Source organism: Medicago truncatula, chromosome 4 (genome assembly GCF_003473485.1).
Source record: "Medicago truncatula cultivar Jemalong A17 chromosome 4, MtrunA17r5.0-ANR, whole genome shotgun sequence".
Classification (NCBI taxonomy): domain Eukaryota; kingdom Viridiplantae; phylum Streptophyta; class Magnoliopsida; order Fabales; family Fabaceae; genus Medicago; species Medicago truncatula.
The window spans coordinates 29326170-29398258 of NC_053045.1; the positions used below are offsets into that span (position 1 = coordinate 29326170).

Below are 72089 nucleotides of genomic sequence, written 5' to 3' on the forward strand. Positions count from 1 at the left end.
TTGATAGGCCTTGACCATGACGAGCCTCCAAAATTCAATTTACCTAAACTTTTTTATCAAAAAAAATGAATAATTTATATAGAAAGTTACGCTGACCTTTGTAGAGATACTGTTAGTACTCTGGTGATTGCCGCTAGCTCTTGAAGTTATAGGATCTTTTTTGTTTGATGAATCTGTAGCGGTGTGGAAGTTTGTACTGGAGAAACTCAAAATCATTCCCCATATGATGTGATAATGAAAGAGCTAAGAACATAATTTGATAATTTAGATGGTTATGAGAAAAACACATTCCTTGATGTAGCTACTTTATTTATTAGGATGGACAAAGATGATGTAATTCAGATATTAAATTACTTTAGGCATTTCCCGGAAAATGGAATAACAGTCCTCGAAGAGAAAAGCCTTGTAACTATAGATAGCAAGAGCAAGATTGGAATGCATTCTTTGATATGAGAAATGAGAAGAGAGATCATAAGGAAACAGTCGATGATGGGTATGGCTGAGGCTGAGGCTGAGGCTGAGGCCGAGGCCGAGGTTAGTGAGGTATGTACACTATGATATGCGTATTAGAGATAGAAAAGAAAGATGCTAAGGAAACTACATCAATAAACTTTATGAGTATAATATTTTTACGAATAGGTGTTCCTGATCCATTTTGGTTTTCTTGTAGTCTAATTATAAAGCAAGATTAAATTATCATAAATAAAGCAATATTTTGAAATTGTATCGTAAAATTATATTTGTAAACAACTCCATTATTTGAAGATAAATATGAGTATACCCTAATAATAATAAGATAAATATGAGTATACCCTAATAATAATAAGATAACCTAATAATAATAAGATTGTTACAAAAATAATATAATCTAATAATAATAAAAGTTGTTAAAAGGTTAATATTGAGATTTGAAATTAATTTAAGCATAATTATAACAATGCAATAAAATTTTAAAGAGATTTGCTCCCCTCCGCTTCTAAAAATTGAACCAAACACTTCAAATTAAAAATCTCCCCTCTCCTCCCGTCCCAAACTCTCGAACCAAACGGACCCTTAGAGACTTTGGAAGGTATTGAAAATTATTTAATGAAAGAGAATTTGAAGTTTGACACTGACTCGAAGAGTGCACTTTACTTTATCGTATCAAACGACTGCACCGAAAAATATATAGCACGGGTAGCGCGGCGGAATGACGTGAATATGACATTAGATTATAATATGTAATTAAGAGTAAATGAACACTTTCTTAGCATACTGAAATAAATGTGCAGTTCAATAATACATAGTTGATACAATTAAAATATTAGAAATATAATAAAAGAATAAATAGAATTTAAAATTAAGATATATATTCCAAAAATTTAGAAAGAAAGTTTGTGAAAATAAAATCACTTAACTATTTATCAGATTTGATTGTTTCTTCAGAGATTGTCATATCCAAGAAGAATGTAGATGTGAGATTAGTGGATCTGCCATGGAATGAATCAATTATGTTAAGGGGGTCTATAAGTTTGAATCATTTCAGTTTCAACAGACATCGACCTTGAAAGGATAAGATGACTTCAACATTGTCAGGGAACTTATAGAAATCCTTGATTTGTTCCCATCCTTTTGTTATAAGTAGATTGACGTAATCTTTGTTGAATTTGATGAAATGAACTTTTCCAGTTTCGTTCCAGATAACCCATCTTTCATTCAAGTCATAATAGTAACTTGCTATAAAATCAGGATCAATTCCTGCATAATTCTATATAATTTAAGAAAGTGGAAGAAGTTAATATTTAAACAAAATAGAAGTAAAAATATGTATAATAGTTTTAGTGTTTGGAGTAACCCATCTTATTATTTGTTTTCTTAAAAATCGAGGATATCACACTCGCAAACAAAGTTTAAGTCAACTCGGTTATTGAGTAATGAGTATGTAGAATGTAGATGAAGAATGAAGAAACCGAAAAGGAAAATGAATCACCCTTTTTGTTTACAACAACACGAGTCATGTGAAGGTTTAGATGACACACTATATTTTTATGTGTATGTCCAAAAGTTTGTGTTCATCAAGGGTGTGTTTGGTAAAAATGGGTTATAAGCTAGCTCATAGCTGACAAGTTTGCAGATAGCTGATAATTGAAAAACTAGCTTATTAAAATTAAAATGTTTGGTAAAATTAACTGTTGAAATGACTGATAAATATAAAATGACATAAAAGTATATATTTGTTTATTTTTATTTCTTTATAAATCACATATATGATTTTTTTTTCCTAATATATTTCTTTTTAATATTTCAAATTATTTTCATCTCCAAAATGATAAATGTGCTTTACGAACTCAATTGATATTTTTCACTCAATAAATTTTATTTTTTTTACTAACTTTATTTAACTAAACTAGCTTCACAACAAAATAGAAAAAAGTATATCGTGTGGGTAGGGTATGTTGGTTGCAGTAAACTATAAAAACATGGGAACATGGGTAGTTTATTTTTCTTTTATAAAATATTAAAATTAATGTAATAAGGTTAAAATTGGAAAAAATTATAAAAAATTATCAGCTATAAGCTAAAAAGCTATTTGAAATAGCTTTTCAAAAAACGCTATAAGCTCATGATAAAAGCTTGTTACCAAACACATCACGTTCTCATCATTTCCTCTTTTTTTATCTTTATGTTTTTAGCAATATTGATATGTTATTGTCTTTGATGTATTCATATTATCAATGAATGAATATTATTTTGTTTTTGTAATAAAAAAAAAAACAATAGAGAGAAAAAGGAAAAGAGATGATAAATATATCATGTGAGTATGAGAGATATAATTGTCTAAAAATTGTAATAAAATGATTATAGGACGAATCGTTCAGAAGATCAAGTTCGATTCTAGGGTAAAACAATCACTTGAATTTATGAATTTACCATTGAAACTCCTATTTTTAAGTTAAAAATAAATTAAATCTCTATTAGAAACTACAATGTCTGATCTCCATCCAACAATCATAGCTTATATGTGGGATAATAATTTATTGGGTTAAATATGTTTTTGGTCCCTACATTTTGCACGATTTTGATAATAGTCCTTACATTTCAATAAATGTTTTTAAAATCCCTACATTTTTCCTCCGTTAGCGTAAGTAGTCTCTGCTGTCAAATTACTAACTTGATGTCGATGTTGGCGGTTCAATCTCGGCGGAGAACTTCTCTATGAGCTTCACCACGATCTTTCTCCGCAGTATCGTAGACACAGATCGTCGGTGTTCGTCACGCTTCCAGTGAAATATGTTGGTTTAGAGGGGAAGATTTGAGGGCCGAAAGTGATGATGTTGTCGTTGAAAGCACTTGCTATTGCGGGTGTGGAAGGTGTTGTGGTGGAGATTTGGTGGGGTGGGGTTGAACTTGTTATGATGGCTTGTGTTTCATCAACATGACACTGATGGTAGGGACCAATTGCACTAACGGAGGAAAAATGTAGAGATTTTAAAAACATTTATTGAAATGTAGGGACTATTATCAAAATCGTGCAAAATGTAGGGAGAAAAACATATTTAACCCTAATTTATTTAAATTCAAACTCATATTTTAAGGTTGGTGGATCGGTTTATTAAATATTAATCCTTTTAACATCTATGTCACTTTTTAAAGTAAAAGATTTTTTTTATTTAGATGTCATTGTGGAGTAAATGGAAAAAAAAGATTTACTATAAACAAGGATTATATTTCTTTTGACAAGTGATTAATATAAGATAAGACACTTTATCTTTGTAAAATAGAAATAAAAACATTGTCAGAACTCAGAAGACGCTCTTTGAAATTCCCAACTTGTGTTGAACCCAAAGGTCTCTGTCACAATATTTGAACCAACCCTTCTCTTCTCTACCTGGAACAACTCGATTCGATCGGTTGCTTAATGTTCCAACACAACACTTCACATGGTAATTTCTAAAACTCAAATATCTGTAATATATTTTGCATTAAACATTCGCGAATCGTTTTCTGATTTTGATTGCTTCAAACTCACCTTTAAAATGAGCTTAATTGTTTAGTTCTTTCACCGAGAACATGGTTTAACAATTTTGACATTTACTAGTTGAGGACTCTTCCAAACTCAGAAGTTGGGGACTCTTCTGAGTATGGGTCACGACATCTGGCCTAACAATTTTGACATTTACTAGTTGAGCTTTATACTTATTTAGCATTTTTGCTTTCTTTAGTTACAATTTTTTTAATAAAAAATACATATGACAGGTATACTTTACTCTGTATCTCATACTTTCAATTGATTTATTTGCTTTCTTTAGTTGCTTTAAAAAACTAAATAAATTCACATGAGTGCATGACATCCCAAGGGAATAGGACCCTGATAATCCGAAGTTCGATGGTGAGGTAAGTATAGTCTGACCAAGAATTATTCCATCCAGAAATCGAACTCGGGTTCTCCTGTACGGTTCGTCATTTGGTGGAGCTCAGTAACTACTTGAGCCCAATTGTTTGGTTGAGTGCATGACATTTTAATTAGTATAGTAATCAATATATGTGTACTTTACTTTGTATTTTAGACATTCAGTTGATTTATTTGGAGCTAGGACTAGCAAGTAATCAACAGCTATAAGAGAGAATTTTGCAATTGTCTCTTGTTGATTGAATTGGAGTGCAATGCAGTTCTGCACAATTTTCATTTGTCCAATAACCAAATTCAAGAACACTCAGTGCACTTTCTTGTTCTTTATCATTTCTATTTGATTGTTTTCTATTATAAAAATACAAACACACAAAAATAAAACCTACACTTACAATTTTCTCTTAGGATGCAAACTGGTTCAATGCCATCACACCATTTTAGTAAACCATCCTTCTAATCACACCATTTTTTTTAATTTGAATTCAGAAGAGTAAATAACTTTGCACTTTTTTCATTTAATGAAGTTTTATTAGTTTGTGTTTCAAGGTTTTCTGTAGATCAAATGGAGGAGAGTCAAGTTAAAAGAGGTAGAGGAAGACCTAGGAAAACTATTAGAGAAACCATTAGAAAGGATTTAGAGGTCAATGAGTTGGATCCAAATTTGGTGTATGATAGAACACTATGGCGTCATTTGATACATGTAGCCAACCCCACTTAGTGGGATAAGGATTGGTTGTTGTTGTTGTTGTTGTTGTACATATATATGATTGTACGTTATTAACATAGTTTGTTTACTGAATCATCTATCATTTGTTTGAATATGAATATATGTATATAAAGGGAAGAAAACGTTCAAAGTCTACCTGCTTGACAATCAAAGATGCAGAGCTGGATAGGATTAGTTCCTTACCAGGTAATGTAACAGACCAGATTCTCTTACACTTGCCAATTAAGGAAGCATTGAGAACAAGTGTATTATCCAGCAAATGGAGAAACAAATGGTACACTATGCCAAATCTTGTGTTCGATAAACATTGTGTCTCTGATGCAACTTTTCAAGACCCTTCAGGTATCAGTAACAAGTTTTTGAGAATTGTTGATCATGTACTTCTACTTCATTCTGGGTCAATTGACAAGTTTAAGATCTGCGACAAGTATCAAAATCTCATTGGTATGAGTCCTGCAACTGATACTGCTCGATGGATTCTTCATTTAATAAGAAGGTCTATTAAAGAACTTGTGTTGGATATCAGGACAGGGCAAAGTTATAAGATACCTTGGTGCTTATTCTCTTGTCAAAGTTTACATCATTTAGAATTAACAAGTTGTTGGCTTAAACCTCCAACAACGTTTGAAGGCTTCAGGAACTTGGAAAGTCTTTCTTTGATCGAAGTTACAATGACTCAAGATGCTTTCGAAAACTTGATATTCAAGTGCCCTTTGCTTGAAACATTGGAATTAGTTAATCTTCATGGTTTCACCCAAATTAATATCCACACACCCAATCTGAAGAGTCTTCTCATCGTGGGTAAATTTGACGATATTAGCTTTGACAAAACTTTCCAATTTGTTACGGTACTCGTTGATTTAAGTTTGTATTTGAACTCTGAAACTAATCAACGTAGATTGCATGGATGCTCTAGTAGTTTGCTCAATTTTTTCAATCATCGACCTCGCATTGTAGGCTTAGTGATGAAGAATTACTTTTTAAAGGTATAATTCTTGAACATAAGGTTGACTCACTTAATATGAATCACAATAATGTATAGTCCACTATTGATCTGTAAGTATTTAAAACATTATATGATGTGTTAGGGTAATTCTTCTGTTCTGCTTCAGTATTTGGCTGCAGGTGTCGTTCCAGTAAAGCTTCCTACACCTTGTATTCATCTAAGCCATCTTTTGTTAAACATAAACTTCAATGACTTGAAGGAAATCTCGGCTGCTCTCTGCTTGCTCAGAAGCTCACCTAATCTGCGAAAATTAAAAATATCTGTGAGTACTCGTTTAATTTGGTTTTGCTTTGCTTTGCTTGCTGATATGTAGTTGCACTTGCAGATCTCGTGTTTGTTTTTATTTAGTTATTAAACTTTAGAATTTTCAAACTGTTTCTGTGAGAGGAATTTGTCCATTGTTTAGTTTCTAAGACTTGTAGATGTGAGTTGCGATATTGCTGCAAAAGTTATGAATCAGTTGCAGTTTAGATAGAGTTAGTTACACTGTCAGCTCATTAGATTCATATAAAACAAGAGACTAGCGTACCTCATATTCCATCTTTTATCTGTCAATTCAGTGTCACCTTCAGAGAGAATTTTAATATTCTCTATATCTCTCTCTTATGTATACAACCTTAATTTTTATATGCTCTATATCTCTCTTATGCACACAACCTTTCCTCCCTCTAATCCATGAATTCGTAACAATTGCTTGTAGGCACGGATAGAGGAGCAGACTGACCTCTTAACACCGGCCTCCTATTGTTGGGAAGATATCTTTTCCCGGCCAGACATGCCCCTCAAAGTGCAACATGTAACAATAGACATAATCTCTGGTTTTCAATCTGAGTTAGATTTTATCAGATTTCTACTTCTCAATTCTCCTATGTTAGAAAAGATGACTGTGAAGCCTCTTGGAAATGTTAGACCAGAATTGGTCACAGAACTTATTAGGTTCAAGAGTGCATCGGGAGAAGCTGAAGTTATTTACCATGTGGAAGACTCTTCATAATGAATTTTATTATCCTCGAATCGTATTATGGCCTTTAAGGGCATTATGACTAAAGTTAAACTTTTTGTAACATTGCAACAAGTTACTGACACTTTTTCTTAATTTTTTAAACTTTTTATTTATTGATAGTGTGCTTAAGACTTAATGGCATTTTAAGCCTTAGAAAATGCCACTTTTTTCCCCTCTTTGTCCTCCTTGTTTTTGGATTTTTCTGCTTGCCTACTTTGATATATTTAAAACTCACATAACTTTGGGCATACAACGTTAAAATTCTTAGGAAGAGTTTGTCGTTTATTTGGGTCCCATAAGATTCGTGGAATTTGTCACTATAGGTGCGCGCGGAAGATACCTGATTTACAAAAAAATAAAATAAATCCCACAATCAACATTTTACACTAAAAATTAGTCAAACGTTGAAATTAACATTTGTTTAGCTCATACCATCAACGCATGCATATTCACCTAAAAGTCATATCCTCTTTTTTTTTTTCTTTTCTTTTTTTTCTTCCAATGGCCGGCACTACATGTTAGTCTTTTCCACCAACAAATAACATTAAAAATAAAACACAAGTGTCACTCTATTGTGAGCACTCTTGTCATTGATTAGAAATTGAGCAAAACTTTTTGCTCAATTTCTAGTGAGTGTGCATTCCAATTTGTGTTACGAATTTAATTTAAATGAAATGCAATAAAGTATGATCATACTAGTATTACTAATGCTTTGAATCTCATTAGAATGTGTTTAAACGAGTATGGTATTAGATCGATGAGTGACCTCATGTGAAATCCATACATGCAACAAGTCAAAATAGAGAGTTCAATGTTGTCCGTGTCAAAGTTAGCTAACCCAACCTTTTCATTTATACCGTGAAAAGGAAAGAGATCCATTATCATAATCTTCATTTGTTATTAGAAAGAACTTTTATGTTTAGCTCTCTTTTAGCTTTGAATGGTTCTTTATTTTAATGCTAACAAATGCCTTTATAATAGTATATGATACGAAGTTAAAAGTAGAAATATTATTTTGGGATTTGTATATTCAACACATTGAAATATTAAAAAACAACTTTTTCTACGTGAAAGTTATCAATTGTTTCCATTTTTAAATCCTTAACAAGTGTCATCTTAAGGACACTTGTTAGCAAGACCCTAAAAATAAATATAAAAAAAAAATACCCCATCATCTTTTAAGAATCATAAGTACTCCCTCCGTCCCTCAATACTTGACCTATTTGAAAAAAATATTTGTCCCATAATACTTGACCTTCTCAGACTTCTAAGTAGAATTTGACAGATTTACCCCATATAAATACTTTTTGTGGTCCCCATGTTAAAGTTTGTAGTGGAACAAAGAAAGTAATCATTACTTAAAAATGAAAAAGTTTCAAAATAGTGACAATGTCAATTCAGTAAAAATATCATTCTCTTTCTTTCATCTCTACACTTTTCTTAATCTGTGTGAAATGGTCAAGTAGGTCAAGTATCGAGGGACGGAGGGAGTATTAAGAAAACGAGTCTTGTTAACGAATGCTCCCGGGGCATTCTTTAAACATGCTAAATTAAGAAATTATTATTTAAAAATTATTATTAAGGAAATGATTAACTGTGTTGATTTTGATGGTAAAATTAGTATCATTTACTAACACATCCTTATTAATTGTAGTTAGTTGAGTAGTTAAGTTGGATGAAATTCAATAAATAAGGGTATAATAATGGAAAATATAAATGTTGCATTGATATTCTAAAGTGACATTTATTTTGAGAAAAATAAAAATTGGTAAAGAGATAATTATTGTGAGACGGAGGGAGTATATTTCACTTTGCATTTATGATAATGGTGAATTGACCAATACTTGACAAGAGCACTTAAAACTATTTTTTCTCTCTCCTTCACCTATACATTTTTCTTAATATGTTTCAAATGAACAAATGACTCACTTAATTTAGGACGGATGAAGTATATTTAAAAAAGTGTCTTGTTAACGAGCGCCCCAGGGCACTCTTTAAACATGTTAAATTAAGAAATGATTTTTTAAAAATATCAAAATTTTCAATTTCCAATGCACTCACAGAAAGGTTATCATTTTTTAATCTAGTTAAGTGTCGCAGGGGTACTAGTTAACATTTCTCTTTAAAAAAAAAAAAAAATACATCTAATTTTTTAAAAATGATATTCAGGACCGAGGAGCATCAAAATCCACGAGAAAGATTAAGTTGGTCACAAACACAAATAAAAATGACTTAAGCGCACACACATAAATAAGAAAAATTTAAAAATAAAAGTAAGAATTATTTCATTTTATAATAAAAATAAAAGTAAAAATTTAAAAGTGACTAATTTATTTTTCTTTTAATTCTCTCTATTTATTATATATATGTGTCTAAATATTTTTGATTTAGGTTTGTGACTAAGTAAGAATTACTCCAAAATCCAATTGTCGAACTTCTTGATTGATTATTTCCAAGTACACGTACCAAGTCATCAATTAATGCCCACTTGCATGCAAATCCAAACAAATAGAGCAATCCTGGTTGTACTTATCGACCTTTCATCCTCAAGTCTTTAACTCTACTCCAAAAAAGAAAGAAACTCATCCTCTATCCAAATGTCTCCATCTAGAATTTGGTATCAACAACACGTCATTCATAGTTTTAATGTCAAAGATTATTTTGATTAATGAAGTGCACAATCGAAAACTATTTTAAAATTTTGATACATCAAAGGACTACTGTGGTTATTTGTTACACGTTCAGGGATCAAAATGATTATCACCCTAAGTCATTCTACAATGTTCTTGATGTAATAATTCGTTTATTGATACTACAAAATCAAACTTGATGTAATAACCATTCAGAGTCATAAAACCATCACTCATTAATTCACCTTGTGAAATCATAATCCAAAATCAAAACCAATCAACTATAAATTTCATCACCATATCCATTATTTCATTTTATTCTAGTTTTAAATACTCCTCATATTCAAAATCATATCTATATACTATTTTATCATCTCTTTCAATGCAGAGATCAGGTTATGGTCCAGATGGAATTTACAGGTCCCTAAGACCTTCTCTAGCCCTCCCAAACAATCCAAACCTTTCCTTAGTCTCATTCCTCTTCACAAGTGTCTCCTCTTCCCCTAACAAAACCGCCCTCATCGACGCAGACTCTTCCCAAACACTCTCCTTCTCTCAACTCAAAACACAAGTTGCAAAACTTGCACACAGTTTACTAAACTTTGGCATAAACAAAAACGACGTCGTCCTCATCCTCTCCCCCAATAACATCGAATTCCCTGTATGTTTCCTAGCTGCTGCCTCCATCGGCGCAATAGTCACCACTGCAAATCCTCTTTACACCGTTGCGGAACTCTCCAAACAAATCAAGGATTCCAATCCTAAACTAGTCATCACTGTCCCTGAATTATGGAGCAAAGTGAAGAGTTTCAATTTCAACTTTCCAGCAATTATCATTAATTCGGGTAATATTATATACAAAGTTAGTTAGATTGGTTAGTTATAGTTTGACTAGTTAGCTGTTCTCATCATTCTCTACATAACAAACTTTATATCTAATAGGTAATGCAACGGGTTCATATTCAAACTTCAAGAGTTTTGAGGCGTTGATTGAATCAGCAGGGGAAGTAACAGAATTACCAGAAAACGATGTGAAACAGACCGATACAGCGGCACTTTTGTACTCATCAGGAACTACAGGAGTGAGCAAAGGTGTGATTCTCACACACAAGAACTTCATCGCAGCGTCGTTGATGATAAACATGGATGATGATTTAGCTGGGGAATTAAACAATGTGTTCATCTGCGTTTTACCGATGTTTCATGTGTTTGGATTGGCGGTTATAACATACGCACAGCTAAGGAGAGGAAGTACCGTGGTTTCGATGGGGAGGTTTGAGTTAGAGGGTTTTTTGAAGGTGATTGAGAAGTATAAAGTGACGAACTTGTGGGTTGTGCCACCGATGATTCTTGCTTTAGCGAAACAGAGTGTGGTTGGGAAATATGATGTTTCTTCTTTGAAGAGTATTGGGTCTGGTGCTGCTCCTCTTGGGAAGGAATTGATGGAAGAGTGTGCTCGACATCTACCTCATGTTGCTATTTATCAGGTAAGACCGGACAGTCAGGCAGCACACATTCACGAATTCAAACATCGGTAGCCGTTCTATCAAGAATAGACGGTCCAGATTAAAGATCGCTAGTTTAAATTATAAAACAAAAATTAAAATCTGTAATTTTTGGACTGTTGCATTGAACCTATTTGAGGCACCAGCTGTGTTAAAAATGATTTATGTATTATTAATTGATTATCTTGTGCTATTAGGGGTATGGTATGACAGAAACTTGTGCCGTTGTTTCTATCGAGAATCCAAGAGTAGGTATTCGTCATTCTGGCTCAGCTGGAATGTTGGTTTCAGGAGTTGAAGCTCAAATAGTGAGTGTGGACACACAGAAGCCACTACCTCCAAAACAATTGGGGGAACTATGTGTAAGAGGTCCCAACATGATGGAAGGTAAATTGTCATGTCATGTCGTGCAACATGTATTCTTGGTCCTTTCCAACATAATGCCATCATATTATTTGTATTATGTACATTTTTCCCATATGAAACTTTTCCTATACAAATATTTCAGGTTATTACAACAATCGAGAGGCCACAAAACAAACTTTAGATAATGAGGGGTGGGTGCATACCGGAGATCTTGGATATTTTGATGAGATTGGCCGACTTTATGTTGTTGATCGTATCAAAGAACTGATCAAATACAAAGGTTATCAGGTATGTAATCTAAAATGATATCAGTAACTAAAGTAACATTTTCGTCTATACATTATCTGAAATCTTAGACAAATCTTTGTCACTATTATGTTAACTTGAGCATTGGAAAGATGATATGGTATTGGTTGCATTAAACAAATGCTCCATGACCCAAATTATTATTCTTAATGTGTCAATTGTAGTAATTTTACTCATTAATCTTTCTTAAGCTCCTCTTTTTGAGTGATTATTTGTTTATAACCCTTTTACTATGTGTTAAAATGATTAATTATGCAGGGAATTTCACATCATGTAATATTTGTGTTTTTGAAATTAACCAGGTTGCACCAGCAGAACTTGAAGATCTTCTCGTTTCTCACCCTGAAATACAAGATGCTGTCGTTGTCCCGTAAGTAAAAAAACTTGCATGATAGTTTTAGTTTGAGGTATAAAACTATCATCACTTATAACTATTGATTTGACACAGAGAGAGCGGAACAACTAATAAAAAATGAAATCGCACACCATATAAATACACCGTGATGGACAACAAAATTATTTTTCAATTGATACTTCTCTATTAATATTTCATATTTGAGTTACTTATTTCAATAGATTTCCTGATGATGAGGCTGGTGAGGTACCAATTGCCTATGTTGTTCGTTTACCCAACAGTTCGCTGTCCGAGGAAGAAATTAAGAAGTTTATTGCTAACCAGGTGAGAAAAAGCTAAGTAACAAGCTTTATCTCCATGCACTTGCAAGTTACAACAAAAGAAACACATTTTGCAAGTTTTTGACTATGACACTTGAATGAAACTGTTTTTAATGGTGGTCAGTTTATCTCATTTGGATGATTGGTTTGTGTCATTCGTCAATTTAAACTCATTTTTACACACGTTTATAGGTTGCACCATTCAAAAGATTGCGAAGGGTGACATTCATCAACAGTGTTCCTAAGACAGCTTCGGGAAAAATTCTCAGAAGAGAGCTTATTGCAAAAGCACGATCCAACATATAAGATAGAATACAATTTCAAAGTGTATAGTAGAAAATAGCTGTTTCCTCACAATGTTACTCCCTTTATACATTGTATCAGGTTGTCCCTGAATATTTGACAGAAAACAAATTTGTTTTTGGCACTTTTTCCAAGTTTCATAGAAGGAAAATGAATTCAAAATGGTACTTATCAAACTTAATAGCATCTTTCTTCAAGAAAACGCATGAATCACCGAGACACCCTTCTTCTTTGCATCTTTCTTCAAGGCAAGGACATTCCCTATCGCAGGTCCCTTTACCAATCGAAAAACATTTGTCGCCATCTGAGAATGAGAATGAAGATAAAAGGGACGTAATATAGTATACTTCACATTTTGAGCATGAAAGGGTCGCAATATTGATGTTAACAAGAACATAATTTGGCCATTAAGGACCAACAACCAAATAAAAAAATTTAGGAGGACGAAAACTATCCGTTCTATTTATGGACTAAAATCAAAATTCGGCATAATTTTTTGGACGTAAAAGTTATCTAACCTTACTATTAATCCATCAAGTTAGTCCGTCGATTTCTTTTCAAATGAGAGTAATAACTCATTTACTATCTTGGTGGATTAAAAGTAACTTAGAGACTACTTCTTTTACTTTTATAGGCCAATAACTAAATTAGAGTAAAACTGATGGTTTTAAAAAAAATTATTATTCACAAATAAAAATATCGATGCATAAAGCACCGTGGAGATCGGTGGTGGCCAGTTTTTTTTTTTTTTTGAATAATAAATATTAGATAACCATCCAATACAACAATGGATGAGCGAAAGGGGTGAATCATTCCTAAATTCCTTTCACTTGAAGGGATGACAATGGGTAGGGTACTACAGTGTCCATCCCCATACCTGCATTTATAAAAAAATTCTCGTACCCGTGCACGTATTCTCGTGGGCAACAACTGTAGTCCCCTTCTCCATACCCTATGGGTATCTAAGTGCCCATATCCGCATCCATTATCCACACTTTAACTATGAAAGGACAAAAAAACATCACAAATGAAATAAAACTACGATCCCAATTTTTTAAAATTAACTCATAAAATAATACGAATCGTAGTATTTAGTCAAATAGAAAACATTCAAAATATCTCTAAAAAATTATACACCGGCATGATGAAGTTGTTATTGTATCAAGCAGTTGTTTGGTTTAAGTTTAGGTTTAGGCTTAAATAGCTAAATAAATTAATTAATTATACACCAAAAATAGATAAATAATTTATGATATTATATAAATTTGTATATGCGGGGTTGCGGGTCTGGACAATATAGTACCCTTACCCGTGCCAATATCCATTTAATTCTGTGGGTATTATCCGTACCCGTGTCCATACCCATAAAAGCGGGATTTTACCCTACCCATTGTGGGTATTTTTTCGGGTACCCATTGGACCTGGGTCCAATTGCCAAGTCTCATTTTCATTTTTCTATTAGCATATCCTTACAAACATAATTCTTCTTGTCCTTGAAATTGAAAATTAACTATTAGAGTCCATCGATTTTTATGAAGCCTTTAGATATCTAAATTAGGGTTAATAGGTCTTTACACCCCTGTAATATAGGTCATTTTCGGTTTTCCCCCATGTAAAATTATTTTTTTGATTTACCCCCCTGTAATTTTTTTTGTTTTGATTTACCCCCCTAATAAGCCATACAAAAACCAATTTTATTTTATTTTTCAAGAAATTTTCGTTTTTGTTTGGCCTATTAGTGGTAAATCAAAACAAAAAAGAATTACAGGGGGGTAAATCAAAAAAATAATTTTACAGGGGGAGAACCGAAAATGACATATATTACAGGGGGGGTAAAGACCTATTAACCCTCTAAATTATAAAATTTTCAATTTATTAACACCAAAATTCTAGAAGCGCAGTGACAGTAGAATTATGTATGAGATCATTTCTTCATCTATATTACAAGTAAGCATTTTAAATCGCCGATTACTTTTTCTTTTCATTGGTATATTAACTTTATCTTGTTGTCGAGTTCTAGCATGTGAAAGTTACAAAATACTTCAAGAGGACGAAAATTAATCTTTAGTGTCCGAAATCTCGTTGAATCATACAATTATACAATTTTCAATTTCTTAACAATGATACCCTAGGAGTGCCGCGATGGAAAGAAATTAGGTATGAGATAATTTCTTCATCTATATTTCAATTCGGTGTTTTAAATGCTGATTGCATTATTTTTATATCGGTTTATGAACTTGAGCTTGTTGTTGTGTGCTAGGGCGTCAAAGCAAAGAATTATTCCAAGAGAAGGAAAATCAACCTTTGGGGGTCTAGGATCTCACGTCATCATACACGTTGTAATTTATTAACACTAAAACCCTAGGAGCATTGCAATGGTACGAAATTAGGTATGAGATAAGTCTATCTATATTTCTAGTCAGTGTTTTAAATCTTCAATTTCATTTTTTTTCTATTGTTTTATGAACTTGAGATTATTGTTAAGTGCTAGAGCATGAAAAAAAAATTACAAGAGAAGGAAATTAAACTTTTGGGGTCTAAGATATCGCTGGATAATACAATTACACAATTTGCAATTTATGAACACCACAACCCTAGGAGCGCGAGATTGTAAGAAATTGGGCATGAGATCATTTCTTTATCTATAAATCTTTGATTTCATGTTTTTTTTTCTCTATTGGTTTATGAACTTGAGCTTATTGTTGAGTGTTAGAGTGTGAAAACAAATAAATGTTCCAAGAGGAGGATAATCAACATTTAGTATCCGAGATATTGTTGCATCACGCAATTGGTGTAAAAGATGTTAGTATAGACCTTAATTTTTCTTTGGCATGTATATTGTTATGTTGCTCAATGATCAGGAATTGAGAATTGTTGTTGAAACGGTCGCAAAAAGTTGTGATGGTTGCGGGGAATCAAAGAGAGAGAGCTCCTGGGGGGGGGGGGGGGGGGATTGCAAATGAGAGAAGGACAAGATTGTTTAAGGTACTTTATATAAGCAATTTTTTAAGGGTTCTAAATTTTGTTTCAAAGGGATATAACATCGAAATTTGAATTTCAAATTCCCGCTCAAAGTATATCATTAAATGCATTAGTGTAGCTTTAAGTTTTATATAAAAATCTATAAAAAAAAAAATAAAGCGTAAAAGAAAATTATATAAAGAGTCATGCTAACTTGTTCCCTAAGGGCACAAGTTAAGAAGCTAAAGAATGAATTAATCAATAAATGCATAAGTTAAAAAGATACTATTTAAACCTTTTAAAATTAAGGATGCACAATTTTTAAGATTTTTTTTTTTTACTTTTGATGTCTTATATTGTACCTTAAGGGGGCAAGTTAGCATTTTCCTTATATACATTATTCATTTTCTATGATAAAAAGATTTAGCTAAATTGAATTTTGGAGGCTCGTCAAGGTCAAGGCCCATCAAGGACCAAACAAGTACTTACAGATCTTTCATCAAATAAATACTTGTGTCGATAGCAACTTACATTAACATAAATAACATTTTTCAAGCATATAATTTAGCCCAAAAAATTATTAACTTTTCAAAGGATTTAGTATTAGTGAGAGAAACTTCATCTTCTCTCTAAGTTCTTTTCTCTTTCACTAATCGGAAGAAAATTGATATATGTTGAAATCACTTATTTAGGTCTTTTTTTGATTCTAAATAAGTGATTACAACATATATCAATTTTTTTCCGATTAGTGAAAGAGAAAAGAACTTAGAGAGAAGATGAAGTTTCTCTCACTAATACTAAATCCTTTGAAAATTTAATAATTTGTTGGGCTAATATTATATGCTTGAAAAATATTAATTTATGTTAATGTAAGTTGCTATCGACACGAGTATTTATTTGATGAGTCATCTGTAAGTACTTGTTTAGGTTTTGATGGGCCTTGACCCTGACGAGCCTCCAAAATTTAATTTACCTAAACTTTTTTATCATAGAAAACGAATAATTTATATAAAAAAATGCTAACTTTCGCCCTTAAGGTACAAGATAAGACAACAAAAGTAAAAATAAAATCTTAAAAATTGTGTATCCTTAATATTAAAAGTTAATTTGTATTTGTGAGTTTTGAATATTCAGGATATTCCTCATGATATTGCTGCTCAGAGTATGTATGTGAATCAAGTTCAAATTCAACATAGCACCCCTCAGACACATCTCAGACATTTCTACGAGGTTTAAAGACGTGCCGAAGTAGTTATGATCAATGAAGAGGTTGAAGACTTTAATTTTGATAACGTCATTTTTAACTTTTCAATATAGTAGATGGAAGAATCATGTGAAAATATGCCATATTTTGTTTTAGAACTTTTTTGTAGTGTACCAAATTGCCCAGATTAGATGTGCATATCTATTTTAGTTCGCAACTTGGATCTTTTATTGATAATGTTCGTATTTTATTTAATAATATATATATATATATATATATATATATATATATATATATATATGGGATTTGCTAGAACATACCCACTAGTTTTTATGTGGGAGTGTTTTAGCAAGTTATAACTAAAAAGTTAATAAATACACCTTAAGGTGTATGTTGCTATAACACACCTTCTAAAAAAACAAATGAGTGTGTTCTAGCAAATCCTATAGGCATTTGCTAGAATACACCCACTTATTTTTTAGAAGGAGTATTTTAGCAATTGAATAACTAAAAAGTGGTTAAATACACCTTAAGGTGTAGCTTTGCTAAAACACTCCCACATAAAAACTAGTGAGTGTGTTCTAGCAAACCCCTATATATATATATATGTATGTATGTATCTGTGTGTGTGTACGTATATATCTGTGTGTGTGTGTCAACATGTCCGTGTGAGAGTCCGTGCTTATAAGTTAGTTCCAATCATTCACTGGATAACTTGACTGTTGTCAGTTAGTTACAGTTAGACTAATTAGTTGTTTTCATCATTAGCAATATAACTATTGCATCAGTTAGTTATAGTTAGACTAGTTATCTGTTCTTATCAGACTTTATATATAACAAACTTTAAATCTAACAGGTAATGTAACGGGTTCAAATTCAAACTTCACCAGTTTTGAGTCGTTGATTGAATCAGCATGAGAAGTAACAGAATTACCAGAAAACGATGTGAAACAAAGCGATACAGCGGCTTTGCTGTACTCATCAGGAACAACAGGAGTGAGCAAGGGCGTGATACTTACCCACAAGAACGTCATTGCGGTGGCGTTAATGATTAACATGGACGATGATTTAGCAGGGGAATTAAACAACGTGTTCTTCTGCGTTTTACCGATGTTTATTCATGTGTTTAGATTGGTGGTTATAACATACGCGCAGCTAAGGAGAGGAAGTACGGTGGTTTCAACGGGGAGGTTTGAGTTAGAGGGTTTTTGAAGGTGATTGAGAAGCATAGAGTGACGAATTTGTGGGAAAATATGTGTACGAGGTCCCAACATGATGCAAGGTAAATTGTCAGCACATTCAACATTTATACTCATGCAAGTGATTTTCCAACAGAATACAATTATATTATACATGTAGTGTTCTTGTTATGCTTCAAGGAATTCAGTTAAAAAAATGACTTGCATTGTTGTATATGCTACTTTCTGATAATTAGAAACTACTTAGTGTATTAAAAATTCAATTCTTAGTGTATTTGTAAATTCTCTACCAATGAAACTTCTCTTGATAAGCTAATAATTAGAAACATGCACTTAAAGTTCCTTTTCATGCTTTTAAATAACATTGTAATCATAATGTATTTTATGATCATACTTACTTGTACAAAGCCTCTATAGAGTATAATGGCTAGCAATGTTTCCCCAAGTCTTGCAGTTTTTATATCTCCAACTTTATGATTGGAATGAAAATTTTTCCAATATGAAACTTTTCCTATACAATATTTCAGGTTATTATAACAATCGAGAGGCCACAAAACAAACTTTAGATAGTGAGGGGTGTGTAGGTACATACTTGTAATACCCGAAAATTTAATTAAACACATTTGTTTACTAAAACATTTTTTTTTTTTGCCAATTTTAATGTTTTTCATAAGATTATTGCATAATTATTAGTATTTGAAAATATTATTAAATCTTAATCCTATTTAAGTACTTATAGTAATATTTAATTATTTTAATTTATCTTGAAAAGGGAAAAAATAAAATAAAATACGGTAGTAAAAGTCTCTCTTATAAATTTTAATAGACTGTGGACTGCTTGAACTTCTAATGGATAATATGAGTCTTACAAAATAAATCTTCTTGTCCTTGAAATTGAAAATTAACTATTAGAGTCCATCGATTTTTATGAAGCCTTTAGATATCTAAATTATAAAATTTTCAATTTATTAACACCAAAATTCTAAAAGCGCGGTGACAGTAGAATTATGTATGAGATTATTTCTTCATCTATATTACAAGTAAGCATTTTAAATTGCCGATTACTTGTTCCTTTCATTGGTATATTAATTTTATCTTGTTGTCGAGTTCTAGCGCGTGAAAGTTACAAAATATTTCAAGAGGACGAAAATTAATCTTTGGTGTCTGAAATCTCGTTGCATCATATAATTATACAATTTTCAATTTCTTAATACTGATACCCTAGGAGTACCGCGATGGAAAGAAATTAGGTATGAGATAATTTCTTCATCTATATTTCAATTCAGTGTTTTAAATTGCCTATTGCATTATTTTTATATTGGTTTATGAACTTGAGCTTGTTGTTGTGTGCTAGGGCGTCAAAGCAAAGAATTATTTAAAGAAAAGGAAAATCAACCTTTGGGGGCCTAGGATCTCACGTCATCATACAATTTGTAATTTATTAACACTAAAACCCTAGGAGCACTGCAATGGTAGAAATTAGGTATGAGATAAGTCTATCTATATTTCAAGTCAGTGTTTTTAATCATCAATTTTATATTTTTTTTTCTATTGTTTTATGAACTTGAGATTATTGTTAAGTGCTAGAGCATGAAAAAAAATATTACAAGAAAAGGAAATTAAACTTTTGGGGTCTGAGATATCGCTGCATAATACAATTATACAATTTGCAATTTATGAACACCACAACCCTAGGAGCGCGAGATTGTAATAAATTGGGCATGAGATCATTTCTTTATCTATATTTCCAGTTAGTATTCTAAATCGTTGATTTCATGTTTTTTTTTCTTCTATTGGTTTATGAACTTGAGCTTGTTGTTGAGTATTATAGTGTGAAAACAAATAAATGTTTCAAGAGGAGGATAATCAACATATAGTATTCAAGATATTGTTGCATCACACAATTGGTGTAAAAGATGTTAGTAGAGTCCTTCATTTTTCTCTGGCATATATATTCTTATGCAGCTCAATGATCAGAAATTGGAAATTGTTGTTGAAACAGTCGCAAAAAGTTGTGTTGGTGTCGAGAAGAGAATGAAAAATAAGAAGGAGAAGAAGAAGAAGAATAAGAAGGAATAAAAACTAAGAGACTTCATGGGGGGAATACAAAAAGATTGTTTAAGGTACTTTATATAAGCAATTTTTTAAAGGTTATGTTTTGACTAAATTTTGTTTGAAAGGGATGTAACGTTGAAATTTGAATTTCAAATTCCCGCTCAAAGTATATCATCGAATGCATTAGTGTAGCTTTAAGTTTTATATAAAAATATATAATTTTTTTTAAGTGTAAAAGAAAATTATATAAAGAGTCAAGTTAAGAAGCTAAAAAATGAAGTAACCAATAAATGCATAAGTTAAAAAGATACTATTTAAACCTTTTAAAATTAAGGATGCACAATTTTTAAGATTTTATTTTCATTTTTGATGTCTTATCTTGCACCTTAAGGGCGCAAGTTAGCATTTTCTTTATATACATTATTCATTTTCTATGATAAAAAGGTTTAGGTAAATTGAATTTTGGAGGCTCGTCAAGGTCAAGGCCCAAAAAGGACCAAGCAAGCACTTACAAATCTTTCACCAAATAAACACTTGTGTCGATAGCAACTTACATTAACATAAATAATATTTTTCAAGCATATAATATTAGCCCAACAAATTATTAACTTTTCAAAGGATTTAGTATTAGTGAGAGAAACTTCCTCTTCTCTCTAAGTTATTTTCTCTTTCACTAATAGGAAAAAATTGATATATGTTGAAATCACTTATTTAGGTCATTTTTTGGTTCTAAATAAGTGATTTCAACATATATCAATTTTTCTCCGATTAGTGAAAGAGAAAAAAACTTAGAGAGAAGATGGAGTTTCTCTCACTAATACAAAATCCTTTGAAATTTTTTATAATTTGTTGGGCTAATATTATATGCTTGAAAAATATTAATTTATGTTAATATAAGTTGCTATCGACACGAGTATTTATTTGATGAGTGATCTGTAAGTACTTGTTTAGGTCTTGATGGGCCTTAACCCTGACGAGCCTCCAAAATTCAATTTACCTAAACTTTTTTATCTTAGAAAATGAAAAATTTATATAAAAAAAATAAAAAATACTAACTTGCGCCCTTAAGATACAAGATAAGACAACAAAAGTAAAAATAAAATCTTAAAAAATGTGTATCGTTAATATTAAAAGTTAATTTGTATTTGTGAGTTTTGAATATTCAGGATATTCCTCATGATATTGCTGCTCAGAGTATGTATGTGAATCAAGTTCAAATTCAACGTAGCACCCTTCAGACACATCTCAGACATTTCTACGAGGTTTAAAGACTTGCCGAAGTAGTTATGATCAATGAAGAGGTTGAAGACTTTAATTTTGATAACGTCATTTTTAACTTTTCAATATAGTAGATGGAAGAATCATGTGAAAATATACCATATTTTGTTTTAGAACTTTTTTGTAGTGTACCAAATTGCCCAGATTAGATGTGCATATCTATTTTAGTTCTCAACTTAGATCTTTTATTGATAATGTTATATTAATATATATATATATATATATATATATATATATATATGTATATATCTGTGTGTGGGTCAACGTTTCTGTGTGAGAGTCCGTGCTTATAAGTTAGTTCCAATCATTCACTGGATAACTTGACTGTTGTCAGTTAGTTACAGTTAGACTAATTAGTTGTTTTCATCATTAGCCATATAACTTTTGCATCAGTTAGTTATAATTAAACTAGTTAGCTGTTCTTATCATACTTTATATATAACAAACTTTACATCTAATAGGTAATTAATGTAACGGGTTCAAATTCAAACTTCACCAGTTTTGAGTCGTTGATTGAAACAGCATGAGAAGTAACAGAATTACCAGAAAACGATGTGAAACAAAGCGATACAGCGGCTTTGTTGTACTCATCAGGAACAACAGGAGTGAGCAAGGGCGTGATACTTACCCACAAGAACGTCATTGCGGTGGCGTTAATGATTAACATGGACGATGATTTAGCAGGGGAATTAAACAACGTGTTCTTCTGCGTTTTACCGATGTTTATTCATGTGTTTAGATTGGTGGTTATAACATACGCGCAGCTAAGGAGAGGAAGTACGGTGGTTTCAACGGGGAGGTTTGAGTTAGAGGGTTTTTGAAGGTGATTGAGAAGCATAGAGTGACGAATTTGTGGGAAAATATGTGTACGAGGTCCCAACATGATGCAAGGTAAATTGTCAGCACATTCAACATTTATACTCATGCAAGTGATTTTCCAACAGAATACAATTATATTATACATGTAGTGTTCTTGTTATGCTTCAAGGAATTCAGTAAAAAAAATGACTTGCATTGTTGTATATGCTACTTTCTGATAATTAGAAACTACTTAGTGTATTAAAAATTCAATTCTTAGTGTATTTGTAAATTCTCTACCAATGAAACTTCTCTTGATAAGCTAATAATTAGAAACATGCACTTAAAGTTCCTTTTCATGCTTTTAAATAACATTGTAATCATAATGTATTTTATGATCATACTTACTTGTACAAAGCCTCTATAGAGTATAATGGCTAGCAATGTTTCCCCAAGTCTTGCAGTTTTTATATCTCCAACTTTATGATTGGAATGTAAATTTTTCCGATATGAAACTTTTCCTATACAATATTTCAGGTTATTATAACAATCGAGAGGCCACAAAACAAACTTTAGATAGTGAGGGGTGTGTAGGTACATACTTGTAATACCCGAAAATTTAATTAAACACATTTGTTTACTAAAACATTTTTTTTTTTTGCCAATTTTAATGTTTTTCATAAGATTATTGCATAATTATTAGTATTTGAAAATATTATTAAATCTTAATCCTATTTAAGTACTTATAGTAATATTTAATTATTTTAATTTATCTTGAAAAGGGAAAAAATAAAATAAAATACGGTAGTAAAAGTCTCTCTTACAAATTTTAATAGACTGTGGACTGCTTCAACTTCTAATGGATAATATGAGTTTTACAAAATAAATCTTCTTGTCCTTGAAATTGAAAATTAACTATTAGAGTCCATCGATTTTTATGAAAGCCTTTAGATATCTAAATTATAAAATTTTCAATTTATTAACACCAAAATTCTAGAAGCGCGGTGACAGTAGAATTATGTATGAGATCATTTCTTCATCTATATTACAAGTAAGCATTTTAAATTGCCGATTACTTATTCTTTTCATTGGTATATTAACTTTATCTTGTTGTCGAGTTCTAGCGCGTGAAAGTTACAAAATACTTCAAGAGGACGAAAATTAATCTTTGGTGTCTGAAATCTCGTTGCATCATATAATTATACAATTTGCAATTTCTTAACACGGATACCCTAGACGACGATGGAAAGAAATTAGGTATGAGATAATTTCTTCATCTATATTTCAATTCAGTGTTTTAAATTGTTGATTGCATTATTTTTATATTGGTTTATGAACTTGAGCTTGTTGTTGTGTGCTAGGGCGTCAAAGCAAAGAATTATTTCAAGAGAAGGAAAATCAACCTTTGGGGGTCTAGGATCTCACGTCATCATACAATTTGTAATTTATTATCACTAAAACCCTAGGAGCACTGCAATGGTACGAAATTAGGTATGAGATAAGTCTATCTATATTTCAAGTCAGTGTTTTTAATCGTCAATTTCATATTTTTTTTCTATTGTTTTGTGAACTTTAGATTATTGTTAAGTGCTAGAGCATGAAAAAAAATATTACAAGAGAAGGAAATTAAACTTTTGGGGTCTGAGATATCGCTGCATAATACAATTATACAATTTGCAATTTATGAAAACCACAACCCTAGGAGCGCGAGATTGTAATAAATTGGGCATGAGATCATTTCTTTATCTATATTTCCAGTTAGTATTCTTTTTTTTTTTTTAACAAGATTTCCGGTTAGTATTCTAAATCGTTGATTTCATGTTTTTTTTTTCTATTGGTTTATGAACTTGAGCTTGTTGTTGAGTATTAGAGTGTGAAAACAAATAAATGTTCCAAGAGGAGGATAATCAACATTTAGTATCCGAGATATTGTTGCAATACACAATTGGTGTAAAAGATGTTAGTAGAGTCCTTTATTTTTCTCTGGCATATATATTGTTATGCAGCTCAATGATCAGGAATTGGAAATTGTTGTTGAAACAGTCGCAAAAAGTTGTGTTGGTGTCGAGAAGAGAATGAAAAATAAGAAGGAGAAGAAGAAGAATAATAAGAAGGAATAAAAAGTAAGAGACTTCATGGGAGAGGAATACAAAAAGATTGTTTAAGGTACTTTATATAAGCAATTTTTTAAGGGTTTTGTTTTGACTAAATTCAAAGGGATGTAACGTTGAAATTTGAATTTCAAATTCCCGCTCAAAGTATATCATTGAATGCATTAGTGTAGCTTTAAGTTTTATATAAAAATATATAAAAAAATTTAAGTGTAAAAGAAAATTATATAAAGAGTCAAGTTAAGAAGCTAAAAAATGAAGTAATCAAGTGCAAAATCAAGTGCTTACTCCCTCTTGGGTGAAACCGCGGTTTGGTACGATTAAATGCAACACGGATGCTGCCATGTTTGACAACAACTCTACTATAGGGTATGGAATGTGCTTCAGAAACAATTTGGGACAACTTGTATTGGGTAAATCAGGTTACATTCACTTATATGCCTCATCCCTAGAAGCTGAAACCATCGCCTTACTCGAAGCTATCAAAATGGCTATTTCAAATGGATTTCACTCTGTCTGGTTTGAAGCAGATTGTAAATTACTTGCAGATTACCTTTCATCATCTATTGTTCCTAATACTGAGTTTGGAGATCTAGTCTCTCAATGTCGAATCCTTTTATCTACTATTTCCGACTTTACAGTGTCGTTTGTTAAGAGGCAAGCTAATAAGGTTGCTCATAGTATTGCTAGAGCATCCTTTTATCTACTATGTACTCTTTATTTCTAAATGAAATGCACTAATTTTGTCTTTGCTCAAAAAAAAAAAGAAGTAATCAATAAAAGCATAAGTTAAAACGATACTATTTAAACCTTTTAAAATTAAGGATGCACAATTTTTAAGATTTTATTTTTACTTTTGATGTCTTATCTTGTACCTTAAGGGCGCAAGTTAGCATTTTCTTTATATACATTATTCATTTTCTATGATAAAAATGTTTTAAGTAAATTGAATTTTGGAGGCTCGTCGAGGTCAAGGCCCATAAAGGACCAAACAAGCACTTACAAATCTTTCACCAAATAAATACATGTGTCGATAGCAACTTACATTAACATAAATAATATTTTTCAAGCATATAATATTAGCCCAACAAATTATTAACTTGTCAAAGGATTTAATATTAGTGAGAGAAACTTCCTCTTCTCTCCAAGTTATTTTCTCTTTCACTAATAGGAAAAAATTGATATATGTTGAAATCACTTATTTAGGTCATTTTTTGGTTCTAAATAAGTGATTTCAACATATATCAATTTTTTTCCGATTAGTGAAAGAGAAAAGAACTTAGAGAGAAGATGGAGTTTCTTTCACTAATACTAAATCCTTTGTAAATTTAATAATTTGTTGGGCTAATATTATATGTTTGAAAAATATTAATTTATGTTAATATAAGCTACTATCGACACAAGTATTTTTTTTTTATGAGCGATCTGTAAGTACTTGTTCAGGTCTTGATGGGCCTTGACCCTGACGAGCCTCCAAAATTCAATTTACCTAAACTTTTTTATCATAAAAAATGAATAATTTATATAAGAAAAATGCTAATTTGTGCCCTTAAGGTATAAGATAAGACATCAAAAGTAAAAATGAAATCTTAAAAATTGTGTACCCTTAATTTTAAAAGTTTTAAATATTATCTTTTTAATTTATGCATTTATTGATTAATTCATTTTTTAGCTTCTGGCATGACTCTTTATATAATTTTCTATTACACTTAATTTATTTTATACATTGTTATATAAAATTTAAAGCTGCACTGATGCATTTAATGATATACTTTGAGCGGGAATTTGAAATTAAAATATGGACGTTACATCCCTTTGAAACAAAATTTAGTCAAAATAAAACCCTTTAAAAATTGCATATATAAATTACCTTGAACAATCTTCTCCTTCTCTCATTTGCAATTTTCTCTCCCTCCCTTCTTTCATCTGTCATTATATATAGATTGGTTAGTTATAGTTAGACTAGTTGGTTGTTTTCATCGTTAGCAATATAATTGTTGCATTGGATAGTGATAGTTACACTAGTTAGCTGTACTCATCATTCGCTATATAACAAACTTTATATCTGATAGGTAATGCAACAGGTTGAAATTCGAACTTCACGAGTTTTGAGGCGTTGATAGAATCAGCTGGGGAAGTAACAGAAATACCAGAAAGCAACGTGAAACAGACTGACAACTTCTGTACTCATCAGGAACTACAGGAGTGAGCAAAGGTGTGATACTCACCCACAAGAACTTCATCGCGACTTCATTGATGATAAACATGGATGATGATTTAGCAGGGGAATTAAATGTGTTCCTCTGCGTTTTACCGATGTTTCATGTGTTTAGATTGGCGGTTATAACATACGCGCAGCTAAGGAGAGGAAGTGCGGTGGTTTCAACGGGGAGATTTGAGTTAGAGGGTTTTTGAAGGTGATTGAAAAGTATAGAGTGACAACTTTGTGGGTTGTGCCATCGATGAATCTTGCTTTGGCGAAACAGAGTGTGGTTGGGAAATATGATGTTTCTTCGTTGAAGAGTATTGGAATTTCAATTTGGATTTTTCTTGTTAGATTTTATGTTTTTCACTACAATGCAAAGAGTTGACATGTTTTACTTCATGTAAAAGTTGCCATTTATTTGTATTATGTAAATATCTTCCATATGAAACTTTTCCTATACAATAATTCAGGTTATTATAACAATCTAGAGGCCACAAAACAAACTTTAGGTAACGAGGGGTGCGTACATACAGGAGATCTTGGATATTTTGATGAGATCGGACAACTTTATGTTGTTGATCGTATGAAGGAACTGATCAAGTACAAAGGTTATAAGGTATGTAATCTAAAATGATATAGTAACTAAAGTAACATTTTCGTTTATTATTCATTATCTGAAATCTTACCCAAATCCTTGTCACAGTTATGTTTACTTGAGCATTGGAAAGATGATATGGTATTGGTTGCATTAAACAAATGCTCCATGCCCCTAATTATTATTCTTAATGTGTCAATTGTAGTAATTTTACTTATTAATAATTAATATTTCTTAAGCTCCTCTTTTTGAGTGATTATTTGTTTATAACCCTTTTGTTGTATGCGTGAAAATAACTAGGTTGCGCCAGCAGCACTTGAAGATCTTCTTGTTTCTCATCCAGAAATACAAGATGTTGTCGTTATCCGTATAACTTGCATGATACTTTAAGTTTGAGGGATGTTATTGACACCATATAAATATACCATGGTGGACAACAAATTAAAACTGTTTTTCAATTGATATTTTTCTATTAATAATACACATTTGAGTTACTTATTGCTATAGATTTCCTGATGATGAGGCTGGTGAGGTTTCAATTGCCTATGTTGTTCGTTCACCCAATAGTTCGCTGTCCGAGGAAGAAATTAAGAAGTTTATTGCTAACCAGGTGAAAAAAAGCTAAGTAACAAGGTTTATCTCAATGCACTTACAAGTTACAACAAAAGAAACACATTTTGCAAGTTTTAAACTATGACACTTGAATGAAACTGTTTTTAATGGTGGTCAGTTTATCTCATTTGGATGATTGGTTTGTGTCATTCGTTAAATTAAACTCATTTTTACGCACGTTTATAAGTTTCACCATTCAAAAGATGTCACCTTTCGCAATATTTGGTGAGTTGATCAACATAAACATTTTCACCATTCGTTAATACGTTTATACGTTTAAAGGAGAGTTGATCAAATTATACATGTCCATACCCAATATTTGGCAGCATATAAATTTGTTTTTGGTACTAATTGAGAGTGATTCAAATGCTTAACTATATACTGATTGAGAGTATAATGAATATTTTGTGATATACATTTCTTGTTTGAAATTGAGAAATGACAACTTTATACTAATTGAGAGTATATAATGAATATTTTATTATATTTGAACATTCATTTAGTGACAACTTTTGCAACAACTTTTTCTCTCATACTCACATTATTTTTTTCTTTATCTCTCTATTGTTATGGTTTCCGTGCCAATACCACCTTTTTCTTTGTAAAATATGATTGTCAAATAAATTGTCACCAAATTGGTTGTTCAAAAAACACTCCTCATGAAAATAACAAGGGTAATGATATTTTATATTCACATTTATTTGCTACAACCTTATATATACACCTCTCAAAAAGGTTTTCATAACTTGCTGTAAACAAAAGAACTTTTAAATCATACGATATAAATACACCTCTTGAAGTACTAAAAGTAAAAATAATAATTTTGTAGACGGGTGTGTCGATTGCAAACAACACAAAAAATATATTAAACAAAAAGAGGGAGAGGGGGTACCAAACGAAACTCCAAAATAAATTAAAAGAACCTATAATATGGAATACCTAGCTTATTTTTGACCAGTTATTCTCGGATTCCACTTATATACCATTAAGGTACCAATGATATATATCATTGGCCAATTAGAGTGTGTCACCTACCAATGTTACTTTATAAATGTTTTATTTGATATATTTTTTTAAAGGGTGTGCCACATGGCACATTCTAATTGGGTAATGTTATATACCATTATGGCAAGTGCTATCCGGTTGTTCTTTAATGAAAACAAGAATAGTATTCCACCAAGGGAATTCATTGGCTCTGTTTGGATAACCTAAAACTAACGAAGCGGAGCGGAATGGAGCGGGATGGAATGGAATGGAGTGGAACAAAGATTCCATTCCATTGTTTTGATATTATATGACGGAATGAGACTAATTTTCTACTCCATTGTTTGGAAAGTGAACGGAATGGAATTAGTTATAACTTTTTTATTCCTTATTTACCCTTTACTTAGAAAACTTCACAAGAATAAACATAAGCAACATAAATTTTGGTTCTGCATAATTTGCAACTAGTGTATTTTCCTTTGGCAGATTAAACCAAACAATAATAATATCGAAGAATTATATAGGTTACACGTAAAATTCAAAACCATTTGCAACCACTGTTCATCGTATTTTTATAGGTATAATTCAATATCATGTTTTTGATATAGTTCAAAACCATTTGCAAATGCTGCAGGAAAAAAATCTGTTCAATTCTTGTGAACACATGAAATGCAGGTTTATTTTGTATTCAACATTCTCATAGCTAATCTTTATCATTTTCGCATATAATTCATTATTGCATCATCATATGATAAAAAACAAAACACTATACTACCAAAACATAAGTCACCAAAACATTATCTTTCACTTTATAGCACCAGAATGACAATAATAATTAATTACCAAAACAATTGTCATCAAACTATCAATATGTCCATAAGTCATCAAACTGTCACAAGCAAAAAAAAAGTCAAATATAGGTCCATTGTAGTTGACAATACTATTCTTTAAGGACTCCACAATACCTGCAAATTTTCATATACAGATATTCAATTTTAGTTGATAAAACACATAAAATTGCATAAAAGTGATAAATAAATATATTACCATTAATAAAAAGGAAAGTCGGGCACAATGAGATGTAACATTTCCTTGCGGTTATCAATTGGAATTCCATTAAAAGCTTTCAATGCATCAATTGGAATACTCTTGTAAGTGGTACCTTTCTCCCCTATAAGGTGTGATGAGACATGCCTTTAAAGGAAATCCTGCATCACCCAAATAATATTTTCCGGTAAAAATAATGAGTTTATTAGTTTGGCTAATCTAGATACTTGTACAATTATGTTGTGTTTTTTTTACATCGTGGAACTTTAAGAGGATATGCACGTGTCAACGCACTCTTAACTATTCTAGAGTCGGATGCTGTTCCTTCCCATCCAACCAAGACATAAGTAAATTTCAAGTCAAATGTGCATGCAGCCAAGACATTTTGTGTAGGGTAATCTTTTCTACCACGATATCTAGGTGCAAGATGTGCTGGTACTTTAACACGCACATGTGTACAATCAATTGCTCCAATACAGTCCTGACATTCAATTAACATATTAAAAGTGCAGAACATAACTTATTAATATTTGTGTAAGACACGATTTCTGTTTACCTTAAAATACGGGCAGAACCTATTGTTGTTAAGTATCTCTGGAGGAACTTGTGTACCATCAGGTTGTTTCAGAAATATCCCCTCCACCTCTATCAAAGCGTCTAGTACTCTATGAAAATGACGACTAACCGTTTCACCATAACGTCTAAAGAAGAAAGACATCACATGATTTCTCACATTATGTCCTACCATCTGAAGAAATTTTGCTACTTGTTCCTCAATAGACGCCCTTCGTGTATGTGTAAGTCCACCGCGATCTCGTAATAAGATGCACAAGTTTAAGAAAGCTTTGGGACTCATACGAATTATATCATAACATCGATCACTTCCTATAATATGTTTCATTACCTCATTTCTAACTCTCTCCCTATGCTCTGTGATTCTAGAATGTATTTGGGCTCTTCTAGACTTGTTTTTTAGTGAACATATTAGAACAATAATGATAGATAATTGAACAATCATCATTTGACACAATTTTGCATATTTGGCTCTTATGTCTTCATTGGTCATCTATAAAAATTCAAGAATAAAATCAACTTTAAGCATAGAAATAACAGATGGGTTACAATTTTTTAACATATACTGTGTGCACATATAGGAATTTAACCAAAAAAACCTATCATTTGTAGTTTATGCCCAAATATGCATTATTTATGATATAGGAAAGGAGCTACATATGTTTTCTCTTTGAAGAAATACGGATATCAGTACTGTATATGCAACTCATTCAAATAAATTCGGTGTAATGTTATTTATGGTGTTTTTTGATAACCATGCTTCAATTCAAAGTGCAGTGTCTAGAGTTATTTGGGAATATCCAAGTTGAAAAAGCCATTTTTAATCCTAAAAAAAAACTGATCCAACCATGCGTGACTTTGAAGATGGGTTCACAAATATATAAGATATGGGCACATAAATAAACATGCATGAACAAAGATTCAGAAATAAGGGTTCACAAATAACAATAGATCCAATATAATTCAGAAGAAGAATAAAAATGAAAAAAAGAACCATCATTATTGATTTGGGGAAGAAAAAAAACATAACAATAGCAGATTTCAAATTTTGACTAACAGAGAAAAGTAATGAACCTTTACAATACCATCACTATTGATTTGGGGAATGAAAAGTGAGGACAAAATGGTAATTATATTATTAATGTGGTTTCATTCCATTCGATACACCCCAAATTGGATGGAATGGAAAATTGAAGGAATGAGTGGTATTGGATGGAATGGGTTCCATCACACTCCATCCCATTCCATCCCTTTTTTACAAAACCAAACAATGGAATGTGGCTCCATCCCACTCCATTCCATTCCATTCCACCACACACCACCAATCCAAACATAGCCTCAATGTCAAACCTAAAGTAGCTAACTCCTTAGCACAGTGGTTCTCCTTCCTAAATATGAGTTACAAAATATGACATGGTGCTCATCATGTGAATATAATTAAGCCATTTATTATTTAACTGCCATGGTACCATATGAGGTGACTTGACTTCCAAGGTAGCAAGCCTTGAATCAGTTTCAATCCATAAGAATTTACAATTCCTATCTACTGCACATTCAACTGCCAAAGATAATTCCAATAAGCTCAACACAGAAAGCATTTGCAAGGCCCAAATTAAATGCAAAACACCCAATGCCTTCCCCATTTCTATTTCTGAATACTCCTGCACAAGCTGCTTGGCCATTAGTGTTACACTTTATCCAATGAAGGATTGGAGGATGCCAAATAAATTTAGTGATTTTATGAGCTTTAGGATAGTGAGTATTGACTCTAAAAGCTTTAAGAATTAATTCTGAAATCATTCATGGAGGGACCGGTTAAAGTCCAGCTTATGAGACCTTTGAGATGATCTTTGTTATTGCATCACTCAAGTTTGGTTTAGTGTTATTTCTGCAGGACCAAATAATGTTAAAAATATTGATAATTTCTGAGATGATTACTAGCTTTATCTGAGGACTCTAACATCTATTAGTAACTTTAAAAGTTGTTAACACAAAGGATAAGTTGATGTTAAAATTGATGATAGACTGTAGCTAGTGCCATAATGAGAGACCAAAATGACAGCTGAGAAATAGGTGGAAAAGGTATTCCTGTTGTATTTCTGGCACATGTTCAAACACAATATATTAATAGTTAATAACATAACAACAATATTACGATACCGAGAATACATGTCGTCTCCTTTATATATCTAACATTTTTATCTATTCAAAGTCGGTGTGGGACTAACTATTCATACTTGAATTCAAAAAGAAAAAATACTTATTGACCGTTTTCTTAGACTCCATGATAAGATTTATACTTAGATATGTTTATGACAACATTTCCTTTACATTTTTCAATATATATATATATATATATATATATATATATATATATATATATATGTATGTATTAATGGTTAATTTTAAAGAACAATAAAATAAAATATGTAGTCTAAATTTAAAAAACAAAATGTTTTCTAAATTTAAAAAATAAAAGTAAAAATTTTCGTTTGCAAATATATTATTATGCATTTCAATGATCATAAATTGAAAATCGTATAATCTTAATTATGACATGCTAATGTAAAGGTATTACAAAATGATCTCACTACGACGACTTTCAAAATAATTTTATCTTTTAACACATTAAGATATTGTTGTATTTTTTTTCCTTTGGGAATACTTTGTGAATCAAGCTACTGTATGCTATTGTAATTGGATAATTTGTTGGGTTTTGAAAGAACAAAATCTGGTTGAAAAATGGGAAAGATTGGTATATTAGAAGGTGATTCAAAAGCTTAACTATATACTACCTCCGTCCCTAATTATAAGACCCTTTTAAAAAAATAATTTGTCCCTTTTTAAGACCTCTTTGGTGTTTCCAAGTACATTAATTATTTCTTTACCAACATACCCTTATTTATTTTGCATTTTTTCTTCAATCAACAATAAATATTATACTGAAAACATAAATTTACTCTTTCTCTTTTAAGGATAAAATTGTAAAAACAATAGTAATTATATACAAATTTAATATTACAATCAACTTTCTTAATCTCCGCAATTTTGGCAAAAGGCTCCTATATTTAAGGACGGAGGTAGTACTAATTTAGAATGTATAATAAATATCTTGTAGTATACAATTCTTGTATGAAAATAACAAGGGTAATGATACTATTATATTCAAATTAATTTTCTACAACCTTATATATACATTTCTCAAAGCCGTTTTCTTCAAGATCCAAGGAATTTCACGTTGTAAGATATTTGTCTCATTAACCCAATTTGAGTTGGCCCAATGGTATTGGTTTGAGATTTGGGAGTGCACTCCTCCTTAAGATTTCAGATTCGATTCTCTCCATACCAATTTAAGTGAGCTAATTTAGCTTCTTAAAAAAAATAAAAAATATTTGTCTCATTGAAGATCTCCTAGTGACCAATGTATGTCAATTTGGATGATTATGTTGCGTGCATTTGTCAATATCTGTGAACTTCAAAATAAGGCCAATCTCTTCCTCTAAACCCATCATCATTATTTCCACATGCCAAAGCAACTAAATAAATCAGAATCGATCAATTAATTAAAAACGATCATGAACAATACAAGTATAATGTGTGGAGGTAATAAACCAAATGTGACATTATAAATTAACAATTCGAAATGACAATTATATTCATATTTTTATTTTATAATGAATCGGCTAACTTATACTTATAAAACCAGCATGTGTGATAACACAAAAGTCACAAATCAAATACATAAAGGTGGGGGCAATGTGGTGTTTGGAAAAATTTCATAGATGATGAATTTGTGAAAGTTTGAACACCGAATTGTTGATCCAATTTCAGTCAATGGTGGCGAAAATGAGTCCCATAGTCAAGGTGTGGGTGGGGCCTGGGAAATTTCTTTGTTGTTGACAATTTAGAAAATGGAAAGCTTTCTCAGAACTTAACTTAATTGGAATGGATATTTGCATATTATATGTAGAGGTTGATATTCGAACATCAGACACTCCACTTCTTCACAGTTAAATTGTGTGTGAGCTCTAGCCACTAGACAATTTGACTAAAAAATAATATGAAAAACGTACTTCTTAATAAATTAAAACTTTTGATGTCAAATACTAGTAATTTGATTTTTATGTTTATTTTTAAAATATGCATAAAATTTATTAAAATACTAACCATGAAAGTTGAAAAAAAAAAAAAAAAAAAAAAAAAACAGCTGGATCAACGATAAAAGTCACAACTCTTTGCATTTAGATATTCAAATATCAAACAAGTTTTATAAATGGCTCTATGATTGCACATGGGGTTTTTAATAGATCTTTTTTGACATAAATATAATTTTTTTTCAAGTAGAATAGTGGTTAAATGCAAAGAGTTGCAGCGAGTGTTGAGATATTCGAACTCCGACTGTTACATATATAATGTAATGTATCTTTTTTTTTTTTTTTTTTATGCTGGCCGAAATTCGAACCCCAAACCTTACATATATTATGCATTGTCTTTAACAATTGAGCTAAGCTCACGGGGACATAATGTAATGTATCTATCAATCGAGATAAGTTCACGAAAATACAAATCTTAATCATAGCGACATTGGTTCTATTGTGGTGCGACAATTGAGAAGATAGGCCAGAGTTGAAGTGGATCAAGGATTATTTATGTGAAAACAAGTCATGAATGAACAATAGATCCAGACTTGTTTTGATGACAAGTTACTAATTTTTCAACCATTGATTTTTCAGATTTTAGATTTAATTTGATTCCTCGTAATTTTCTCGTGAACTAGTTTAGACCTGCGATTGGGATAGCTAAGATTCAATACCACCAAGTATATGTTTGGACCTGCATTTGTTAATCAAATACCGTATCTCAATGCATGTGTTATGTGAAAATCACGAAGGAACTAAATGAAGCTTTTGCATTGCTAGTGATATTTCACGTTAATCCTAACATATATGAACATTTTTTATATCAAGTTACTGATTAATTTTTTTATTTTGACAAGATGACCACTGATTTTTTAAATAATGAATTTATTCATAAAAGTTTATCATCCACAACAAAAAATTTAAATCGTACTAAATGATCCATTGAATTAGAAACCCCTCAATTTGTCGTGTTAAGATTATCCTAGTTATATCGTAGTCAAATAAAATTAGATTAAACTGGTTGAAGAACAATTGATTAAATTGATTATACTAAAGTTTTTTACCTTTTGCATTATTTACTTTTTTTATTATATATTGTCATGCGATTCGATCGTGGTTAAACCAATTGAACAAATCCAATGTACCACATTTATTTTTATTTTTTTCATAAAAAAGTAGCTAATTTGTTTGATGTCATCTTATTCATTCATACTATGTGGACAAAAAATTCTATGAATAATGTACAAATTTACTATTAATGGAATATTCTTTTGAACCTCATCCTAGATCTTGTTTATGTTTTAAAAGCCAAAGAGATAAAGAAATGACAAAATACTATTCTATATACATCGTGGATTACTCAACCTCTGATATAAGTCACATTATACTCATAAATTTTGTACGATCAGAAGCAACAATCAAATACATTCACAAAACAATTATCAAAAGACAGCATCGAGGTCCAATCTAATTGAAGTTTGACAATAGATTAGATGAAAACACAAATCAGATGTAGCTTTTACCTAGCAACAAAGAGGCAACAAGTTTCATACACTTTTGGTCAAATCAATAGAATAAAACCATAAACCCAACAAATTAAGTTGTTAATTAACTAACTAATTAATGACTTAATTAAAATACTCAAGAAAAAGGTACTTTTGAAGCCATGAGAAAGTGGGTCCAATAATTCCTTTCTTTCTTTCCACACAACACAACAAATACGCGCAGCAAGCATGATCGTTTCTTCTTCCCACTACTTATACCCTTAAAAGCGTTACTTCCACAACTAATTATTATTCATTCCTAAAACAGTTACAAAACACAAACACATTCCAATTCCGAATCACACTTTTCTTCTTCTTCTTCCAAAACCTTTCAACAATGGCGGTAATAACACCACACTCACTCATTATCACTCTTTTTCTTTGTGTTTTCATGTATTAGACTCTGACCCATTTTTTGTTTTTGTTTTGTTTTTACAGAAGAAGAAAAATAAGGGTGGAAATGGTGGGAATAATGCTGAAAACAACAACAATGGTGAAAACAAAGAAGAAAACAACAACAACAATGAAGGAAACAAGGAAGAAGAAAACAACAACAACAACAATGGAGGAGATAAGAACAACAATGGAGGAGAGAAGAAAGAAGAAAACAACAACAAAGGCAAAAACAACGCAACGGTTTTGAAAGTCTATATGCATTGCGAAGGTTGCGCTAACAAAGTCACCAAACACCTTAACGGCATCAAAGGTATCATTTTTCTCACACTCCTCTGTTTCTACACATTTTTTCCGATCTGGGTTTTCATCATTGTTCTTCAATTCATTTTTCAATCGTTAAAATTGAACAACCATGTTTCTGTTTTTAAGGTGTTGATACGGTGAAAGCAGAGAGTGAAACCGGAAAAGTAACCGTCACCGGAAATGTGGACCCCACAAAACTGAGAGACAATCTTGCTGAGAAGATTAAGAAGAAAGTTGAACTCATTTCACCAATTCCCAAGAAGGATAACAAGAAGGAAAATGAACCAAACAAAAAATCTGATGAGAAGAAAAATGAAGACAAAAAAGAGGTTCTGTTCTTTCTTTTTTTTTTGTTCTTGTATTTTTCTAATTTGTTTCATTTTTATTTTTATTTTTATTTTTTGGTTTTTAATATAATTTTTGTTTAATGTAACAGTCAATTACCACTTCTGTTTTGAAATTGGTACTACACTGTCAAGGATGTATTGATAAGATTGGGAAAATTGTTATGAAAACTAAAGGTGGGTTTTTATTTTTCAATATTAAAAAAAAAAAATGATTTTATTTTATTTTCTATGATTTTGATATGAAGAATATGATTTTAATGTGTTTAGGAGTGCTTGAAATGAAAGTTGATAAAGAGAAAGATAATGTGACTGTGAAGGGTACAATGGATGTGAAAAAGCTAGTAGAGAATTTATCACAGAAGCTAAAGAGAAAGGTTGAGGTAGTTCAACCAAAGAAAGACAAAGAAGGTGGTGGTGGTGAGAAAGAAGGAAATGAAGGTGGTGGTGGGGGTAAGAAAAAGAACAAGGGGGGTGGAGATAGTAATAACAATGAAGGAGGAGGTGAAGTTCAGATAATGGAGTATATGGTTCAACAACCCTTTGGTTTTGGTTATGGAAATGTAAATGTTGAAGGGTATAATGCTGCACAAGTTTACCAAGAGATGTTAAATATTCATATGCAAACACAACCACCACAAATGTTTAGTGATGAGAATCCAAATGCTTGCATTGTCATGTGATGTGTGTATGAGTTGTCACTATGTCAGTAGTTAATTTCATTCAATTCAACATGATGGATGATGATGATGGTCTTTTGTTGATTCCATGAGACATGGAAAAGAGTGACTATAGTATAGTCAGTGAGTGTCACTACTAGAGTCTTTTGTTTTTTCCCACTTTGTTTATTAGATGTTTTGTGGTATGTAAGGAAGGGTTTTAATGCAATTAATTAACAATACAGTAGACATCATATGGAAATACCAATTTTAAGAATTTGTTTTAGCTTATATGAGTAATGTGAATTATGAGATTTGATGATATGAATTATGAATTGAGTCTTTCTTTTTGAAAATGTTTTGTGCTATGTAAAATTAACCAATGAATTTGAGTATTTAACATCATATAGAAACCAATTTAAGAATTTGTTTTTCTTAGCTTATATGAGTAATGAATATGTTCAAATTCTTATCGTAATGATTATTGGTCATACTTTATTTTCTTTGGTCGAAATAATAATTATTGGTCATACTTTACTTGTCTTGTTTTGACCGAACTTCATATGATTAAGATTTTTCTATCACAATGTGATAATTAGGGATAGCAAATAGGTGACATTGAAATGGTGACATTAACCGACCACAGTGTAATAAATGATTTTTTTTTCCTTCTCTTTGAGAAGGATTGTGATATTATAATTGGTTCAATGTTATCAATGTCACAAATTTTATGTCATTCAATCTGACAATTAAAGGTTAAGAAAATATATGTGCAATGAATAACTTGTACCATCTAAATTATTATGATATTGAAATGAAATCTCTCTTTGCCCACTTTGTTATGGTGGAATTAATTTTCTGTAACGAAGTTGCTGACAATGTTCCTACAAATTAATGATTGTAGATGAATGTTTGGAGAGAGTGACAGAAAATAACTAGGCTATTGCGTGTCGTTATTAGGTGATAGCAAAGTGAGTAACTAGAGTATTATTCTTTCTTTCTTTTTTCCCACACTTTCTTTTCCCTTTTTCTAAAATGTTGTTTTATGCTTTGTAAAGGGTTCTTTCTGATGCAATTAAATTAACCAATACAGTTGATATCATATGAAAATACCAATTTAAGAATTTGTTTTTATTAGCTTATAACAGTAATGAAAATGTTAGATTTCTGCCTCAAAAGGGGTTGTTTATGCTTTACTTACTTTTCAAATAAAGTTTAGATTATAGTGTCTTCTTATCACAAAAATTGGAAGATCAAGACAATAAACGACCACTTTAGCACTTAGATTTGAGGTAGTGTCACTAAACTATTAGAATGTACCAAACTTACAAAAATGTAACATATTGTGTCTTTTCTTTTGTTGATTAGGTCCTCGTATGTGTATTTCGTTAAATAGATTTAAACTCGTACTTGTTTTTTTGTTAATCAATTTTGTTATATTTAATTGTTAGGTCGGACATCATGATCAGAGTTTGAATCACAACTCCATTTTTGTGTGAGAGCTATAATAATCATTGTCATTTCGTCTATTCAAACAATATATTTCCGAATTACAAAATTTTAAAATCAAATTGATTATTTACTCTATAAAAAATCTTAAGAGTACCGAATATTTTGATTATGAATTGTGAGTAATGTAAGTGATGATATGATATGAAAATGGAATCTCTCTTCCCCCACATTATTCTTCAAATTGAGGAACGAAATTTCTGACAATGTTCCTATAAATAAATAAATGATTTGTATAAGGATGTTTTAGAGAGTGACAGAAAAATAACTTGGTTTTTGCGTGTCCTTATTAGGTGTCTTGTGTTGTGAATTCAACCAAGGTGTTGTTTGTTGGTGTACTCATTATTCCTGCAAGTTTCTTCTCTCTGTCCTTTGGTTTAGTACCATTATAAAAACTTTGTCCTCTGCATCAACCTGTGCAATTGTCCATTACCGTGTAGCATGGTTCGTTAGTGGGTTTCAAATTCGTCCTTTTCCATGCCTTTATTTTTTGTCCCTTTCTGTTAACTGATTTTCTTCACCTACCCTTTCCAACTTGGCCACCATTTCTTCTTTAATTCCACTTCAAATTCAAAATCACCCCACTATAATGTTATTAGGCTTGAGTATTACTTGGTACTTAGTTATTTTAGTCCTTTCATATTACTTGGTACTAAATTATTTTAGTCCTTAAATGTATAAGGTTTTGTTATTATAATGTCTGAAAATATTTTTTTTTTTAAAGAAGTGTCAGGAAATATTAAAACTACAAATACAAATTTGAAAAACTAAAAATAAATTGATTTACCGAAAATATAGTAAAGAACAAAAATGATTAACAAAAGACAGTTTTCCTTATTACAATTTAGTAGTTTGATTGTGAAGATAAATTTGTATGGCCATAAAGATAAAGTTGTGTCCTGCTTAGCCCCACATACCATTGCCGTCTACGAGTTCGTCACAGGTCAGATATGCAAGAATCCATTAGGCCCGCAGAAACTTAGGTCCAAGGGTCCAAGTCATCCTCGACTTAGTCTTCCCACTAGGGCATTGTGTGCCTAAAATAGAGTAGGGAAAGGCGGAAAGAAGGGGGATCATGGGGAGACTTGGAGGAGCCGTTCCGATTCCTTCTAGGGTAATCCCCCTAAAAACATACATCTGACACTTCCAAGAGAGGCATGACCTATATTCACAACCTATTACTCTGACTCTGAAAAAGCACATTGTTAATAGGGTTAGAGCTATTGTACTCAATTCAAATACAAAATTTTTGTAAAATTTCAAGTTCAAATCTCGGTCGCCATATTTCTCCTCAATGATGCGTATGTATTTTAGTATTTGCAATTACGAGAACAATAGCCAAATGAAAAGGATAAAAAAAAAAAAAGTAACAAATGACACAATTATATATGATTTGTAAATTTAATATATTCAAGACCATTGCGATTTGCGACAGTCCAACACATTTGAGTATCAAAAGACAAAGCCACCGTTTACTCTTATATATTATTATACCGGCAAATTTGCTTGATCCTCCGATTGTTAATGTGGACAAATATCGGATACAAAAAAGAAAAAGACAAAAATAAAGACACATGATTTGAAAATAAAATAGTAGAAAATTTATAGAGATGGCATAATTTATTGTAATTTGAATTGGACAATAGTCTTTGCAATAATCATGTGGGGCTATTCATTTCAATATTTAGTCAAAATCTGAATCTATGATAGTTCTAAGCAATTTCCAAGCGTTACATCAACCATTTACTTATATGGAGTGAATGGATGGTTCATATAATTGAGTTACATTTACATATAAACGAATTTTGCTTAAAAACTCATTATAAAAAATGTTTTAAAATGTGTTTATCTCAGATGATAGAGACATTACATAATACATGAAGAGTTATGACATCTTATTTATTCACCTTATAAAAGTGAATTTTTAGCCACTAAATTTCTTAAAAATTACTTAAAAAAGAATTCGTTAACTATCGTGGTTATATTTAAAAGTTATTTTTAATTCAATAAAATGATTATTAACCTAGCTACCTTTGAGTTTATTTGTGCATAAAAGGAAGTTAGAAATTACAATATTACTATCTTTTTACGAGATTGAGCTGGATTGTTTGGGTTGCATGTGCTAAATCATGATGACTATATGCATTGGACTTTATGCATGGAATATGTCTTTGGTTGTGCATGATATGATGCCTATGCATGACCACACCACACAATGCACTCAAAGCCCCTTGATTTTTCCTCTGCCTTTGGGAAAGAAACAATAACTTTCATAAAGGAAGGGAAAAGCCAACAATTGTATTGAGAAAGACACAGACTGCTTCTTCACTCACGATTCAAAATCTGATGGAACTTTTTTCGGTTGAGAAAGAAACAATAGTAGTAATTCAGAATTCAATTGGGATAAAAAATGATTTTATCTAAAGGTTAAATTCGAGTTCTCTTAAACTATTCATTTTTAATAGAATTCATTAAATATTTGAGTTCATTCATTTAATTAATGGTGTTGTCTTCCTACAAACATGAATAATCATCATATAACAAGTATTACAAGAAATAAATTAAATACTTCGAAATCTTACATTAGGGAGTATAATAAACTAGGATTAGAGATTTGGTAGAATGATATTTGATTTTATTTATTTTGAAAGTGAAATATGATTTGATTTTGTAAATAATAAATAAAAATATGATAATATGGATATTAAGTGGACGGTTATGAGTATAATTGATTGACATGTCGGTATTCCATCAACATTGATCAAGTGTTGACTCTAGGGTCCTACTTACAAATTTCTAACTAGTTCAGGGACTTTATAGTTTTTGTTTTGTGTTAAACCCTACGATTTCAAGGGGAAAAGAAAAGACTCCGGTAATATGGAGTTCAGGTAATTAAAGTCTAACAACAAATTGTTCAACCAAATATAAAGGCTCTCTTAAATAATTCATCATTTAATGAGGTTCATTAACCATTAAACCCAATTACTTGGTTAGAGACTTATAAATTAATTAAACATATATAATTTATAGATCTTATACCAGTGCGATGAATGAGTCAATAATTTGCAAGGACCACAATATTTCATTCAATTTAAGACTTTGTTTATGTGCTAGACATATTATGTTGATAGCCAAGTACATACTAATAGTTCAAAATCAAATATAATTATGACATATTTCATATTAAAAATCAATGTCATGTATTGAAAATAACAATGCAACTGCATATGGTTGCACAATAATACACATCCAATGGTATAATAGAGTAATGCCAAATGCATTTTTAATCAAAGGCATATGTGTAACTTCATTGAACAACATGCTTTTGTGAAAATTGATTTTTAAGTCGAAAATCTCCTCAAATAGAATTAAAACTTCCTTCAAAATTCGAATATTCTCCCAAATTTTAACCTCAACAAAAAAAAGTATCGTATCAAACTATATATGAGATGCTGATGATGAGTCAATAATTAGATGTTTTAGTTTAATATTTAATTTCGTTTTAATTAGATTTAAGTTTATTTTATTTTGATATTATTTCCTTTTTGAGCTATTTTACTTCAATTGCATATTATTATATTTCAGGAGTGAAGATTTGATGGATTGAGTCTTGGAGCAAAAGAAAGGGGGTTTTGGAGCTGATTCGTGCCAAAAATATAAAAGATCTTATACAGAAATATTTGGTGCAAGGATTGAGGACAAAAATATGAATATCTCATACAAAAATATCATGTGCAAAGAATTTGAAGATCTTGTTCAATAATATAAAAGTGGCATGCCCCATTATACCCTTTTGCTGCTTTTGCTTAGATTTTAAGCTACTCTATTTTAGTTTTCTTGTGGAACATTCCAGTGATGTAATTGCTTAGATTATAAGTCGAATGTAAACTATAAATAGAGTAGCTAGCCATCACAAATATTCATCTTTTGTTCTCTGAAATAATAAGGGACAATTGTTTCTTTGAATAAAAGTTCACATTTATTTTATGTTCTTCTTCTTCTTCTCTTCTATGTCTACAATGAACGTTAGTGAGTAGACTTCTCTTGTCTTGGGATTGTTTGTTAAGTCTAATGATATAATCCTAATCAAGCCAAGCCTTAAACCTTAATTTTATGTAACCTTAGTTTCTCTTCTAAATTCACCGTTTTAACATGGATTAAATATTATCAAACTGTGGAAACAAAAGTGGAGGGTTTGATAATCGTTAATCCATTATTCCAAATGTTAATTCATAAAACGAAAGTGGAGTTTTAATATTCGATCAAGTGAATTTAGACAAGGATTGCGAAACATGAAAATAGTCTAGTGAACCTTGAGACATATAGAGTTTCGAACTTCAAGGATTCTAATAGTAATCAACCATGAAAATAGGCGTGCTTGCTAGAGGAACACACTCACTAAGACCGATAGGAGATGTGATAGGCTTAAGAGAAACTCTTCTTTAGAAACTAGGTCTAAAATTAGGTTTTAGGTTTAATGGTTTGACTTGTGAATGATTTGTCAATTAGATGAACCGATAATCCCAAAGCTTTTATCTTTTCTTTTGTTATTTTCTATTAAACAAAAATACAACTTTCTACCTTCTAAACTTTCAACCTAATCATTGTTAAAAGTTAACTGAATTCATAACTCCTTGTTGGAACGATACTTTTATTACTACTTCGGTAAGACCGTGCACTTGCGGTTTTATCCCATCAGCTGACAAACTAGGTTGAGCCTCAACACCAAAACCAGTGAATAAACCTTTCTCAACCAAATCATTCATCATCACATTTAGCCCTTCTGCCGCCAATAAAACAAAAAAGGAGAAAGAGGGTCACCTTGACGAAGACCTCTTTCAAACTTAAACTTATAAGTTGGGCTGCCATTCACCAGAAAGGACGCCGAAGTTGTTGTAACACATTCAAGCATCCACTTGCGCCATAACGAAGGGAAAATCATTCTAACCATAACCTCTCCCAAGTACCTCCTGATAAGTCGTAGTTTTAACTGCTTTTGGCATTTTAATTCAATAAAGTCTTGTTAGTTATAGTCGTATTTCTTGAGCTAATTTACTACAAAAATTGTGGTTTTTGTTTCAGGTTGAATATCAAAGAAGCGAGATGGTTTGGATGAAGTTTGGATAAGAAAAGATAAAAAAAAATGCATGAAGAAAAGGGGTTTTCCAGGGAGAAAAGCACGGTCTGTTTGTTTTAAGCACCTAGATCGTGCGTTTTGGCGTGTATTGTTCCAGGCCGTGCGTTTTAGCACGGTTTGCCTGGGCCGTGCATTTTTTGTGTTGCTGGAAGTTGAAAAGTGCACGGTCTGAGCCTAGACCGTGCATTTTTCCTGTCAACTTTTGCTGTTACAAAACTCTTTGGTTTTCCTTAATTTAAAGTTTGTAATTTCGTGTTTAATGTCTTGTCTTGAGATTTTAGTCTTGGGATTGTTGGAATAGTCTAATGACTTAATCCTATTCAAACCAAGTCTAAATATCTATTTGTTTAACTTCTATTTTCTAATCTAAATTCATCGTTTTCAAACTCAATAACAAGTATTAAACGAAGGACCGAAATGTGAAGTTTAATAGTTGTTATTTCATCATCTCAAATATCAAACGAAGGATCGAAAAATGAAGTTTGATATTGGAACAAATTAAATTAGCAAGACGACACAAAACTTGATGGGAACACCCCAAATGAATAGCTTTGTGAAGTATTGAGGCAATAAGAGTCGCACTTAAAGGGTCTCAATAATAATCAACCATAAAAATAGGCTTGATCGTTATTGAGATACATTTATGTATTCTGAAAGGAAACATAAAATACCTAAGAGATTCTTGCTTTTAGAAAGAATTCAATCTAAAAATAGAGAGATAGCCTTGGAAAGTTTAACAATTTCTTCATCTATATTTCAAGACTGTGTTTTAAATCGTCGATTGCTTGTTTTTTTTCTATTGGTTTATGAACTTGAGCTTGTTGTCGAGTGCTATATATAGCGTGAATGCAAAGAATTATTCCAAGATAAGAAAAATCAACCTTTGGGCGTCCAAGTTCTCATTGCATCATACAATTTTCAATTTATTAACACCAAAACCCAATGAGCGCGTCAATGGTAAGAAATTAGTTATGATATTACTCTTTCATCTGTATTTGAAGTCAGTGTTTTAAATCACCAATTGCAAGTTTTTTTCTATCATTTTATGAACTTGAGATTGTTGTCGAGTGAAAGAGCATAAAAGCAAAAAAAAATATTACAAGAGAAGGAAATTCAACCTTTGAAGTCTATGATCTCGGTGCATCCCACAATTGCACAATTTTTCAATTTATGAACACCAAAACGTTAGGAGTGTGAGAAGGTAAGAAATTAGGTATGAGGTCATTTCTTTATCTATATTTCAAGTCAGTATTCTAATTTTCTGATTTTCTATTTTTTCTATTGGTTTATGAACTTGAGCTTGTTATTGAGTGCTAAAGTGTGAAAATAATTAAATGCTCCATGAGGGGAAAATTCAACATTTGATGTCCGAGATCTTGTTGTATCACACAATTAGTGGGAAAGATGTAAGTAGTAACCTTCATTTTGCTTTTTCAAAATTGTAGTTAAAAGGGATATTTCTTGTAATTTATATAATGATGGTTAATTTTAACGAAAAATAAAAACGAATATGTTGTCTAAATTATAATATATATATATATATATATATATATATATATATATATATATATATATATATATATGTTGTCTAAATTTTAAAAATAAAAGTAAATAATTTTCTCTAGCATGTATATTGTTATGCATCTTAATGATCATGAATAGGAGATCGTATGAGCTTAATTATGAACTTATGTATACATCTCTCGAAGACGTTTTCATATCTAGATATATATAAAAATGAACTTTTTAATCATATGATATACATATGTAAGCAATGAAGTATTTAAAAGATGGATACTTAAGAAAGTAATAAAAATATCATATGGGTGTACTATGATAAATGTTTGCTTAATTTATCTCTTTGATTACTATTCTTTTCATTTTGAACAATTTTCAGCAACTAAGAAGTTTTCAAAATTGTTTGATATGAGTCAAAAGATGGAGATAGCATACCAGAAACAATATGATTTTCTACTATAGAATGCATCAAATTTATAATGTTGAGAAAGATACTGACTTTCATCAACTGACTTAGGAGGCACACTAACAAATTCAGATATTCCAGTTCAAAGACCACTTGAGGCCGCTTCTTTGGAGGCTACTTTGGAGATGGATGCAGCGTCCCAATTCCAAGGAGACGATATTATTGACCACACAGATGATATCTCGGTTGTAACACCGACAATTATGGTAACTCCTATTTCTCATAGCCCTGCTATTACTAGTAATATTTTTAGCATACAACTTGAGAATGTATCTGATGAGATAGCTAGAAATCATTTGGAGGAGAACCAAGAGCATATTTTATCCCCAGTCAAGGAAAATACTTTAGATGTCAATAGTATTGTGGTGTCGGATGGTGCTCCTGTAGACCCGGTGCTGCAGAAAGACTTAGATTTTATGCAAACTTGGCTAGCAAAGGATGCTGTGAATGAGGTGCCATTTAAAGAGGTAGTTTCAAAGTCTCAGAAAAAAAAAAGAAAAAAAAAAAAAATTTGCAAAAGGCTTCATACAAAACCCGCTCTCATGGTCCTCTTCCTACTTTAAATGAATTTTTTTTTATTTTTTTTGGAACATCCGGAGGATTGGTAATATTGATTTCAGGCTTGATACTACGTGGTTCACTATGTTGCCTTCTTCTTTGTTGGCAGATTTTTCTAGGGACAACAATGAGATGCCTAATTGTAGATTTCCTTAGCTATTTCGGTCCCTTGTTTTTCTTGTATATATTTATTTTTCTTTTGAGGGTTTTGGCCTAGTCCCCCCTTATTGTAAATATTTTTCCCTTTTTTTAATAATATTATGTATTGAAAAGGCAGTAGAGGATGGGGGCTTTTGTTGGGTGCCAACCTAGTTGGGATGCTTCGGATTTTTCCATATGCCTAACCTTTCTCTTGGCCTTATCGAAAAAAAAAGTTTTATAATGTTGTTACTTACTTGATAAGGCTAATCCTATTGTTTTTCTATCACATGTTCAAAAACAGTATATTAATTGTTAATAACACAACAACAATCATAAGCTTATCAATCATTAAGATATCGAGAATACAGGTCGCGTCTTTCATATGTCAAACATTTTATTCATTCATAGTCGATGTGAGAATAACTACTCATACTTGAACCAAAATAAAATAAAATAAAACATATATTTCTTGAGTGTTGTCTTAGACTCCATGATAAGAGTTATACTTAGACTTCTTTATATGTTATGACAACATTTTCTTTACATTTTTCAAAACATAAATATCTTTTATAGTTTGAAAAATATGTTCCATCTTGTAAGAGTTGAAATCCTCTTAATTTTTCATATGAAATGGAGGAGCTAAAATATTGATTTGTTTGAATTATATTTTAGCTCCGATGTGATTGTCTCTATAATACAAATCAGTTTAACTTATTCATGATATTTTAGCTCATATTTGATTGTCTCTATTATACAATCAGACAGACTTATACATGGCTAATTAATGAAGATAAGGTTATAAAAGAGCTAATGTATGATTTTTAACTCAATTATTTTTAATTATACAATATTAATTGGGTGGATTCTAGGATGAGGGTCCAATTAGGTCCCTTACTGGTGGACTACGAAAAAAACACCAATAGATTAAATAAATGGTTTAGATTCATTCAAATTAAAAGGGAGAACATGTCAAACTTTTCACATTCAATATTATCCTGAGATGGTTTTCACTTATGTTTACAATTCCTACTATTCTTCCTTCAAAATGAGATACTCTCTTTACTTCCAATGATTATGCACTCAAACCATAAAATCTGATATCAAATTATGAACCCTAAATTTAGAAATTTCTTATTCTTCAGACATCAATTCCTCTTTTCAGTCCAAAATCAGACTATGAAATAGAAATCAAAGATTTGGAGGAGAAAAATATTAAAATTCTTACTAGCTTTGGCATCTCCTAAATCCATTTCTTATGCAACCAAACATCACCTTCCATCAAATTAAAAGTATTATCAAACAATTCAAGAAGGATTTAATTTTATGAACACATCAATTCCCTCATTTCATTTCACGCCATGATTGAGCTAAGAATGGAACTTCCATGTCAGATATTATAGAGACTTTGATGAATAAATGAGATTTTGTAAGAGATTTTGTTTAACAGAAGAAGAAATTTGTTAATTGTAGGGTTCATAACTTGATTTTCAATTTTGATGGTTTTAGTCTAAGATGATGATTTGAGGGGAAAAGCGTACATGTTTATGGACAGATTTACAACATTAACAGTAACAGAGGTGGAAACCATGTTAGGATAAGATTGAATGTGTGTAATTGTATATGTTCTCACTTTTAATTTGAATAAATTTTAACCATCTATTTTATCTAACGGTGTTTTTCTCGTGGTCCACCGATGAGGGATCTAATTGGACCCTCACCCTAGAATCCACCTATTAATTGAGTCTATTCTAAAAAAAATAGACAATACAACTAGACATGATAATGGTCTTGTGTAACTAAGTTTAAGATTTAATGCAATAAATATATGTCAATGTGTGATTTATCATGTCTTTTGGATAAAATCCACAAATATATTTTTTACTAGAAAGAATTTTGAGTCCTGGAAAGCAACAAGAATATGATCAATCTCCTTAAAATTTGTTTTTGTAAGTGAATGAACATTGGAATTTCACTCAAAAATATTCATACACTCACTGTTTCTATTTGTTATGCTTCAACTAGGTCAATCTAATAAGACGTTTTGATACATTAATATTAATAAGCCACAGGAAATGATCATATCCCCCTTCGTCCTCTTTCTATATATGTGTGAATGATCAAAAGTATTGCAGCTTCCCTCAAAAACCAAGTATTGCAACTTAGCCTTTCATATTTTCTTATAAAAGTTCATCTTTAATTTGTAAACTATCCCTATTTTTTAAATGTTAATTTTCAATAAATATGGTGAAGCGTCTTTTTTGAGAAAAATAATGTAAATCATTTTAATATTCACTATAATAACAGTTAATTGTTTTCCTAACAAAAGATCAATTTTTGTTTTAAGTTAATCCTTATCTTAAAATTAAAAAAATAATTATTCATACATTTCTCATTATTTTTAAAAGTTTAATTTATATACTACGTTAAGTGTAAAAAAAAAATTACACCGTCAATAAATGCAATTAATCATATATATGACTTTATAAGTAGTTAAAAAAAGTAGTTATAAAATCAAAGTGAAACATTTGTAATGATCTAAAAATTATGATTGTTTGTATAAGTTTTCTTCACCCTAATTTTCATGTCTCTTTTCTCCTTCTAGAATACATTTTTGAACAATATTTTATTTTATATATTTTGAAAGTGAAATAGGATTTGATTTTGTAAATAATAAATAAAATTATGATAATATGGATATTAAGTGGAGTGTTACGAGTAAAATTGGTTGAGATATCGGATATTCCATCAACATTGATTAAGTGTTGATTAATAAAAGTTTAAGGACGTAATTTAAAAATTATAAAATAGTTCAAAGTTTCGATTACACTTTTTTTTAAAAGAATTCATAAGGTGAGGAGTGCATCCACTTTATAAACTCTTTATCAAGAGTGTTATCAATTTGATGTGGAATTTTAATTTTTCTCAATACACCCCTCACGTCCAGCATTCTTTTTTGGCTTAGTGCGTGGATAACTAGTTGGCTCTTGTTGCTGATTGTTGCAACGGCGGCTGATACAGTAACAGAAGAGAGCAGGAACGATCCAAGTCCCATGTTTCTCCTGGCTATTCCCTCCTTTTGTACATGTAGCAAAAGAGAAATCATAATTCTTAGTTCTTAGAAACATTATGTTTTTGCTTTCATTTTCTTTCCCAAAGTTTAAAATATTGTAGACGACAATTTTGCCAGCTTCCTAAGCAATTTCATTAGTGGAAGTGTTGTAGCAAAGTATGACCTATTTCCTTTTATGGCTCTCAGTTGAAGAAGAGAGACATAATCAACTTGCTCTGAAAAACTTCGACGAGCCTTCAAACCCATAGCATATCTTCTCTTAAACTATAATTAGTCTATAAATAATTGAAATATAGATGGATAAGCAATTAAAAAACTTAGTTCTAGTACGAACTGTGGGGTTCAACTAGTGGAAAAGATATGCTATGCAATCGAATTGAATGGATAGCATATGGAACGTGCAATTTTCCAAAGTTTATTGTCACCTTTTCTTTTCCATCATACCATGGGCCATGGCAAACAAAGTCATTGGATACATGTTTTTAGGGTCAATGGATTTGAGAGGAAGACATGACTTTTATCTTAGAAATTAGACGATGGAAAAGAAACACGGTTATATAGAGATGGCCCTCTTCCATAAAGTTTTCAAATAATTTAAGAAAAGAAACACTAAAATAGTCATGATTTTTTATATTCTCTTCTTATGATTGTGATTTAAATTAACCAAATAGGCAAGTGCACAAACAAATGTTGGTCCTTTTCTTATTTTTGTGCTAAGTGTACCACGGACTAAATTCAAGCATTCCTCAAGTTGGTTTTTATAATGTTGAATGAAAGAATCTTAGAGTTTGATTAACTAAATGTGATTGTTAGTCTTGCTTCTCATATGCTCCTGTCGAAATATACTATCGGATTCTTGCTTTCGATAATGTATTCTCAGAATACATTATTGGAAGCAAACTTCTTGCAAAATGCCGCATTTTAGAAGGGTTGGATGAACAATCACCTTAATTTAATGGTTAATATTCCATTGAGATCAAGTTAAAGAAGGATGGACCAAAACACAATGTGGCCTAAGCCTTTTAAAATGAAGTCTAAACGCAGTATTAATAATGTGAAACTTTGTAAAAAAGAAAAAATGCATGGAGCTTATTGTATGGATATTTTTTTTTTTAAAAAAAAACTATTGTATGAATTGTTGTCTTTCTTTTCTTTTTATGTCTTCAATAAATCAATTTTTTCTATGATTTCTACTCTCCCTCCAGCACAAAACACTCGCGCCTGTAGTGTTGCCGAAAATGTCCCTATGTTAGTTAACTAACGCAAGTGTAAAACTATGTGTTAGTTAACTAACGCTGCGTTACTTAAGTAACGCATGTGTAAAACACTGCGTAAGTTAACTCACGCAGCCATTAGCACATGCGTGAGTTAACTCACGCACAGTCTGTGCCAGAAGAGGCATAAACCTCTATTTTCCCTAATTTTCCAATCCTTCTTTCATACATTCATTCAAGCATACATTTTTCATCATTCATTCAAGCATTCATTCAATCAACTATTTACGAAAAATAACAGAATAAAATAACGAATAATGTCATAAAAACGCCAAAAAACACAAGTGTAATAGATTTAAAACCAAATCCATTCATATAAGAAAATGACCACTATAACAATTGTCTTATAAATAATTAACTCAACTATCATTCATATAAGAAAATAAATAAGCTAATAGTCTAAAGTATAATTAATTATAAATACTACAAAAGCATTAATCATAGATAGAAATCTAAAATTATTAAGCAAACACATAGTATCAAACATATAGAAAATTATCACACCATAACAAACACATAATAATTTATCGTAATATCATTAATATATAGTAACATGAAATTTGGGGCGTTACAAGAGTAATTAAAAGGCTGGATTTTTTCTTTCGTCCAGGCACCAAATATCTTAGAACCAGGCCTGACAAGACTCTATTGGAAAAACATGTTGGAGTCAAAATTAAAAAAAAAAAAGAATGACTAAAGAATTGAAATCACAATTATTAATTTCTATAAGTATTAAAACACTTCAACATATATGAAAACAATTATATGTTAATATGTCTCATAAAATGTCAAAAATTTATGTTCACAAAAGAATTGAACTTGGTTTAGATCAAAATCGTGAAATTTCCTTGTCTCAACATACAATTATTAGATCTCTCTTTTATGCATTAAACACGAGTATATAGTATATGCGTCTTATACAATCGACAAACACTAAAAGATATTCAAATGCAATGAAATAATCTTTAAAGAAAGATACTAAATAGCCAAATTGTAATTTTGTATAATAGTGCTTGGTAGGGTTAGCTTTCTGCATGATCCTTTTTTTTATGTACACCATTATTCACAACAATGGAAATTGATTTTATATGACAAAGAAGACCGAGAATAACTACTTGCTAGACGATGTGGAAGATCCAATACGCACGTGTTGAAACAAATAATTCATCGGCAAAGTTATATTTTTAATTACAAAGGCTAGTCCAAAGTTTAATATGCAACGAAAAAAAGACTTCTTTAAAAAAAATTGGTGTATTTCTCTTCATTACACAAGACCCACCTGAAAGGATTAACATTGATAAAAACATAGAAGCATTAGAAATCAAACTCATTACATTCACGAACAATCAACTTATAAATACATATTTGTTTGATGAAATCTTACTTGCCATCAAGTAACAATGATCAAACGAAGATATATGCTTTTAAATGTTTATTCACCGAGAAATGCAAAAATATACATTGATTAGCATGATCTTAATTTCCTACAAATGGTAATTAACAAAAAATATGAATTGCACTAGTAATGACTGTGTTTTCCACCAATTTTTTTTATTTTAATATTAAAATATTTTTTTTGTGATAACCACCTTAGTGTAAATCGTGTTTTTCGTTTTTTTTGTCGTTGTAGTGAGTAGGGTTGGACATCGGTCGGAAATCGGTTCCAAAACCTCAAACCGTCCAAACCCACACGGTTTCAAAACCTAGGCCCAATTCCGACCATTTTAAGTCTCGATTTAGTCGGTTTTGGTTAAATCGGTTTAGGCGGACGATCGGGTGGGTTCAATCGGTTTATTCGAAAACTTGCCATTTTTTTTATAAAAAAAATTCCATTTCAATAAAAAATATAAATTGGTTTTTCTTCCATAGTTAATCTAAAACCAGGCCTGTTTGAAGATTCAGTATAGAATTTTATTAAATGATTAATTCAACATATTATTTAGCCCATCCAAATTAATGTTAACGCCAAACAATTGGCACATTAAACACAATAAAATACAATTTTACATCACATTAAAAAGATACATTCATTACAGTCATCCGTTAACATACACAGTAGTACCAGTAGTATCAGTTTAACATACACAGTTCTACAACAAAGGTATAAAATGTAATTTTTAAAAATAAAAGGCTCACCTTTGACTTTAAAATTGTTGATTTGTGATTCGAATTTATTTAACAACAAAGAAAGGAAGGTCGAAAATCTTGAAACATTGTTGATTTGTGATTTTTGTTTAATTTTTTCTGGAAAATGGAAGAAGAGGAACGATTTGGTGATTTGAGATTTATGGTTTTTTGATGATCTTTGATTTGGAGGAGAGGAACAATTCCTGATGTTTGAAGGAAAAGAACAGCAGCCGCAAGAACAAAGAGGAATGAGAACTAAGGTTTACTCTTCTTCTAACTCAAACTTATATGTGTGGGCTGGACTTCGGTCGGAAACGGTTTCCGTTGGGTAAATTTCTCCAACCCTCAACCAACCATTGCAACCCACAGCAAACCACTCCCTTTGAACCCCTGAAACCGGTTAAACAGTTGAACCCGACCCGACACGCTTCGGTCCATCTGGTTCGGCCGGTTTGGGTTGGTTACTCAATTTCTGTCTAGCCCTAGTAGTGAGTAACATTATTGTTTTATATATGTTTAATATGTCAACCACCATACTCTATATGTTTAAATGTTTTTTTATCTCGATTTTTTTAGTGCAATTTAATCATTGCAATATAAGAAATCACTTAAATAAATTGATGATTATATCACCACTGAATTTTGATACCAGTTAAGTTGATACAACAAACTCCCACAAATTTATGTAAACTTATCCAAACCTACACAAAGCAGTGGGGTGATAGTTTTCAAAAAGCATTTTTTACAACTCACCCATATATACATTTGAAAATGTCTTAAACTAAAATATAATGTCATTCATTGTTGTTATAAAAATGTACGGGTACAAAACACAAACTATAACATACCAAAAACCATCATACCCACCAAACCAGTTAAATATATCTCCCATGACAAAACGGTTATTGATTTTTTCACACACAAACTCATAGTCCAATACGTAACTATAGCAAAAGCCCAATACACCATTGTGGCGATGAAAACCCAAACAACGGCAATTGAAAACCCAAACAACAATAATATAGGGAGTATAGGTTTGAAAACTTCTCAGAAGAAATGAGAATATAATATCTACAAATGAAAAAACTTTTATAGCAGATGAAAAATATCTCATCAATTTATTAATTCGATGATATTAACTATAAAAATCAAAATTGGAAGAGGAAACAACATTATATCATTAGCAAAAAGGAAAAAAATGTAGTTTTTGGCTATTGTACGCGATGTTTTCGTTATTTCTTTTCACATGATTTATATATGCGTTGTTAGCTAATTAGATTATTAGGCATATATAATAACAACTAGTGGTAAGACTCAACTTGTATTTGAATTGGATATATACATATATGCTAAGCCCCACCTCCTAACTTACATTCTTCAATTTTATTTTAAAACAATTCTGCATTTAATTTGCCTTAAAGCAATTAAGTTATCAAAAAGAAAATACAGAAGAATTTATCAAGCAACAATCAACACATTTATAATAATACTTTATTACAATATAAAAAAGATATACTTCAACTTCAAGATATTACAAAAGAGTGAGAGACCTTCTGTTGTGAATAGATACAAAATCGAACACATGTAGGTTGGAGAAAGATACATGAATTGCAATTTTAAAAGAAAATAATATCTCAACCGTTCATTTATATCTAATCTATTGGTTAATTAACATTTAAAGCTCTTGTCTCTCACAATAACACCTTATCTCATTTGATACATCATACACACATACACACATTTGCTAGAATATACCAACTAATTTTGATAAACGAATATTTTAGCATCATGTTAATAAAAGTTCATATCCTCATTCTTTCAAAAAATAAAAGTTCATATACTTATAATTCTTCAACAAACTTATTTTCTTATGACTTGAGTAGGCAATAATTTCTCCATGAAAAATGACATACAAAATAGAAGGCATATTGTATGAAACATATTTAAATAGTGATATATTTTCATTATTTTAGTGTCTATTATATATTATATAATTACTTAAGATTAATTACGTAATTATCATATTTCTATTTAATAGTTACGTGGTGACATCAATCTAAATCCAACTCATTTTATATGTCAGAATTAATCCAAAAATCATTTATCATATGACTCGGGTAAGTTGCATTCATTTAACCATGTTAAAGTATCATGTTCATATAGATATATCATTCATTCAAAATATAGTTATACCATTATGTACCATTATATAACTAGGTCTTTTATATTATTGTGACTTTCATGTGCAGAAAAAATGTTGACAATGGCATATTAAATTTGTAATTGTTGGAAGCACCAACAAATTTTCTTAGAAATGAAAATATGTCTAATGAAGATAGAGTGGTCATATGCAAGACTTTATTTGGAAAACATGTTGGAGTCAAATTGAAAAAGGGGATGATTAAATAATTGGGGTAACAATTATTATCCACATATATTGTTCAACACTTCAACACATATGAAAACTAAGTGGAAATGATTGTTTATATATGCTAATATATATATCATAAAATGACAAAAATGTATGGTCACAAAAGAATTGAACTTGATTTTGATAAAAATCATGAGATTTCTATCTCAAAAGACAACTATTCGATATCTCTTTTGTGCATTGAAGATGAGTACAACAATATAACACGTGTCTTATACAACTGACGGACATTCGAATACGATCAAATATTCTTTAAAGAAAGATATCAAAGAGTCAAATTGCAATTTTGTACGTTAGTGCGTGATACGACCAACTTGGTGCATGATTCATTTTTTTTTTTCCATGGATGTACAACATTATTCATATCGATTTGAAGTGATTTTATTCAACAAAGAAGATTAAGAATGACTACTTGCTACAATATGAGGAAAATCCAAAACAAACTTGCAGAGGCAAAAATTTCATTGGCAAAGTCATGTTTTTAATTGAAAATGCAAGCCGACCAGGTTTTGGTATGCAACAAATTGAAGTCTTCTTAGAAAAAATCGATGTATTTCTATTCGTCACAAAAGACCAACCTGAAAAGATTAGTATTAATAGAAATATAGGAACATCAGAAAACAAACCCATTACTTTCACGAAGAAACAACTTATGAATACATATATGTTTGATGAAGTCTTACATGCCATCAAGTAATAATAACCAAGCAAGGATATATGCTTTTTAAATGTTTATTCGACAAAACAATACCAACATATACATTTTTTTTTTGACTAACTTCATAAGCTGGATTTTATAGTTTTTCGATGTGTTAACCACTATACTATCTATATTTAAATATTTCCAATCTTGAATTTTTTAATGCAATTCAGTCATTGCAATTTAAGAAACCAACTACATCAGTTGATGATCATAACACAACATAATACTAGTTAAACTGATGCGACAAACTTCTATATAATAGTAGACTTCTCCAAATTAATTTAAGATATCATTTCAATAAAGCTGAAAGAAATAAGATTTTTTTTAAATAAATTCTTGAATTATTGAACACAAAACCCACTAAAATCAATAAAAACCATCATAAAAAGCCCATGATAAAAAAAACCCATCACTACACCTCCAATCAAACCGACATCACAAAATATTGACTTTTCTACACACAAACTCATAGTCCAATACGTAACCATAGCAAAAGCCCAATACAAACAACTTTAACCAAATTTCACTTTTTTTCATTCTCTCTCCATATATATATATATTCCACACCAAACTTCACCACTCATACTCCATCTTCCTCTTTCAAACCACAACCCTAATCTCAACCCTTCGTTCGGCTCCATCTTTTCATCGGAACCGACTTAGGCCAGATCTATCTTCTCTCTCACTCTTTTCCTCCCATTAGGGTTTGTGTTTGAATTTCGAAGATGGTTTCCGACGCTAGCAAGAAGAAAGCTGCTCAGAAGAAAGCCGCCGCCGCCGCTAAACGTGGTGGTAAGGCTGCCGCCGCTGCTTCTTCCAAAGCCGCTGATAAGGTTGCTGATAAAATCAGTGATATGAAGATTTCCGATCGGACTTGTACTGGTGTTCTTTGTTCTCATCCTCTTTCTAGAGATATTCGGGTTAGTAACAATATCGAAATTCTTTGAATTTGTCGTTTAATTATTATGATTTTGTTTATAATCGTTACTCTGTAGTGAAGAATTTATTTGAGCATGTTGTTTAAATCTGAAGTTAATGGTGATTATGGATTGGATTAAATTAGATTAGTTTTAGTTATGAATTAGTTATTAGTTTTAAATCAAATCAATATTTTGATCAATATGCAGATTTATTGGTCTAAATTTGGTTTCTAACTTTATAGATCTTAATCGTTTTGATTGATGGATTTGTAATGTAAGTCCATATATGAATGAATCGGTCCTTGGATGATGACGAAACTATAAGGAAACCCAAAAGCTTAAGTTTTTTGATACCAGGTTAAATAAGTTGTCAAATAGCATAATTTTCAACTTAATGATTTGCCCCTTTGGCCAATTAAGAAAATTTCTACCTTGGCTTAGTGCGGTTCAACTTAAGAAGAAAGAACTCAAGTGTGACAAGTATGTGATTATTTGAAAATGTTCAGTAATTTGCGGTTTAGTGGGTCTTGCTTCTTCTGGCTTAATGTTGCTGGTTTGGTGAGTCTTACTTTTAGTTTATTGTTGTTAGCATGGTTGCATGTGTTTGAGCGTCTAGCCGAGCTGATGGGTACGTAGCATGGGAATTCTACCATGTTGTGAATGTAACCATTACTCGCCTATTCCAATTTTTTGGAGGTAGGTTGTACAATGCAGTAAACGACAATTATGGCGTATTGATTATAATAATTGTTGTTAATTCTAAAAATGATTTTGTATTAATTCGTTTTGCTCTTTTTATTGCAGATAGAGTCTTTATCGGTTACTTTCCATGGACATGATCTCATTGTTGATTCTGAATTGGAGTTAAATTATGGAAGGTTCGTTGTCGTTACTGAATAAAGTCTTTTTCGTTACCGAGTACAGCCAAATTTTATTATGTACTTTTATTTAAACCTGGAACTCTTACCAATGATTGCGATTTGCTTTGATTTTCTTCCAGACGTTATGGTTTACTTGGATTAAATGGTTGTGGAAAGTCAACCCTGCTTACTGCAATAGGAATGCGGGAACTTCCGATTCCTGAGCACATGGATATTCATCACCTTAGCAGGGAAATTGAAGCCTCTGACATGTCTGCATTGGAAGCTGTCATAACCTGTGATGAAGAAAGGTTGCAATTGGAGAAAGAAGCTGAAACTTTGGCTGCTCAGGTTTGTTTAAGTAATAAAACATGTGATTTTTAGAAGTTTATTTATTTATTTTTATGGTTTGTTAACTTTGAATAAATTTGGTTCCAGGATGATGGAGGTGGTGAAGCCCTTGAACGTATTTATGAACGTTTGGACGCCCTAGATGCATCAACCGCAGAAAAACGTGCTGCTGAAATCTTAGATGGTCTTGGTTTTGACAAGCAGATGCAGGCAAAGAAGACTCGTGATTTTTCTGGAGGATGGAGAATGAGAATTTCATTAGCACGAGCTTTATTTATGAACCCCACCATTCTTCTACTCGATGAACCAACTAATCATCTTGGTAACTTCTCTTCCCTTGAAAGAACTCCTCTTGTTTGTCTGAAATTTATTTATCACCTTGTCCTGTTTTTTGGGCACACATTAGTTTTGGTAGTTTTCTTTGTTGTACCACAGTATCGAAATGAACTGTGTATGCTTTTAGTTGAATTTTAATTACTAAGAGCTCGTTATAGGTTTTTTGCTTGTCATGTTTACGCTTTTGGTGCTTTTTTTTGCTCCTAGTTTTTTTTTCTTTGTTTATGCTTTTAAAAGTTTTCATCCATTTGTTACTTTTTTTTTACTGAGAATCTGAAAAAAAACAAGAAATTGTTTTAAACGAAAGCTGTTTTGAGTAGCTTCTCTAGAACATCATTTTTTGCATAACTATTTTTTTAATGATTTGAGTTACGGTACTAACACAACGGTTTCTGTTGTTTTAGTAAAATATCTAAAACTGATTGAATATCGAAGACACCTTTTTTATAATCTGTTACAAACGGCCCTAAATCCTTTTGAACAAAATATTTTGCCATTACTTTGAATAATGTAGTGGATGCTTCATATCGACATGTTTGATGCTATTATTAATGCCAGACATGTTTGATGCTATTATTAATGCCAGACACGATCATTTGCATGTAGTCATTGTATATATGCTTTATTATGTCTTTTTTTGTGAACATGTAGTCATTGTATATGCTTTAACTATGTCTTTTTTGGTGAAGATGTAGTCATTGTCTCTATGCTTTACTATGTCTTTTTTGGTGAAATATGCTTTATTATTTTTTGTTATATCATTTATGACATTTCTTTATCTTCCCCTTTTCTGTCTGTATTATGAACTATCATTTTATTTTATGCGGGGGCATGTTTCTTCTAGCACAATGATGCAATATTTCCATGACTGGTTGGGGATGTTTCTTGTTTCACTTTCAAATTTCTTATGTTTTAAGTTGACTTTTGCAGTTTGTTCTATCATCATCATTATTTCTCCTGTCTACAACTTCTCTCAGATTATCCTATACATATATCAACTAACTATTGTTTGTTTACAGATTTGGAAGCTTGTGTGTGGCTCGAAGAGAGTTTGAAGAAGTTTGAACGTATTTTGGTTGTGATATCACATTCCCAGGATTTCCTTAATGGTGTCTGCACAAATATTATCCACATGCAAAGTAAGAAGCTGAAGATTTACACTGGCAACTATGATCAATATGTTCAGACCCGTGGTGACTTGGAAGAGAACCAGATGAAGCAGTACAAGTGGGAACAGGAGCAGATTGCCAACATGAAGGAATATATTGCTCGATTTGGTCATGGTTCAGCAAAACTAGCTCGCCAGGCACAAAGTAAGGAAAAAACATTGGCAAAAATGGAACGAGGTGGACTCACAGAGAAGGTAGTCAGAGATCAAGTTTTAGTATTCCGCTTCACTGATGTGGGAAAACTTCCTCCTCCTGTTCTTCAGTTTTCTGAAGTAAGTTTTGGTTACACTCCTGAGAATCTCATCTACAAAAACATCGACTTTGGGGTTGACTTAGACTCTAGGATTGCTCTAGTTGGACCGAATGGTGCTGGAAAGAGTACACTGCTGAAGCTAATGACAGGTGATTTGTTTCCTAGTGATGGCATGGTCAAGCGTCATAACCATCTTCGAATTGCTCAATATCATCAGCACTTGGCGGAGAAATTGGACTTGGATGTGCCTGCCCTTCAGTTTATGATGAGTGAATACCCTGGAAATGAGGAAGAGAAGATGAGGGCTGCTATTGGGAGGTTTGGACTGACAGGTAAAGCCCAGGTGATGCCTATGAAGAATTTGTCTGATGGGCAAAAGAGTCGAGTAATCTTTGCATGGTTAGCTTATAGACAGCCTCAATTGCTACTTCTGGATGAGCCAACTAATCATTTGGATATTGAGACAATTGACTCTCTGGCTGAGGCATTGAATGAGTGGGATGGCGGCATGGTGCTTGTTAGCCACGACTTTAGGCTCATTAATCAGGTGGCGCATGAGATATGGGTGTGTGCTGATCAGAAAGTGACCAGATGGGAGGGTGACATTATGGATTTCAAGAAGCATCTGAAGGCGAAGGCAGGGATATTGGACTGAAGCTGTTAGTGATGAGATATAGGGATAGAACTAGGCCAAACCACCACCCTTTGGAGACTTATGGCCTTGCTTACATCAGGTTTATCAAATAAATCAGGTTTGCTTTGATATTGGCTGTACCATATATTACTAGCTAAGGACTTTTAGTACAACCAATATCTTGGTGGGTGCCTCCATTTTTTGCAATATTGGTGATTGATTGTTGAGTTCAATGGCAAAATTGGAAGTGCTATCATTTTTGTTTGGATTGAGATAGATCTTTCACCTTGGTGGAATTATATATTTTTTTTACCGGTTATTATTTGTTGTGTTTATCATTTAATTGCTTGGTTCTTGACCAGCAAGATGGATAATGGGACATCATCTGTAGCTAGATGTGAGCCTAAACTGAACCTTAAATGTTGCTTATTCTATCATTTTGTTGTACCGACAATACTATATTTATGATATTAGATATTAGCGACTATTATTATTATTATCAGTTTCTTATGGGGCTTCATATTAATCTGGAGAAAATGACCAATTGTACGGTCCCCTATGATAGTGAACTTTTTTCTACACAGAAAAATCACTGTCTTGCAGGTACTGACAACCACGAGACACAGAAAAAACGAATCAAGACAAGCTGAACAACATGACCTTTATTAGCAAGAACAAGAAAGCCAAGATAGACAAGAATATGTTTGGGGAATCAACCGTGTTCTTTGCTAAAAGAATACCTCAAACCTTGTAGAATGGTCATGTTTCTCAGTAGGCTTGTTGCCTTGATACAAGTATCTGTTTTTGAGAAAAAGAATGAGTGAACTTAGGAGTCACGCACGTTATTACAAATGTGGATTCTCTCTCTTAACATAATCCAATCAAGAGTTAGGTTATGAGCTAATTGACTCTCTTATATAATTACTTTATCATGCGAATTTCTAGGTAGACCATCGCAAGCAGAGTTTACCTAAAGTACCACCAATGTGAAAGCTGAGAATGATATACGATGATCAATATTACTTATTAGACTGGTTCATTTGATGAACAATGAACTGAACTTGAAAAAGAAGACCATCTTTTCATCTCAACCAATATTATTTACCAAATCTTGTTAGCAATTTGACATTCCACGAGGAGTAGGTATTCCAATCAAGCATATTATTTTAACCCAAATCTTGTCAGCAATTTGACATTTCACAAGGAGTAGGTTACTTTCACACTCAGACTTCCGATGCTGCAATAAATAAGCAGGGTTTCAAGGAGAAAAATTATAAGAGGCTAAGGGCCCGTTTGTTTCAGATTTTTTTCAAAAAAATGTTTTTATTTTTTATTTTTTATTTTTTTTTTTCCATTTTTAAGTGTTTGTTTAGGATTTTTAGAAAAATCATTTTATCAAAAAAATCTATTTTGACCCTAAAATGAAAAGCTATTAGGATTAACTTTTCTTAAAATCTATTTTTTTCTAAAACAAGGAGGTAACACACGTATAAATTAGAACTTTTTTTTTTTTTTTAAAAAAAAAAGAATTTTTATGGGTAATAAGCAAACAAAAATAACTTCAATTTTTTTTGAAATCTCTAAAAAAAATCTCTAAATTCTTTTAACACAATTTTTTTGAACCTGAAACAAACACGCCCTAAGTTCCAACATAGAAAATCGTTTGGATCAAGGCTAGGATGCTTCAAAATAGAAAACTCGTTTGGATCAAGGCTAGGATGCTTCAAAATAGAAAACTTATCAAAAACTTGAGGGGGAAAATGATGCATAATGACGCCAATTCCAATTGAAGTAGACGTGGCTTACGATTACAGTAAATTTATCCCATCCCATGATTGAATTGACGAAATCACGGTATCACCATGACTTTATCAAACAGTAATTCCAAACATGTTTTTAACCCACATGCTTGACTAAAATTGATTAGGTGATTAGTAAGCATACAATACTTGGGATTCACTATCTCTTAAAGAACGAGTTTCAGAGCCATTTCTAGCAACCAGATGATGTTAGGCTTTACTTTATCCTAAGAATTTACAATAGCTCGCCAAGTACTAATGGAATTGGCCTTGTATTTGAGGTTAGGAACAAAGTTTAAAACACAATTGTAGTATTTAGCCTTTATAATCCGCACCCAAAGCTTATTTGGATGAGTAAACATGGTCCAAGAAATCTTCATCATTTGAGCTGTGTTGATCAATAACAAATTCATGAACCCAATGCCACCTCCCACCTTAATTAAAGAGGTTTCAACGAGGATGACCGTCGGTGTAAAACAAAGTGTAGTAGCCTTCCACCCTTATACGCTTCATTTTCATTATATGTTGAGGTTTTGTTTGGGAGTTTGGAGGGGAAGGGAGGTTAGGGTTTTGGGAGGTTGGAAATATATAGAAAAATGGATAAAAAATTTTACATTTTTTGAAAGAACATTTTTTAGAGAATGATAAACTAATATACTTTTAATTTTAAGAATATTATAACAACATAGATTCAATTTGAAAAATTTATATAAACGATCCATAATCCCTCAAAACCCTCCCCCAATACAATTTTTGAGTTCTCCCAAATAAGGGGGATTTTTTATTATGAGTAAAAAATTAACCTACAAAGTCCTTTCCTCCCAATGTCTTCTATTTCTTCCACTTACTCCTTCCCTTTTTCCAAAACCCTCCCTTCCCCTCCAAACTCTTAAAGAAAGCCTAAAAGAAAAGCAAAAACCTGGTGAGATAATATCTCAAAATATATTGTTGATATCTCAGCATAATGATAAACCAATCTTCATTTCCAAAAAAAATTCTAATTTATCAAAGTTTATCTTCAAATTATTTGTTTTATTACTTTTTTAGATTCACTTTTTTTGTGACAAATATCTTTAGATTTATTCTTTATCTTTTTTTTCTACTGTGGAATATTTCGCCATTTTATTAAACCCACACTAATCCAGAGAAGTTATATAGCACAACGTGGAGAAACCTACACAACTGTAAAACAAATTTAAGGTTTAATTCTTGTCAATTATTTTTTTAAGGTTTAATTCAATTTCAATCTCATAATTATTCTCATTTACGATTTTGAACACTCATTTGTAAATATGCAATCTGGACCCCTCTATTTATCAAATTACGTGATTTTGATCCATCCATCAAAGTGACATCCAATTCTTTTTTTTGTTTGTTTTTGAATAATGTAACAATGCTATATTCAATATCTTCATGTCTGCACGATGTGTAACACCGACATTAACACACACTAATGTCCACACACCACGTTTAGGCAATTTGAGAAATAGAGAGGTAAGAGAAATCACATATTTAAAAGTAAAAGGACCAAAACTTCAGTTAACTATAGTGATGGCAATAGACCCCAGATCTTATGGGCCCCTGCAAAAAATATCCGTTATAGGTTGGGTAAAACTCCATTTTCATGGATTTGGGTTTGGGTATGGGTAATTACCCGCAAATTTGAATGGATATGTGCACGAATATGAACACTGTACTACCCAACCCCGCAACCCGCATATATGTGTATTTATATAATATGATAAATAATTTATTTATTTTTTGTGTACAATTAACTAATTAATATATTTTACTATTTAAGCCTAACCCTATAACAGCTTAATGTAACTTAATAAAAACTTTAGTTGATTTGAAATTTTGTGGATCATAATTTTATTTCAATTATGATGTTTTTTATTGTCTTTTCATAGTTAAAGTGCGGGTATGGACACTTAAGTATCCATAGGGTATAGGGAAGGGCACTAAAGTTGTTGCCCACGAGAGTACGGGTAGTTTTTACAAACGCGGAAATAGAGATGAGTACTATAGTACCCTGTCCATTGGGTACCCATTGCCATCCCTAGTTAACTAGCAAGAGAAATTTAGAAAAGAAAAATATAAAACCCTTAAATAAATTTAACCACAAAACTAAGTCACAAAAGAAATATCTTGAAAATCAATTTTCTCTAATTTATACAATTTGCTTTAACTTGAAATATCCACTAGGTCGTCTTTGGTAGCATATAAACATGACATGATCAGAGCAATAGCTTCCTTCATCCTGCAATTGCTGCACCAATAACATCTTAAGTTCATTAGGCCTACAAGGAATAGTTAGTGCACCATCTCCATTAAATCCAAATTTTTCAGCTGCTTGTTCCAATAGACTCACAAATATTGGATTTGCTAAACAACTCAATGGCACAATAAATCTCTTTGCTTCATCTTCATCTTCATCCTTAGCAATCACAACAAAATGTCCTTTTTTCACATCCTTTGCCACATACCTTGATTTATAATCATTTCTTCCCATTAATAGGGTTTTGTGGAGCTTAATGAAGACATTATTCTTGAGCTTCAAAATTCCACCTACAACAACCATTTTGATTTCTAGTTGTTTTTAAGATGTATATGTGTTCAAGATAGATTTGTTTTATGATGATTTGATCAATTTAATATGCTTTATATTTATAGTGTGCTTCTTAACAAAGACACTAATTATTTGGGCACTATATAAAGTTAGAATATACCGAACATAAAATAAATACTGAATTTGCAGTTCATAATATAGCAATTCATGTATGTGTTCGGTACAGTGTTTTCGAACCAATATTTTGTTGTCGTACATGAAAGCGAGAACACAATTTTGTTAATTCAACATTATTTTATAATCAATTTACAATAATATCATAATCGGATAAAATTTAGACATACATTGAATAAGTCCTATAATATCAATGCCGTGGAGAACTACTTCGAAAATGTTAAGAAACAATTAAAGTTAAATTTGTAGTATAAGCAGAAAAAGGAAGAAGGTGGCAACAATCTCAAATCCAAACTGATATGAGATACAAGTTGGATTAATTCTTGCATGGTCAAAAGCACAAATTTATTTGGTTTAGACACACATACAATGAAAATAAGTAAAAAGAGAAAAAAAATCAATTTATTGTTATTATTATTGAAAATATTGATTAATGTATATTGTTATGTGTGTGCCTGAATGATTTGGATTTAAATTTGTGACTATCTAAAAATTTCCCTACAAATTGATGTGAGATAACACATTTTAGCTAATTATGCTAACCCCACAACCAATCGTACTACTACTACCCCACAAATACCACGATGCAGCTTTGGGGATAATATGATGACTAGCAGTAAAACCATGTAATCATAACTACCCAAAAAAGAAAATAAGAAACAAAACGGAGGAAATATGAGTTTTAAAATGTAAAGAATGGAAAAATGCAAGGCTATTTATAGTCACACCACCATCTAGACTGTAACTATAATTAATCGATACGTGTAATATGATTAAACTGACCAAAATGCATTAAACACACCACCTATCATTCAAATCTTATTGGTAACGCCACCTGCCACAATTTGAACGTTTTTAGATTATACAATTCCAAAACAAATTATATTGGTTTAGATTGTATAATCCAAAACATGCATAAACCGTTGAAAAACTAATGTATTGGGTGTTTGATGCAATTCAAATTATGTAATCAGCATCAGGTCATATACATGATTTTTCTTTGGCCTACATTGCACTGATAATTTCAACACTGCTATGAATTGGAATGTTCGGTTGATTTTCAATCCACACCACAAATCCATGACAACTTATACAAAATATAAATGAACATTAAGCTAGTTGCAATGTACTACAACAAGGGGGACCAAATCTATTTAGGGTCCGTGTTGATGTCACACAGTTTGACTTGATGGATCACACAGATCAAATTAACGGTTGTCTCAACCACGAAGACACAAGAAGGTGGACAATGTTAAGTATTGTTGGAACACTAGTGTATAATGAAAAAAACTTGGAGTATACTAGTGAGTTTGTGGAGCCTTTGGAATGTAAACACAAGGATGAAGAAACTAGTGTAAAGTGTGAATTGAAAATTTTATGTCCCACATCGGGTAGATCACACACTCTAGTAGAAATCCTCCTTATAAATTGAGAGCTCGGGAATAGTATTCTTTACTCCAAAACTGAGAATCGAATACTCTTCTCTGGTTTTCTCTCCTCTCTTCTCCCTCCCGCGGTTTGTGTTGACGAACCGTTCTTTCTTTCCTCCTTCTTTGGTTTATCGAGTGGTCTACGTACCATATTAGAGTGGTTTTTCGAAACTTTTCGAAAACCATATTGAGGTGTTATTCTCGAGCGATTTCTGGCAGTGCAGCCTTTAATCGTACAGTTAGAATCTGGGCTGTTTTATCCTGGAGACGGCGCGGTTGCTAGTCTACCTTGCACAACTTAGGTAGTGCCGCGAAACGTCTTAAAGAAAGCGACCTGGTCATGACTCACCCCGGTAATAGTTTCAAAGTTCTGTCGTAATTTTCAAATTACAAAATCAACATTTTTAAGACGTTTCGAATACGATACGATGAGTTCTGAAAAAAATACCGCGGTTTCAGCTGATGACTTTAACAAACCGTTTCTGTTTACGGGTAGCCACTTCAAACGTTGGCAGCAAAAGATGCTGTTCTTCTTGACCACTAAAAAGGTTGCCTACGTTTTGAAGGAAGCTATGCATGTAGCACCTACGAGTTCGACTCCTGCTGGAGCGAATAATAACGGTAAGGCAGCAGACCCTACTGCTGCTGAGAAAGCTGACCCAAATAAACAGCTAGCCATATATATTGCTCTATGGAAGGAAAATGACTACCTCTGTAAGAATTATATTCTTAATAGACTCACAGACCCTCTGTATGATTATTATAGACTCTGTGATACTGCTAAACAATTATGGGAAGCACTTCAGAAGAAGTATGATACTGAAGAGGCTGGTGTTAAGAAATACGCCGTAAGCCGCTATCTGAATTTCAAAATGAGTGATGATAAGTCCGTTGAGGCACAATCACATGAGCTGCAACAAATTGCTCACGAGATCATAGCTGAAGGGATGACACTTCCCGAACAGTTCCAAATAGCTGTGATTATTGATAAGCTGCCTCCTGCCTGGAAGGACTTCAAGAGTCTTCTTAGACACAAAACTAAGGAGTTCTCTCTTGAAAGTCTGATTACTCGCCTTCGTATTGAAGAAGAAGCGAGAAAGCAGGACCAGAATGAAGAGATGTTTGCTGTTTCTAACAACAACACTAAAAAGAAATTTGTAGGTGCTGTTCTGAAGCCTGCTGACAAACCATTTAAGAATCAGAACCGCCCTATGAATAAGAATTCCAGCAGGAATAAGACTGGGAACAATCCAAGATCCCAGATTCAACAGCCACCAAAGAATGATGCTGCTCCACCTTTCAACTGTTACAATTGTGGGCAAGCAGGTCATATGGCACGCAAGTGCAGAAACAGAACCAACCGACCAACACAGGCTCACATGGCTACTGCTGCTGCACCTGATGAGCCCTATGTGGCTATGATTACTGAGATTAATATGATTGCAGGTTCTGATGGCTGGTGGTTAGACACTGGTGCTTCTCGCCATGTCTGCTATGATAGAGATATGTTTAAAACATATACTGCTTGTGATGATCAGAAGGTGTTGTTGGGAGACTCCCACTCCACTGATGTTGCTGGAATCGGAGATATAGAGCTGAAGTTCACCTCTGGAAAGACTCTGATACTGAAGGATGTGCTGCACACTCCTAAAATTAGGAAGAATTTAGTTTCAGGTTTTCTTTTGAATAAGGCTGGGTTTACTCAAAGCATAGGGGCTGATTTGTACACCATCACTAAGAATGGTATTTTTGTTGGGAAAGGGTACGCCACTGATGGCATGTTTAAGTTGAACATTGATATGAATAAAATTTCTTCTTCTGCTTATATGTTGTGTGATTTTAATATTTGACATTCTAGACTCTATCACGTTAACAAAAGAATTATTTCAAATATGAGCGGTTTAGGATTAATTCCTAAAATATCTTTAAACGATTTTGAAAAATGTCAATTTTGTAGTCAAGCAAAAATAAATAAAGAATCACATAAATCAGTAACCAGAATAACTGAACCTTTTGAATTAATTCATTCTGATTTATGCGAATTAGATGGAAACTTGACTAGAAATGGAAAAAGATATTTCATCACTTTTATAGATGACTGCTCGGATTACACACATGTGTATTTAATGAGAAATAAAAATGAAGCGCTTGAAATATTTAAACAGTATGTAAAAGAAATTGAAAATCAATTCAATATTAGAATCAAGCGTTTTAGAAGTGATAGAGGTACTGAATATGGATCACATACATTCAATGAGTATTATAAAGAACTCGGAATTATTCATGAAACAACTGCTCCTTATTCTCCTGAAATGAACGGTAAAGCGGAAAGAAAAAATAGAACGTTTACCGAATTAGTAGTTGCAACAATGCTTAATTCCGGAGCAGTGCCTCATTGGTGGGGAGAAATTTTATTGACTGTTTGCTATGTGCTAAACAGAGTACCCAAAACAAAGAACAAAATTTCTCCATATGAAATTTTGAAGAAAAGACAACCAAACTTGTCTTATTTTAGAACATGGGGCTGTCTAGCCTATGTAAGAAAACCAGACCCCAAAAGAGTCAAACTAGCAAGTAGAGCCTATGAATGTGTATTCATTGGGTATGCCTTAAATAGTAAAGCCTATAGGTTTTACGACCTGAAATCTAAAACGATCATAGAATCAAATGATGTTGACTTCTATGAAAATAAATTTCCCTTTAAGTCAGGAGACAGTGGGGGTAATAGTGGGGGCACCGATAACTCAGTTCTTGATCAACCTTCTGAAATCATAACAAGCAATGAAAACATCGAAAGATATGTTATAGAACCTCGTAGAGGTAAGAGAGCAAGAATTGCTAAAGAATATGGCCCCAAATATGTGGCGTATACTATAGAGGAGGATCCATCAAGCATCAAGGAAGCTCTGTCTTCAATTGATGCTGATTTATGGCAAGAAGCTATAAATGATGAAATGGATTCTCTAATGTCCAACGAAACCTGGCACCTAACTGACTTGCCTCATGGATACAAGACTATAGGTTGTAAATGGATCTTGAAAAAGAAACTAAAACCTGATGGGTCAATCGACAAATACAAGGCACGCCTTGTAGCCAAAGGTTTTAGACAAAGAGAAAATGTAGATTTCTTTGACACATATTCGCCTGTAACTAGAATCACGTCCATTAGGGTACTAATCTCTTTGGCGGCCATCCATAATTTGATAGTACACCAAATGGATGTAAAAACTGCTTTTTTAAACGGTGAATTTGAAGAAGAAATCTACATGGACCAACCTGAAGGTTTCGTAATCCATGGACAAGAGAACAAAGTTTGTAAGTTAGACAAATCTTTGTATGGTCTAAAACAAGCACCGAAACAATGGCATGAGAAATTCGACAATCTAATGATTGAGAATGAGTATAAGGTGAATGAAAGTGACAAATGTATTTATTACAAGTACGAAAATAACACTTGCACGATCATATGTCTATACGTAGGCGACTTACTCATATTTGGTTCAAACCTCAATGTCATTAAAGATGTGAAATCATTGTTGTGCCACAACTTTGATATGAAAGACCTAGGAGAAGTAGATGTAATTCTTGGAATCAAGATTACTAGAACTGATAATGGAATTTCCTTGAATCAATCTTACTACGTTGAGAAGATCTTAAGGAAATATAATTACTTCAATTGTAAACCTGCGAGCACACCTTGTGACCCAAGTGTGAAGCTATTTAAGAACACTGGAGATAGTGTTAGACAAACTGAATATGCGAGCATCATTGGCAGTCTCAGATATGCCACTGATTGTACTAGACCCGCGGCTACGCCGTGGGACTATTATGCAAGTTTACGAGCAGGCCAAGCATGGAGCATTGGCAAGCTATCGAAAGAGTCATGAGATATTTGAAGAAGACCATGACTCTAGGACTACATTATCAGAGATATCCTGCAGTGCTTGAAGGATACAGTGACACATATTGGAACACCTTATCAGATGATTCCAAAGCGACCAGTGGCTATATATTTAGCATTGCTGGAGGAGCTGTTTCCTGGAAATCCAAGAAACAGACCATTCTGGCTCAGTCCACAATGGAATCTGAGATGATAGCACTAGCTGCTGCTAGTGAAGAAGCAAGTTGGCTAAGATGCTTGCTATCTGAAATCCCTTTATGGGAGAGACCGTTACCAGCTGTGTTAATTCATTGTGATAGTACCGCGGCTATCGCAAAGATTGAGAATCGTTATTACAATGGTAAGAGATGACAGATAAGACGAAAACACAGCACGATAAGAGAATATCTTTCGAACGGAACGGTAAGAGTAGATTTCGTACGAACAAATGAAAACTTAGTTGATCCTTTGACGAAAGGACTAAACAGAGAGAAAGTCACAAATACATCCAGTAGGATGGGACTAATGCCTATTGATCATAAGTGATGGAAACCCGACCTAAATGACTGGAGATCCCAAGAATTAGGTTCAATGGGTAATAACAAATCACAAGTGATAGAACATGCTATGAGAACACATAATCCTGCAGTGACCGAAGGTTGAGATAATAGAAACTCTTAATGAGATCTATACTCCTTATGGAGTGAAGTACATAGCTACAGGAGTACTTCTGATAGACTCACCTATACGTATGTAGAACTGAGGCTGGTTCTTATGGAATTTCGAGGCAGAATTCCTAGAGCATTCGTTAAAACTGGGATAGACGTGCAAGGCCATTAACGCACGGGCTTTTTAGAAAAC

The 72089-nt window shown here is 31.9% G+C and overlaps 6 protein-coding genes and 1 long non-coding RNA gene across 8 annotated transcripts; 5 read left to right on the forward strand and 2 right to left on the reverse strand.

Annotated features, from left to right (window-relative positions):
- The first annotated feature begins 3744 nt into the window (after positions 1-3744).
- LOC25492398 (F-box/FBD/LRR-repeat protein At1g13570) lies at positions 3745-7304 on the forward strand. Of its 2 annotated transcripts, XM_013600501.3 has the most exons (4): positions 3745-3923; positions 5231-6103; positions 6230-6385; positions 6824-7304. In XM_013600501.3, the coding sequence occupies exons 1-4, from the start codon at positions 3921-3923 to the stop codon at positions 7115-7117; spliced, it is 1326 nt and encodes a 441-aa protein (XP_013455955.2). In that variant the 5' UTR covers positions 3745-3920; the 3' UTR covers positions 7118-7304. The 2 variants fall into 2 exon arrangements, with proteins under 2 accessions (XP_013455955.2, XP_039689801.1); XM_039833867.1 differs by lacking the exon at positions 5231-6103 and having other exon boundaries at positions 3746-3923.
- A 2664-nt stretch (positions 7305-9968) lies between these two features.
- LOC25492399 (4-coumarate--CoA ligase-like 7) lies at positions 9969-13092 on the forward strand. Its single transcript, XM_013600504.3, has 7 exons — positions 9969-10601; positions 10699-11243; positions 11459-11648; positions 11770-11915; positions 12236-12303; positions 12510-12612; positions 12801-13092. The coding sequence occupies exons 1-7, from the start codon at positions 10139-10141 to the stop codon at positions 12912-12914; spliced, it is 1629 nt and encodes a 542-aa protein (XP_013455958.1). The 5' UTR covers positions 9969-10138; the 3' UTR covers positions 12915-13092.
- Positions 13093-18132: 5040 nt separating this feature from the next.
- LOC25492401 (4-coumarate--CoA ligase-like 7) lies at positions 18133-27943 on the forward strand. Its single transcript, XM_039832744.1, has 8 exons — positions 18133-18165; positions 18207-18266; positions 21497-21592; positions 22348-22407; positions 22475-22499; positions 27194-27339; positions 27619-27685; positions 27810-27943. The coding sequence occupies exons 1-8, from the start codon at positions 18133-18135 to the stop codon at positions 27941-27943; spliced, it is 621 nt and encodes a 206-aa protein (XP_039688678.1).
- A 1753-nt stretch (positions 27944-29696) lies between these two features.
- Positions 29697-30058, reverse strand: LOC112421005 (uncharacterized). The gene is made up of 2 exons (XR_005645875.1): positions 29962-30058; positions 29697-29879 (listed from the first exon to the last, which is right to left on the reverse strand). It is a non-coding gene; the product is annotated as an uncharacterized lncRNA (long non-coding RNA).
- Positions 30059-36364: 6306 nt separating this feature from the next.
- On the forward strand, positions 36365-38210 carry LOC25492402 (heavy metal-associated isoprenylated plant protein 3). Its single transcript, XM_013600507.3, has 5 exons — positions 36365-36560; positions 36656-36923; positions 37043-37245; positions 37353-37437; positions 37531-38210. The coding sequence occupies exons 1-5, from the start codon at positions 36555-36557 to the stop codon at positions 37941-37943; spliced, it is 975 nt and encodes a 324-aa protein (XP_013455961.1). The 5' UTR covers positions 36365-36554; the 3' UTR covers positions 37944-38210.
- A 19204-nt stretch (positions 38211-57414) lies between these two features.
- On the forward strand, positions 57415-61873 carry LOC25492406 (ABC transporter F family member 1). Its single transcript, XM_013600512.3, has 5 exons — positions 57415-57773; positions 58578-58651; positions 58774-58984; positions 59072-59306; positions 60340-61873. Exons 1-5 carry the CDS (start codon positions 57579-57581, stop codon positions 61395-61397), a joined length of 1773 nt encoding a protein of 590 aa, XP_013455966.1. The 5' UTR covers positions 57415-57578; the 3' UTR covers positions 61398-61873.
- Positions 61874-65345: 3472 nt separating this feature from the next.
- On the reverse strand, positions 65346-65756 carry LOC25492407 (auxin-responsive protein SAUR21). Its single transcript, XM_013600513.1, has one exon. The coding sequence runs from the start codon at positions 65754-65756 to the stop codon at positions 65346-65348; it is 411 nt and encodes a 136-aa protein (XP_013455967.1).
- Between the last annotated feature and the right edge of the window lie 6333 nt (positions 65757-72089).

Excerpts from the sequence above, each read along its gene's own strand:
- LOC25492402 (XM_013600507.3), top strand. Across the intron at positions 36,924-37,042 it reads ACACCTTAACGGCATCAAAG|GTGTTGATACGGTGAAAGCA; the intron begins GTATCATTTTTC and ends TCTGTTTTTAAG. Across the intron at positions 37,246-37,352 it reads AAAATGAAGACAAAAAAGAG|TCAATTACCACTTCTGTTTT; the intron begins GTTCTGTTCTTT and ends TTAATGTAACAG.
- LOC25492399 (XM_013600504.3), top strand. The coding sequence starts at position 10,139 with ATGCAGAGATCAGGTTATGGTCCAGATGGAATTTACAGGTCCCTAAGA. Across the intron at positions 10,602-10,698 it reads AGCAATTATCATTAATTCGG|GTAATGCAACGGGTTCATAT; the intron begins GTAATATTATAT and ends TATATCTAATAG. Across the intron at positions 12,613-12,800 it reads AGAAGTTTATTGCTAACCAG|GTTGCACCATTCAAAAGATT; the intron begins GTGAGAAAAAGC and ends ACACGTTTATAG.
- LOC25492398 (XM_013600501.3), top strand. Across the intron at positions 6,104-6,229 it reads TGAAGAATTACTTTTTAAAG|TATTTGGCTGCAGGTGTCGT; the intron begins GTATAATTCTTG and ends GTTCTGCTTCAG. Across the intron at positions 6,386-6,823 it reads TGCGAAAATTAAAAATATCT|GCACGGATAGAGGAGCAGAC; the intron begins GTGAGTACTCGT and ends AATTGCTTGTAG.
- LOC25492406 (XM_013600512.3), top strand. The coding sequence starts at position 57,579 with ATGGTTTCCGACGCTAGCAAGAAGAAAGCTGCTCAGAAGAAAGCCGCC. Across the intron at positions 57,774-58,577 it reads CTCTTTCTAGAGATATTCGG|ATAGAGTCTTTATCGGTTAC; the intron begins GTTAGTAACAAT and ends TTTTTATTGCAG. Across the intron at positions 59,307-60,339 it reads TGAACCAACTAATCATCTTG|ATTTGGAAGCTTGTGTGTGG; the intron begins GTAACTTCTCTT and ends GTTTGTTTACAG.
- LOC25492401 (XM_039832744.1), top strand. The coding sequence starts at position 18,133 with ATGGACGATGATTTAGCAGGGGAATTAAACAAC. Across the intron at positions 27,340-27,618 it reads TCAAGTACAAAGGTTATAAG|GTTGCGCCAGCAGCACTTGA; the intron begins GTATGTAATCTA and ends GAAAATAACTAG. Across the intron at positions 27,686-27,809 it reads ACAAGATGTTGTCGTTATCC|TTACTTATTGCTATAGATTT; the intron begins GTATAACTTGCA and ends TACACATTTGAG.
- LOC25492407 (XM_013600513.1), bottom strand. The coding sequence starts at position 65,756 with ATGGTTGTTGTAGGTGGAATTTTGAAGCTCAAGAATAATGTCTTCATT.